We start from the raw sequence: 72,089 nt of genomic DNA, 5'->3' as shown, positions 1-72,089 counted from the left end.
GGAAATAGACAATAGCAAGTGAAGGTTCTCAGGGAAACAATAAGGCAAAGCAGCCAGAACTTTCCAAATTCGGAGTCAAGTGCTTGCCTCCACATTATCTGTGAATAAAGTTTTACTATTAAGAGCAAATTAAAAGTAAAAGTGGGCTTCCTAGATTGGTATAATAATAAAGACAGACAATAACAGGTGTTGGCAAAGATGTGGAGAAATTGGAACCCTCACACATTACTGGCGGGAATGTAAAATGCTGCAACCGCTTTGGAAAACAGTTTGACATTTCCTCAGAAAGCTAAAGAAAGGTTATAACCCAGTATATCCACTCCTAGGTATATATCCAAGGGATTGAAAATAAATGTTTATTTAAAAACTTGTACATGAATGTTCACAGGAACATTATTCATAAAAGCCTTAAAGTGAAAACAACTTAAATATCCATCAACTGATGAATAAATAAAATGTAGTATATCCATATAATGAAATATTATTCAGCCATAAAAATCACTGAAGTACTGACACATGCTGCAACATGGATGACCCTTGAAAACATAAATGAAAGAAAGCAGATGCAAAAGACCACATGTTGTATGATTCCATTTATATGAAAGGTCCAGAACAGGCAAATCCATAGACACAGAAAGTAGATTAGGCATTGCCAGGGCTTGGGGAGGGGTTATGGAGAGTGACTGCTAAGGGGTACAGGTTTCTTTTGGGGATGATGAACATGGTCTGCAATTAAATAGTGCTGATAATTGCACAACTCTGAGAGAATAATAAAGATCACTGAATTATACACTTTAAAAGAGTGAATTTTATAATATGTGAATTGTATCTCAATAAAGAGAAAAAAAGGCAGAATATATATGGTAGGGGTGGTTAACCTACCCCTCGGATTTATTTTCTCATCATCTCAAATATAAACAATGCACTAATCGCAAATAAGATATCTGTTTAATAAAGCAAGCCCAATTTAGCAACACTTTGAAGTAGATAGGTTAAAGTTAACAAAATGGACTTGAAAGTGATAAAGATGTATTACTTTTGGAACATTTCGTAGCACCAACCTTTTATAAGTTCTATCTGGCTTCCAATAACTGTCCACATTAGGAAGGCTGTGGGATGAATTGTCTTCCCCCGAATTTCTTATATTGAAGTCTTAACCCCCGGTACCTCGGAATGTGACTGTACTGGGAGATAGGGTCTTTGATAGAGAGGTAATTAAGATAAAATGAGGTCATATGTGTGGGCCCTAATCCAATGCAACTGGTATCCTTGCAAGAAGAGGAGATTAAGACACAGATAAGCAGAGAGGAAAGATCATGTGAAAACACAGAGAGAAGACGGCCATCTGCAAGCCAAAGAGAGAGACCTCAGAAGAAATTAAGTCTGCCAACACTTTGATCTTGGACTTCTAGCCAGCAGAAATGTGAGAAACTATATTGTCTTAGCCACCCTTTCTGTGGTACTTTACTATGGCAGCCCTAGCAAACTAATACAGAAGTTGTTAATGTATTAAATTCAGTATCTGACTCTCTCTAAATTATAATTATCAACAACCTGATTAAAAAGTTAGCAGAAAATCTGAATAGACATTTCCCCAAAGAAGACATACAGATGGCCAAAAGACACATGAAAATATGTTCAACATCACTAATCATCAGGGAAATGCAAATGGAACCCACAACGACATATCACCTCACACCTGTCAGAATGGCTATCATCAAAAAGACAACAAATACCAAGTGTTGGTGAGGATGCAGAGAAAAGGGAGCCCTTGTGTACTGTTAGTGGGAATGTAAATTGGTAGAGCCACTATGGAGAACAGTATGGCAATTCCTCAAAAAATTAAAAATAGAACCACCATATGATCCAGCAATTTCACTTCTAGATGTTTTTCTGAAGAAAACAAAAACACTAATCAGAAAAGATGTATGCACCCCTATATTTATTGCAGCATTATTGACAATAACCAAGATATGGACTCTACCTAAATGTCCATCAATAGATGAATGGATAGAGAAGATGTGAGATATATATACGTATACATACATATACACACACACACACATACATATACACACACACACACAATGGAATATTACTCAGCCATAAAAAATAAAATCAAGCCTTGCCATCTGCAACAACATGGATGGATCTAGAGGGTATTATGCTAAGTGAAACAAGTCAAACAGAGAAAGAAAAATCTGTATGATCTCACTGATATGTGGGATCTAAAAAACAAAACAAACAAAACAAAACAAAACCAGGCTCATAGATACAGAGAACAAACTGGTGGTTGCCAGAGGAGAGGAGTGTGGGGGGTTGGGCAAAATGAAGGGGATTAAGAGGAACAAACTTCCAGTTATAAAATAAATAAGCCATGGGGATATAATATACAGCATATGGCATATGGTCAATAATATTTTAATAACTTTGTATGGGGACATATGGTTACTAGATTTATCATGCTTATCATTTCATAATGTGTGTAAATGTCAAATCACTATATAGTATACCTGAAACTAACATAATATTGTACATCAACTATATTTCAATTTAAAAAATTGTAATTATCACATGCTGAAGCATATGACAGTGAACTAGCAAAGAAAGAGTGAACTCACCTCTACAAGGTCTTTATCCTATTTTCCTAAATCCTTAACACAGCATTTAACTCTAATAGGGATTTTTCCTCTGCAGAGGTAAAACTGAAATTCTTTTTTTAAAAAATAAAATATTTTTTTAAAAACGTCTTGCAAATTCCACGGATGCATAAAAGGTAAATATTGGAAAGATGGCTGCCCAGAATTCTGCAAATGTGATGGCCACAGGCTATTCTGTGTGGCGACTTTGAGGAAATGAACTTTGTGTAACTTCAAACACTGTGATAATTCATGGGTGGATCATCTGCCTCATGAGAGATGTTTAAAAGCCAAGAGGTACATAATCAATAGCTAATAACAAATCAAACTCAGAATACTTGCCCCCATGCAATCCTGGAGAATAAACCCCTTTGGGGCAGGGGCTGCGGGGGGCAGGGGGGGTGTAAATTAGTAAACAATTCTATGCTTCTTTTGAAAATCCCACCAGCCACCGCACTTAGCACAGGACCAAACAGAAAGTACCCAGCACATATTTCCAGGTTCACTGATTGATGACAAACACCGAGATGGCTGCTGTTGTCCACATCAAGGAATCTGATTCTCCTTGAACATATTCGTTGGCCACTGGTACAAATAACATTATAACATCAAAGAAATGTAAAATGTCTCAATGTTGTTTTTTATCTTTGTCAATCTGATAGGTGGAAATTTTAAAAACTTATACTCCTTATAGTAGCATGATTCATAATAGCCAAAAGATGAAAGCAAACCAAATGTTCATCAACAGATAAATGGATAAACAAATTGTGATATATAAACACAATGTAATACTATTCAGCCATAAAAAGAAATAAAGTACTGAAACACCCTACAACTTTGAAGAACCTCAAAAACATTATGCTAAATGAAAAAACTTGGACACAAAAGGTCACATATTACATGATTTCATTGATATGCTTTATCCAGAATAGGCAAGTCCAGAGACAGAAAGCAGATGGGGACATGGGGGTGGGGCGGGGAATAGGGAGTGATTACTTAATGGGTATAGAGTGTTTTTCTGGGGCTAATGAAAAAGTTTGAAACTAGAGAAAACTGGGGTTTGCACGCTGTTGTGAATACACTAAATGTCACTGAATTTAAAATGATAATTGTATGTTGTGTGGATCTCACCTCAACTTAAAAAAAATTATACTTCCACCAGTGAAAAAGGATACCTACACTAAGAGGTATAATTTCCCACAGCCCTTAATTTGGGACGCATAAGCAAAACCTTAGAGCTGTTCATCCCCCTTGATCCAGAATTTCTAGTTATTGGAATTTATTCTAAGGCAGTGGTTGGTTCTCAACCAAAGGCAGTTTTCCCCAGGAACATTTGGCAATGTCTGGAGATATTTTGGGTTGTCACACTGGGGAGATGCTACCGGCATCTAGTGGGAAGAGGCCAGGGATGCTGCTAAGCATTCTACCATGCACAGGACAGCCCCCCCAAGAAGGAATTGTCCAGGCCAGAGTGTCAGTAGTACCAATGTTGAGAAACCCTGTCTTAAGGAAATAATCAGGCAAGTACACAGTGATAGTGAAAATTTGTAAACAGCCCAAAATGTCCATCAAAAAGTAGCTAAATAAACTAGGATTCATCCATCTATTGGAATACTAAGCAACCATAAAAACAATGATGTAGATCCATGCAGTAGGTCCTTTAACACATTAGGCTCCTACCTGTTGTTAATAAATATAATTGGTGACCAGTCAAAATGACAGTACTCACCTGTCAGTAGGGGCAAAGTTGACCTGCTTTCTGTCCCAGCTTTGTCCACACATCTGAGTTCCCAGAGTCATGTTTGGCACACAGTAGGTGCTCAATAAGTCTTGGATGGATGAATATCTATGAACATCCATTAAATTTCACATTTTTAAAAATTTATTTATTTTGGCTGCACCAGGCCTTCGTTGTGGCACACGGGATCTTCGCTGTGGCACATAGGATCTTTTTTTTTAGTTGCAGCATGCAGCCTCATAGTTGCAGCATGCGGACTTCTTAGTTGCAGCATGTGCACTTCTTAGTTGTGGCATGCAGACTTCCTAGTTGTGGCATGCGGACTTTTTGTTGCAGCATGCGAACACTTAGTTGCAGCATGTGGGATCTATTTCCCTGACCAGGGATCAAACCTGGGCCCGCTGCATTGGGAGCACGGAGTCTTACCCACTGGACCACCAGGGAGGTCCCAAATTTCAAGTTTTTAAGAGAAAGTTCTGTACAATGAGACTACTTCCATTTTGAAATTTTTTTCATTATGTTCCTTATAACTCAGTTCTGAAGAAGGCTAATTGGACATGTTAGATGCTTTCACTGAACCACTTTAGTTGTTCTAAAGGTCTAAATTCACTTAGCTCTTTGACATAAAGGACTTATTCAAAGATAGCCAAACCTAATTAGGAAACTCAAACATTAAGGATGTTCAACCACAACCGCAGTATCGGTGAGCCACCACTGACCCAGTGATTGAGGGTCTGTCTGCATATGGGCACAATAAACAAGGCTTTCCAGTATCTAACCAGTAATTCTCCTGCTACTGACATTAACTGGCTAAAGGCCCCAAGTGTGTGTCATTAGGGGAAGAAACAACCCAGTCTGTCACTGATGACACGGTTAATGGAAGAACAATCCGCTAGCTTGCTATTCCCAAACTGCTGCTAAGCTGCTATTCTCTTAAAGGGCTCTTAAAAACAATAATAACAACAAAAATCATTTTCTTTGAGTCTCGCCTTGGGAACAAAAGAGTAAACCCACGAACAATTTTCCATTTGACACGAAAAGAATATCTTGTATGTTGTTTTAGTTTCTCTGTGGCACTTCCGTTCTCCATGTCTCCTACCTTGGGAATAATTAAACGAGGAATTTCCACCAGAGTTTAGTCCTGATGGGTCACACTTAAAATCTACCCAGCAGGACTCAGATGAGCAGGGAGGCTGTGAAGTGCAGTCTCAGCTCCAGTTCCTACAGGCAGCACGTCTCACACCTGACCACCTGCCTCTCAGCAGGGACCCCTGCCTCTCGGCTCCCAACGTGCCAGACTGGGGCCCAGATGCCATGTCCTCCAGGTTTTTAGAAGAAAATGGAAATTCTGATTTTTATGTAAACTCCTACGACCTTTTTTCTCTTGGTCCTCAGTTAGATTTTTTTAAAAACACTGCAGATCAAACAAAGCACATCTGTGGGCTACCAGTTTGCAGTCTCTGAGCATCTTACCTTGAGTTTGATGCTGACTTCAATTCTTTCCACTCCTGGGAAGTCACCTGAACAGGAGAACAAATTGCTCTCCTAGGACCCTCTGGGCTAGAATTTGTTTTTATCTTTATCTCATGAGTTTCTTAATACAATTCTGGGGGAGAGGCCCCTCTTAAGACTAAATAGTTGTCTTCTCTCCAGATCACTTGTTTTTGGAAGTCACATTAATTAAACCCCTGAAATCAATTTTCCCCTCTAGTCAACTGGATAATAGAATTACAGGCCCTATTCCTAGAAAGGGCACTAAGAAAAATATTAGTAGATTATTATGATCTGGATTCCCTTGCCCCACGTTACCGTAGATTCCAACAGAGGCAGGGCAGCCAGTGCAGATTTGAAACCAGGCTGGCCAGATTGGGAAATGAATGGCTTCCCCTCAGCAGCCCAAGAGCCTAGCAAAGAGGAATGATGTGCTGGTCTAACATCTACCAGCCAGCTGGTAGATGCTGGCTGTTACCCCACAGAAACTCTAGCATCCCTACCCTAAACGCCCACCCACCCCTCAGCCTACGGCCCCTTCCTTCCCCTGCATTCCTCTCTACCCTCAAGTTTCCTGTGAAAAACACATAGAGAACATCTCCAGACTCCTTCTCCACCCAGGAGAGGCTTCCAGGGCACTAAGGAGCAAACACAAACCTCCCTTTAAGCAGAATGGATCTAATATGATGGATACACAAAGCACAGAAGACAGTGGAGCAAGGTGAAAAAAAGACCCTCAACATCTGTCACAAAGAGACTGTTTCTACTTTCTAACTTGAGACATCCAACGATGAAGCTGAATGCTTTGTGAGATGGTGAGCTCCCCACCATATAAAGTATTCAAGCGTTAACTGTCAGAAGTCCTGACTGAATGCCTGGGTGGGAGGTTGGACCTCATGGCCACCCAACCATTACTTTCAACAACAAAACCTTACACCTGTACAGTGTTTGATGGGAATAAAGTCCTTGTGCACATGCCACCCTTCTTGTAATGCTCACAAAAACTCTGAGAGAGAAGCTTTATGCCCTTTTTACAGAGGAGGAAATGGAGGCTTAGAGAGGTTAATTTAATAGGAAAGAGAGAAGCCTTCTTAGAGAAGGTCAAGTTCCTGCCAAATCCAAAGTCCGGCATCAGGGCAGGAATGTGAGGGGCACTTTGGGAGAACAGTAAACTGACCCAAACCTACATTTTCCAAAGCACTCCCATTATTTGATCCCACCAAGTCCCCAGCACTCCAGCTGCACGGGTATACTGTAAGAGGCTTTGGGAAGCTTCATCCCAGAGAATACATTCCTTATATGGCACCTCAAGACTAGAGCAGGACACAAGGCATGATGAGCGGACCTGGACAGCCCTATGGCTAAAGACTGGAGACAGCAGCCTGAAAACTGGAAACAGCCCACAAAACCCTGTCTAAAGATAGCCAGTCAGCACCCCCGTTCCCACCAAGCCCTTTTACTTCACACACATGCATGACCTGCCTGGCCCCTGAAGGCTTTTGAGCTTGTATGACTTTGCCTAGCAGTGCAGGGACCAGTTAGTGGAGGGATGCAACAGGCAAGAGATAAAGGAAGCCTGAACCAAGGCAACAGCAGTGGGCCTGGATGGGAGGCCTGCACGAGACAGTTCAGGACAGAATGGATAGGATTAGGACAGAGGGAGCCAGGAGATGGGAGGCTAGGACAGGAAGGTAGGCTCTCAGGGCAGTGGGAATTTTGTTCTTTTGCTAATAACGTCACATCCCTGCAGAGCTATTCTTCCCGCTGTGCTAGGAGAAAGGTCAGAGCTGGAGACACGGCTCCAAGCTTTCTGCATAAAGATTATATCTGAAGTTGTGTGCATAGATGTAACCAGCAAGAAAGAGGGTATCAAGAGAAAGTGCGCCAGTGACTACACGCAGCAGAAACAGGTTCCGAGTCTTTGGACCTCCTACCACATATCCTTCCAGGAAACTCCTTTCTGTTGGCTGGCTAAGGCAGAGCTGTCTGAGGGACAGAACCAGAGCAGCCCCAGACATCCAGGAGCAGGGACCTGGATTAAGCACCACCCTTGGAATGATCAAATTCCCACCATTTTCATTCTTCAGCCACTCTGCTCAGGAACCAAGTTCTCGGGAGTTTGGCTGGGTGTGTGTAGCAATCTCTAGGAAGGGCTTCCCGAACTCACAGGAAAGAGGCCAACGATATTCCCATTTTATAGAAAAAAGTGAAGTGGTTGGGCCCAGACAACTTGGCAGGACCAGGAATAACTCAAGGTCCCCTACCTCAGAAGCAGGTCGAGAAGCAATGCCGCCTTCCTGGCCTGACTCTGGGGACATTTCCACAGGCCAACAATGGACTCTGTTTAATAGGGCTGAGCCCTCCACAGAGGAAGCACTATGACTTTTTTCTGCATATGTGCCTTTTCACACAGTAAAACACTCATTACTTTGCATCTTCATTTCTTTTGTTGCAATTTAATTTTTTGTTTCCGATGTCCTTGTATACATCAATCTCAGACCACGTTTGGTCCTAGAAGTCCAGACACTTTGAATTATGCCCACAACCCATGATCTCATCCAAATTAACAAAGTAAAATCCTTGACATGATTTGGAATGTAGCTACACATTTTGGAATATAGCTTATCTTTAACATGATAATAACAATGTTTGAAAAACTGTCAGAAAAAAAGTCCAAGTTGTGTTTTATTACCTGAGCTCGCATCACCAGTCTACCTCTTGGCCAGAAAAGAACAGGAAACCAACAATGACCATCCAAGGCAGCATCCAATGTGAGAGAGAGGGATACTTCCCCTTAGCAAAATCAGGGCATTTTACCATGTGATCTTAACACACATGTGGAGACAACCATGCTGATTCTGGGGAAGGGTACTGCCCAGGAGCTCATGCGTGACCACTCATTCAAGAAAGCAGTCTCAGCAGGTGATGACACAGAGTGAAGACTGTCTTCTCCTTCCCATCTCCTTCTCAAATCCACGCAGAGACAATGGGGAGATCAAATGTAGAGAAAACACTTAGAGGATGGGTTTGGAGCCATGCTCAAGGTTCAGTGCAATGTTCAAGCAACTCATTAGTGATGGCCAAGTAAACAAGCAAACAGCCAACCTTGAACTCAAAAACACTCTTGGAGAATTTAAAAATATATGTCTTGGGAATGAGGGATTTCAAAAAATCTCTGGAGTCAGAACCCTGCCAGACCCGTGGCACCATAGCCACGGCCCACAGTAATAAAGAATGACCACCACCTCGAGATGGGCTGCCTAATGGGGCCTGGGAGAGTGGCTTTCCAGTCAAGGAGACCAAGACAGGGAGACTTAGTGAGTTAATGTTTTCAAAAGCTTTCTGAGCACTTTGATGGAAGCAGATGTACCACTACAAAGCAGCCTTTCATCTTCCCAAATAGTCTCTCTCTTCCTACCCACTCCACCCTGCTAGTCCTAACCAACCCCACCAAGACCACTGCCTCCAAGAGGAGACGACCTATGAGCCTCCCAAGGTCTCGGGTCCTTTCTTCCTTTGCGTAATGTACCTTGGCTAATTTTGCCCAAACAGCATCCTCAGCAGCACATGCAGCCCTCCTCTCATGCTCTGTGCCATCTGAGGAAGCAGAGAAGCATTTTCCTTCTGCTGGAAAATGAATGCAAATAGATTCTAATCAACAGGAAGAGCTCAATTAGAGCCAAGTTCAGCACTGTTCAAAGGTGTTGTTATTTTCCCCCTGGCTTACCCCAAACAGCCCTTGTGAAGTGGGTCTCTGACCTTGGGAGGGACTTGGTAACAAGAACTCTTCTAGGGAATTCCATAGCTAGACCAGCAAATTTCCCACCCGTCTTGGATGTCTTCTGCAAGCCAGAAAAGGACTCCTTGTTACTAAAGATGGTTGAATTTAGAGCCGCATTGATACCGACCAGGGTTCTTGGTCTTCCCAATCAACAGAAATTGATTAGAGGCCAGATAAGAAATTCAGGCAAGGCTTTATTGAGGCCCCTGCTGCAGCAGCGGGGAGCCAAAACAAATAACAGGTTTCTTTGCTTGCTCCTCGATGGGATGCGAGCTGGTTCCTTATATGGGGTGAGGGTAGGAGCATGTCCAGGGGTCAGGCCCAAGGGGTGGCTTAGGTGTTTTGCCCACCCCTTTGCTGGTGCGGTGTGCAGGGGGCATGCACAGTACCCTGCTTTTGCTCCTGACACCCAGTTTTTGCTCCCGGCTCTTCAGAAGTGGCAGTTGGATTGGATTTTTTTGTTTTTGGGGGGTTTTTTTTGGTATTTTTGTATCTTGTCCAAAATTTGCCCCAACCGTGAATGCATGCAGTTACTTTTAGTCCTTTATACTTTCTTTGTATTTTTTTGCTCGAGGAGACATTTGTCCAGGTGCAAGCACTGCAGCACTGCAGCAAAGGGTCCCAGATCCCAGCCTCTCTCAACATTTCCTCTCTTGCCAACCCACAGCAACACCATCAGGGCTAGAGTAGAACAGGGCTCGGGCTCAGTGAAGACCTGTGTGTGGCTACTGGTCCCAAGGGCCCTCGGCCATAACATCCCCCCAGGGAATAATGACCACATGCAGAAAGTTAGCTGCTCTGTCAGGCTGTAAGGAAGGGACTCTTGCCCAAGTGACCTCAGGAAATGAGGGTTTAGAGTCTGATAGCTGGGGACGTGAGGCACGGCCAAATGCCAGGCACTATTTTCTGAGTTAAGATCTTGGGACCTCATCAGCTGTGTAATCTTGGGGAAATTTTCTTAACAATCCTGCAGGTAGGTACCATTGTTACCTCTGGTTTGTAAGGAAACAATCCTCACATTATCTCAAAGGCTTAGTGAGAAAAAAGAGGAAAATGCTTAGCACAGTACCAGGCACATAGTAAGTGTTCAGTAAATGCTGGCCAGTGATTTCATGCTTTCTGCTGCTGTTAGTGACACTGATGTGCTGGAACGTGTTGACAGGAATTCTGAAAAAGAGCTAGTGGAAACGCTGCATACATCCTTCTCTGGGAGTTTTACAAGCACTTTTCTGTGGGACCTCTCAGAGTCATTAACATCTGAAAGGCATGTTTAAATTTACTTACCTATTTTTTGCTACAAAGAATACCTGTAAACAGCAGAATAGTGGAATATTATGAAGATCAAACTGAGAAATGCTGAACTAGCACATTCTCAGCTCCTCCTCCTCTCCCCCCATATAAAATACTACCTCCCACATTCCCCCAGGCACAAGAGACCTCACACAGCAGGTGGCAGGAGGGGTGAGCCCAGCTCACAATTTGGACACTGACCTCCTCTGTGGCTCACTTCTCCCTCCATCTAGGTGGGATCATTCCAGGCTGGAGGCCATTGTTCATTTATCTTCTATTTTGATTTTGGACTTAGTCAATTTAGGGCTTCAGTTTTGTTTTTGTTTTTGTGTTTTAATATCTAACCACATTTCTCCTCTTTCGTTTTTTAATAAAAAACAAATACTTGGAAATTGGACTGAGACAATCGGGCTGTTCATTCCATCAATTTCATCTTTGCAACCTTTTTAAGAAATAAATTGGGTCAGTCTGTTCACTCTCCTAATATCTGCAGCCCCAATTGAGAGCTTTCCTTATTATTACAAAATCTAAATTAGGATGCAAGAGGGAGGGGATATGGGGGTATATATATATATATACATATAGATGATTCACGTTGTTATACAGCAGAAACTAACAAAACAATGTGAAGCAATTATACTCCAATAAAGATGTTAAAAAAAAAATCTGAATTAGGAAAGTGCTTCTCCCCAAGAAGGAATTTTTTAATATATGGGAGCAAGACAGAGTCACCCCAATACAAGGCCCTAACTGGCAGAGGTAAGCTCCAGGCCCCCTCTGGACTATCTCTTGTACTGTTTCTTGGGCAAAAAGAAGCCTTAGAGCTGCCAGCTGGACTCAGCAACTTCCAAGTCCCATTTCTGTCCTTCTAAACCTCCATGCCAGGTGCAGAGCCCTGCTCCACCTCACCAGGGATTGCAGGGTTTTCCAATGGTTTCAAAAACAGACCCCTAGAAACTTTTCCTAAAGGTGAAAAGCAGCAAAGCAGCATTTTCAGCCCCCTATGCCTTGGTCTTCTAAGCTTTCACCCTTAGCAGAAAACTCAGACTTAGGCCCGCCCACATGTGACTTTCCTAAGAAAAAGCTGGTGACATGACTTGGAACAGAGAATGGTGTGGTAAAGAGGAGTCCCAATTGCATAAATCGTAGCAATATTTTTGGGGGATCTGTCTCCTAAGGCAAAGGAAACAAAAGCAAAAATGAACAAATGGGACCTAATTAAACTTAAAAGCTTTTACACAGCAAAGGAAACGATTAACAAGACAAAAAGACAACCTACTGAGTGGTAGAAAATATCTGCAAATGATGTGACTGATAAGGGATTAATATGTAAAATACATAAACAGCTCAAAAACAAACAACCCGATTAAAAAACAGGCAGAAGACCTGAATAGACATTTTACCAAAGAAGACATACAGATGGCCAACGGGCACATGAAAAGATGCTCAACATCGCTAATCATCAGAGAAATGCAAATCAAAATCACAATAAGATGTCACCTCACACCTATCAGACTGGCCATCATCAAAAAGACCACAAATAACACATGTTGGTGAGGACGTGGAAAAAAGGGAACCCTCTTACACTGTTGGTGGGAATGTAAGTTTGTACAGCCACTGTGGAAAATAGTATGGAGCTTCCTCAAAAAACTAAAAATAGAACTACCATATGATCCAGCAATCTCACTCCAGGGTATATATCTGAGGAAAATGAAAACATTAATTCAAAAAGATATATGTACCCCAATGTCCATAGCAGCACTATTTACAATACCCAAGGTATTGGGACAATGTAAGTGTCCATCAACAAATGAATGGATAAAGAAGATGTGGTATATATATATATATATGCAATGGAATACTACTCAGCCATAAAAAAGAATGAAACCTTGCCATTTGCAACAACATGGATGGACTTGGAGGATATTATGCTAAGTGAGATAAGTCAGACAGAGAAAGACAAATACTGTATGATATCACTTATATGTGGAATCTAAAAAAGAAAACAAATTAATGAATATGACAAAAAGAAACAGACTCTCAGATATGAAGAACAAATTAGTGGTTACCACTGGGGAGAGGGAAGGGGGAGGGGCAATTTAGGGGTAAGTAATTAGAAGGGTCAAACAATTATGTTTAAATAAAGCTATAAGAATATATTGTACAACACAGAGAATATAGCCAATACTTTATAATAATTATAAATGGAGCATAACCTTTAAAAATTGTGAATCACTGTGTTGTACACCTGAAACTTATATAATGTTGTAAATCAACTATACCATAATTTTTTTTTTAAGTTTTTTTGGTTTTTTTTTTAAATTATTGATATGAACTTGTGGATTCTTTTTATTTATTTATTTATTTATGGCTGTGCTGGGTCTTCGTTTCTGCGCGAGGGCTTTCTCCAGTTGCGGCAAGTGGGGGCCACTCTTCATCGCGGTGCGCGGGCCTCTCACTATCACGGCCTCTCCTGTTGCGGAGCACAGGCTCCAGACGCGCAGGCTCAGCAGCCGTGGCTCATGGACCTAGTTGCTCCGCGGCATGTGGGATCCTCCCAGACCAGGGCTCGAACCCGTGTCCCCTGCATTGGCAGGGAGACTCTCAAGCACTGCGCCACCAGGGAAGCCCCCCATAATTTTTTTAAAAAGGAAAAAAATAGAAAAAATAAAAAAGAGGAGTCCCAATTGGCTTGTCCACCTGGCCCCTAGGTGGGGTATGGAGTCATTGCTCTAGCTCCTTCTCATACCCCAAGTTGCCTTCATACAGTCAGGTCTGGCACAATAAAGCCAATAAAAGGGTTAAAATTCAGTCTCTGGAGTCAGCCTGCTCTGGGCTTGACTTTCACTTGTGTGACCCATGGCAGGCAGCCTAACATCCCCGAGATTCACTGGCCCAGACTCACAGATGAAGAAACTAACAATTGTCCCACAAGCCAACATGGTAGTTCTTCCCTCAGCTCCTAGAACATAATTAATGCCAGCCAACATTTATTGAGGACTGAATACCATCATCATTAGTAACTAACTTACGGGCACTTAACTGCCCAAAAGAAAAGAGGGAGAAAGAAAAGGTTTAGAATCAATCAAGAGGTTAACTGTAACATAGAAAAGGAGAGAGCCCTGGCACAGATGTTGCCTCATCTTATTCTAGTGAATGTGTAAAAGAGGCAGGACAGGAACCATTATTCCCATTTCACAGGTGGGAGAAACTGGGAAATGTGAAAAGATTTGCCCAAGGCCACATGGCCAGGAAGCAGAAAATCCAGGTCTGAGGTCCAGATCTTCTGCCCCCAAATCCTCCATTCCTCCCACCAGGCTAAATTGTTTCCCACTACAAACCATGAGTTCTATTCTTCATAACCTTCCCAGAGGGCCAACTTTGTAACCCAGCAGCTCGGAAGGTGAGTTTGCTAATTAAGAGTCACCTCGGGAAAAGCCAAAGGAACCCTGCACAGGTGCCCCTCATCCTGGCCCCCAAACGCCCTTGCTTTTCAGTGTGAGCAATGAGGCAAGATTTGCCCCAAATCCTCCTGACACCTTTTCTATCTGCCCTACTACATTTAAAACCATCATCCCTGCCCAGGGGATGGGAGTTCTGCAGCAAGCTCATGGGCCCATTTCGTAAGAAAACTGGTGACTTTGAGAATAGGTTAAACGGTAATGAAAACAGTCAAGCCTCAAAATAAAAAATCACCAACGTAGTAACTTAAGATATAACAGGACCTGCGTGACTTTTGAAATTAAAAGTGAAGCATTTCTTAGAAAGTGATTATTGACTTGATATCTTAGACTCTCCAGCTCAAATGCTATAGATTATGCCCTCACGACGATATAGTCTCCAGCTTGGGGCCTTTTTGACTCACCCCGAGACCACAGTGAAGCTTCCTAATTAAAGCCCTACCTCTCCCCTCCAAGTCATTGTGTCCATGATAAGTCTCAGAGTACTTTCAACGTCAGTGTCCTGTGTTCATCATCTTTGGCCTGGTGTTCAAAGCCCTCAATAGCCCAACCCCAAATTAACTGTTGGCTTTCTGTCTTACTGCTTCCCTGCACAGCCTAGCACTGCAGCCAGAAAACTCTCCCAGGAAGGGCCCTTGCTTAAACGGCAGAAGGAAGGGTTTCCAAAGCTCCTGTAACATTCTTCTCCTCCCCCCAAAATATCTGTGATCAAGTAAGTTTGGGAAATTTTGCCTACTCTATCCCCTTCCCTTACTTCCACCGTTTGGGAATTCACAGTGCACACTGGCATACTAATCCTGCAGTAAAGGGATACACGGAACCCGTTTAAACACCCTCCAAACTTACTTCACCACAAGCTCTTTTTGCAGACGACACCTGCAGAACTGCTATTTCTTGAAACACCCTTTGAGAAATATTTCCTCAGTGGTTAAGAGAAATCCCCTTACCATTTCTGGGTCGAATGTTTAAAGTGCCCGATACTCACACCAGGCAGGATTCCTGTGAGGATCATAATGCTTACCACACTGCAGGCACATAGGCAGTGCTCAATAAATTGTACTATTAAAAAAATTTTTTTCAGAGTTGGTTCAAGATGGCCTAGTAGAAGGACGTTCATTCACTCCCTCTTGCGAGAGCACCGGAATCACAACTAACTGCTGAACAATCATCGACAGGAAGACACTGGAACTCACCGGAAAAGATACCCCACATCCAGAGACAAAGGAGAAGCCTCAATGAGACAGTAGGAGGGGCACAATCACAGTAAAATCAAATCCCATAACCGCTGGGTGGGTGACTCACAAACTGGAGAACAATTATACCACAGAAGTCCACCCACTGGAGTAAAGGTTCTGAGCCCCACCTCAGGCTTCCCAACCTGGGAGTCCAGCAATGGGAGAAGGAATCCCCAGAGAATCAGATTTTGAAGGCTCAAGGGATTTGATTGCAGGACTTCAACAGGACTGGGAGAAACAGAGACTCCACTCTTGGAGGGCACACACAAAGTCGTATGCACATCAGAACCCAGGGGGAAGGAGCAGTGACCCCAAAGGAGACTGAACCAGACCTACCTGCTAGTGTTGGAGGGTCTCCTGCAGAGGCAGGGTGCAGCTGTGGTTCACTGCAGGGACAAGGACACTGGCAGCAGAAGTTCTAGGAAGTATTCCTTGGCTTGAGCCCTCCCAGAGTCTGCCATTAGCCCCACCAAGGAGACTGTGGGCTCTGTGCTGGGTCACCTCAGGACAAAAAACCAACAGGGAGGGAACTCAGCCCCACCCATCAGCAGACAAGCAGATTAAAGTTTTACTGAGCTCTGCCCACCACCAGTCCCTCCCATCAGGAAGCTTGCACAAGCCTCTTAGATAGCCTCATCCACCAGAGGGTAGACAGCAGATGCAAGAACTACAGTCCTGCAGCCTGGGGAACAAGAACCACATTCACAGATAGACAAAATCAAAAGGCAGAGGACTATGTACCAGGTGAAGGAACAAGATAAAACCCCAGAAAAACAACTAAATGAAGTGGAGATAGGCAACCTTACAGAGAAAGAATTCAGAATAATGAGAGTAAAGATGACCCAGGACCTCGGAAAAAGAATGGAGGCAAATATCGAGAAGATGCAAGAAATGTTTAACAAAGACCTAGAAGAATTAAAGAAAAAACACCTAGAAAAATTAAAGAACAAACAAACAGAGATGAACAATACAATAACGCAAATGAAAAATACACTAGAAGGAATCAAGAGCAGAATAACAGGCAGAACAACGGATAAGTGACCTGGAAGACAGAATGGTAGAATTCATGCTGCAGAAGAGAATAAAGAAAAAAGAATGAAAAGAAATGAAGACAGCCTAAGAGACCTCTGGGACAACATTAAACACACCAACATTCGCATTATAGGGGTCGTAGAAGGAGAAGAGAGAGAGAAAGGACCAGAGAAAATATTTGAAGAGATTATAGTCGAAAACTTCCCTAACATGGGAAAGGAAACAGCCACCCAAGTCCCGGAAGCGCAGAGAGTCCCAGGCAGGATAAACCCAAGGAGAAACACGCCAAGACACATAGTAATCAAATTGACAAAAAGTAAAGACAAAGAAAAATTATTAAAAGTAACAAGGGAAAAATGACAAATAATATACAAGGGAACTCCCATAAGGTTAACAGCTGATTTCTCAGCAGAAACTCTACAAGCCAGAAGGGAGTGGCACGATATATTTAAAGTGATGAAAGGGAAGAACCTACAACCAAGATTACTCTACCCAGCAAGGATCTCATTCAGATTTGATGGAGAAATCAAAAGCTTTAAAGACAAACAAAAGCTAACAGAATTCAGCACCACCAAACCAGCTCTACAAGAAATGCTAAAGGAATTCCTCTAAGTGGGAAACACAAGAGAAGAAAAAGACCTACAAAAACAAACCCAAAACGATTTAGAAAATGGTAATAGGAACATACATATCGATAATTACCTTAAATGTGAATGGATTAAATGCTGCAACCAAAAAGACACAGGCTTGCTGAATGGATACAAAAACAAGACCCATATATATGCTGTCTACAAGAGACCCACTTCAGACCTAGGGACACATACAGACTGAAAGTGAGGGGATCAAAAAAAGATATTCCATGCAAATGGAAATCAAAAGAAAACTGGAGAAGCAATACTCATATCAGATAAAATAGACTTTAAAATAAAGACTATTACAAGAGACGAAGAAGGACACTACATAATGATCAAGGGATCAATCCAAGAAGAAGATATAACAATTATAAATATATATGTACCCAACATAGGAGCACCACAATACATAAAGCAAATGCTAACATCTATAAAAGAGGAAATCGACAGTAGCACAGTAATAGTGGGGGACTTTAACACCTCACTTACACCAATGGACAGATCAACCAGGCAGAAAATTAATAAGGAAACACAAGCTTTAAATGACACAATAGACCAGATAGATTTAATTGCTATATGTAGGACATTCCATCTGAAAACAGCAGATTACACTTTCTTCTCAAGTGCACATGGAACATTCTCCAGGAAAGGGCACATCTTGGGTCATAAATCAAGCCTCAGTAAATTTAAGAAAATTGAAATCATATCAGGCATCTTTTCCAACCACAACACTATGAGATTAGAAATCAATTACAGGGAAAAAAGCCGTAAAAAACAGAAGCACATGGAGGTTAAACCATACGTTACTAAATAACCAAGAGATCACTGAAGAAATCAAAGAGGAAATCAGAAAATACCTAGAGACAAATGACAATGAAAACACGATGATCCAAAACCTATGGGATGCAGCAAAAGCAGTTCTAAGACGGAAGTTTATAGCTATACAATCCTACCTCAAGAAACAAGAAAAATCTCAAATAAACAATTTAACCTTACACCTAAAGGAGCTAGAGAAATAAGAACAAACAAATCCCAAAGTTAGTAGAAGGAAAGAAATCATAAAGATCAGAGCAGAAATAAATGAAATAGAAACAAAGAAAACAATAGCAAAGATCAATAAAACTAAAAGCTGGTTCTTTGAGAAGATGAGTCTTCTCACCTTAGCCAGACTCATCAAGAAAAAGAGGGAGAGGACTCAAATCAATAAAATTAGAAATGAAAAAGAAGTTACAACAGACACCGCAGAAATACAAAGCATCATAAGAGACTACTACAAGCAACTCTATGCCAATAAAATGGACAACATGGAAGAAATGGACAAATTCTTAGAAACTTCTAAGACTGAACCAGGAAGAAATAGAAAATATGAACAGACCAATCACAAGTAATGAAATTGAAACTGTGGTTAAAAAACTCCCAACAAACAAAAGTCCAGAACCAGATGGCTTCACAGGTGAATTCTATCAAACATTTAGAGAAGAATTAACACCCATCCTTCATAAACTCTTCCAAAAAATTGCAGAGGAAGGAACACTCCCAAACTCATTCTACGAGGCCACCATCACCCTGATACCAAAACCAGACAAAGATACTACAAAAATAGAAAATTACAGACCAATATCACTGATGAATATAGATGCAAAAATACTCAACAAAATGCTAGCAAACAGAATCTAGTAACACATTAAAAGGATCATACACCACAATCAAGTGGGATTTATCCCAGGGATGCAAGGATTCTTCAATATACGTAAATCAATCAATGTGAAACACCATATTAACAAATTGAAGAATGAAAAACCATACGATCATCTCAATAGATACAGAAAAAGCTTTCAACAAAATTCAACACACATTTATGATAAAAATCCTCAGAAAGTGGGCATAGAGGGAACATACCTCAACATAATAGAGGCCATATATGACAAACCCACAGCAAACATCATTCTCAATGGTGAAAAACTGAAAGCATTTCGTCTAAAATCAAGGATGTCCACTCTCACCACTATTATACAACATAGTTTTGGAAGTCCTAGCCAAGGCAATCAGAGAAGAAAAAGAAATAAAAGGAATACAAATTGGAAAAGAAGAAGTAAAAGTGTCACTGTTTGCAGATGATGTGATACTATACATAGATAATCCTAAAGATGTCACCAGAAAAGTACTAAAGCTAATCAATGAATGTGGTAAAGTTGCAGGATACAAAATTAATGCACAGAAATCACTTGCATCCCTATACACTAACAATGAAAGATCAGAAAGGGAAATTAAGGAAACAATCCCATTCACCATTGCAATAAAAAGAATAAAATACCTAGGAATAAACCTACCTAAGGTGATAAAAGACCTGTACTCAGAAAACTATAAGACACTGAGGAAAGAAAGCAAAGATGACACAAACGGATGGAGAGATATATCATATTCTTGGATTGGAAGAATCAATATTGTGAAAATAACTATACTACCCAAAGCAATCTACAGATTCAATGCAATCCCTATCAAATTACCAATGGCATTTTTTACAGAGCTAGAATAAAAAATCTTAAAATTTTGTATGGAGACACAAAAGACCCTGAATAGCCAAAGCAATCTTGACGGAAAAAAACGGAGCTGCAGGAATCAGACTACCTGATTTCAGATTATACTACAGAGCTACAGTAATCAAGACAATATGGTACAGGTACAAAAACAGAAATATAGATCAATGGAACAGGATAGAAAGCCCAGAGATAAACCCACGCACCTATGGTCAACTAATCTATGACAAAGGAGGCAAGGATATACAATGGAGAAAAGACAGTCTCTTCAATAAGTGGTGCTGGGAAAACTAGACAACTACATGTAAAAGAATGAAATTAGAACACTCCCTAACACCATACACAAAAGTAAACTCAAAATGGATTAAAGACCTAAATGTAAGACTGGACACTATGAAACTCTTAGAGGAAAACATAAGAAGAACACTCTTTTTTTTTTTTTAATAAATTTATTTATTTTATTTATTTTTAGTTTGGGTTGTGTTCGGTCTTCATTGCTGTGTGCGGGCTTTCTCTAGTTGCGGAGAGTGGGGGCTACTCTTCATTGTGGTGTGCAGGCTTCTCATTGCGGTGGCTTCTCTTGTTGCAGAGCATGGGCACTAGGTGCGCAGGCTTCAGTAGTTGTTGCACGTGGGTTCAGTAGTTGTGGCTCGCCGGCTCTAGAGCGCAGGCTCAGTAGTTGTGGTGCATGGGCTTCATTGCTCCATGGCATGTGGGATCTTCCCAGACCCGAACCCCTGTCCCCTGCATTGGCAGGCAGATTCTTAACCACTGTACCACCAGGGAATCCCCTAGGAAGAACACTCTTTGACATAAATCACAGCAAGATCTTTTTTGACCCACCTCCTAGAGTAATGGAAATAAAAACAAAAATAAACAAATGGGACCTAATGAAACTTAAAAGCTTTTGCACAGCAAAGAAAACTATAAACAAGATGAAAAGGCAACCCTCAGAATGGGAGAAAATATTTGCAAATGAATCAAAGGACAAAGGATTAATCTCCAAAATATATAAACAGCTCATGCAGCTCAATATTAAAAAAACAAACAACCCAATTAAAAAATGGGCAGGAGGGCTTCCCTGGTGGCGCAGTGGTTGAGAATCTGCCTGCCAATGCAGGGGACACGGGTTCGAGCCCTGGTCTGGGAAGATCCCACATGCCACGGAGCAGCTGGGCCCGTGAGCCACAATTACTGAGCCTGCGCGTCTGGAGCCTGTGCTCCGCAACAAGAGAGGCCGCGATAGTGAGAGGCCCGCGCAACGCGATGAAGAGTGGTCCCCGCTTGCCACAACTAGAGAAAGCCCTCGCACAGAAACGAAGACCCAACACAGCAATCAATCAATCAATAAATCAATCAATAAATAAGAACGTGAATTTCTTAAAAAAAAAAAATGGGCAGGAGACCTAAACAGACCTTTCTCCAAAGAAGACATACAGATGGCCAAGAGGCACATGAAAAGCTGCTCAACATCAATAATTATTAGAGAAATGCAAATCAAAACTACAATGAGGTATCACCTCACACCAGTTAGAATGGGCATCATCAGAAAATCTACAGACAACAAATGCTAGAGAGGGTGTGAGAAAAGGGAACCCTCTTGCACTGTTGATGGGAATGTCAATTGATACAGCCACTATGGAGAACAGTGTGGAGGTTCCTTAAAAAACTAAAAATAGGGACTTCCCTGGTGGCACAGTGGTTGAGAGTCTGCCTGCCAATGCAGGGGACACAGGTTCGAGCCCTGGTCTGGGAAGATCCCACATGCCGCGGAGCAACTAGGCCCGTGAGCCACAACTACTGAGTCTGCGCGTCTGGAGCCTGTGCTCCGCAACAAGAGAGGCTGCGATAGTGAGAGGCTTGCGCACCGCGATGAAGAGTGGCCCCCACTTGCCGCAACTAGAGAAAGCCCTCGCACAGAAACGAAGACCCAACACAGCCAAAATTAAAAACAAAAAAGACCTAAAGAAGAAATACATGGCGAATATCTTTCTTCTCTTTAAAAAAAAAAAAAAACTAAACTAAAAATAGAATTACCATATGACCCAGCAATCCCACTATTGGGCATATACCCAAAGAAAACCATAATTCAAAAAGACACATACACCCCAATGTTCATTGCAGCACTATTTACAATAGCCAGGTCAAGGCAGCAACCTAAATGCCCATCAACAGATGAATGGATAAAGAAGATGTGGTGCATATATACAATGGAATATTACTCAGCCATAAAAAGGAACGAAATTGGGTTATTTGTAGAGATGTGGATGGACCTAAAGACTGTCATACAGAGTGAAGTCAGAAAGAGAAAAACAAATATCGTATATTAACGCATATATGTGGAATCTAGAAAAATGGTACAGATGAACCGGTTTGCAAGGCAGAATTAGAGACACAGATGTAGAGAACAAATGTATGGACACCAAAGGAGGAAAGGGGTCGGGGGGGCGGTGATGGTGGTGGAATAATTGGGAGATTGGGATTGACATATATACACTAATATGTATAAAATAGATGACTAATAAGAACCTGCTGTATAAAAAAATGAATAAACTTAAAAAAAAGAAAATTTTTTTTCGAGAAACAATACGTTCAGTAAAGTGCACAAATCCTAGATGAACAGTTTGAATGAATACACACACATACACACACACACACACACACACACATACACACACACACACACATATATCCAATGTAACCACTATCCAGATCAAGAGAAGGAATCTGTCCAGCATACCAGTTCTCCCTCAAATTCCCTTCTAAATAGCCCCCTACCAAAGCTAATCAGTTGCTCTTTCTTCTATCATATAAAATAGGTTTGCTTATTTTTAAGCTTCCTATAAATAGAATCATATAGATTCTGCTATTTTATATGTCTGGCTTCTTTCACCCAACATTATATATCTGAGAAATTCACCCATGTTGTATGTACTAGTCTGGGTTGTGAAAATACCACAATTACATATCCATCCTCCTGTTGGTAGACATTTGGGTAGTCTGCAATTTAGGGCTTAGTATGAGCCATGCTGCTGAGACAGGCTGGGACCTGGGACCCTTTGCTGCAGTGCTTGCACGTGGACAAACATCTCCTTGAGCAACAGAATACAAAGAAACCATAAGTGACTAAAAGTAACTGCCTGAATGCCCAGTAGGGGCAAATTATGGACAATAAGATACAAAAAGACCAAAAATCCCAGCCGCCACTTCTGAAGAGCCAGGAGCAAAAGCAGGGTGTTGGGAGCAAAAGCAGGTTTTAGCATGCCCCCTGCACACACCACCACCAAAGGGGTGGGCAAACCACCTAAGCCATCCTTCTGGCCCGCCCCTGGACCTGCCCCTACCCTCGACCCCATATAAGGAATGAGCTTGCCCCCCCTCAGGAGTGAGCAAGGAAACATGTTACTTGTTTTCACTACCCCCTGCTGCAGCAGGGACCCCAGTAAACCCTTGTCTGGCCTCTTATCAATTTCTATTGATTAAGGAAGCCCAAGAACCCTGGTTGGTAACACTGCTATGAACCCACTTCTTGTGGTTCTATACAGCTGGGAAAAAATTGCTGGGTTATAACAGGGGTGTATGTTGAGAATTAGTAGAGAGGCAATTATTATTTTTACCACCACCTAAAATGCCCCTCCAAGACACATTCCAATCACTGCTAAGCCTTAAACACTGTAGGATGACAGCAAGCTTTCCCAGGACATGGAACTTTCAGTTCTAGAACCAGGAAAGTCGCTGTTAAACTGGATGAGTTGGTCACCCTACCACCCAGTCTACAGCACTCTCTCCTCTATATAACTTGATTGATCATTTGCCACAGTGTGAGATTGTATGGGACTTCTTTCTAGGTGTTTCCCCACCTACCCAAGTTCCTTGAGTGCAGGAGCTGGATCTTACACATCTTTCACTCTCCCACAAGGCCCAGCAGGATGCCTTACATAGAGCACTCTCCAGATAAGTCACTGGATGGATACTCAGACATTATCATATTAATACTTAGCTAAGAAATTTGGACATTAAGGAACGCTTCTGAAATTAACTTAAAGCACGTCAGCAAAGCTGTATTATTCCCATTTCTCAAGTCAGAAAACGTTCAGGTGGGTTATTCACATGTTCAAGGTCACATGGGTAGTTGGTGGCAGAAGTCAAGAAAAAGGAATTTTCACACGACTCTAGACATTTAGAGTTCTGGGCTTTCTTGCATATGTGACCACCAGGCCGTAATGTAACAGATGTTTTATTTTAAATTATCTATGCCAGAACTGATTTAGACCAGTTATTTCAGAATCTTGAGAGGGTGGGGGTGCCTATGCATAAGGTGTTTTTTTTTTTTTTAATTAATTATTTATTTTTATTATTTTTGGCTGTGTTGGGTCTTCGTTGCTGTACATGGGCTTTCTCTAGTTGCGGCGAGCGGGGGCTACTCTCCGATGCAGTGAGAGGTCTTCTCATTGCGGTGGCTTCTCTTATTGTGGAGCACAGGCTCTAGGCGCGTGGGCTTCAGTGGTTGTGGCACGGGGGCTCAGTAGTTGTGGCTCATGGGCTCTAGAGCGCAGGCTCATTAGTTGTAGCACACGGGCTTAGATGCATTGTGGCATGTGGGATCTTCCTGGACCAGGGATCGAACCCGTGTCCCCTGCATTGGCAGGCAGATTCTTAACCACTGCGCCACCAGGGAAGTCCCCCATAAGGTTTTGTTTTTTTTTTTAAGTGCACCAAGTGACTCTAATGTGCAGCTAAGTGCTGAGAATCATCCTCTCGTACTCTAGCCTTGTTATCTTACAGAACCGGCATGGAAAAAAAAACATAAAGGGGCTGAAATAATGACCCTACATGCTTGGTCTCTAGAAATGGCTGGGCAATACCGGAAGACTCAGACTCACATGCATTCACAACCAACACCATGAGTGCTGAACTTGAAATAATTCCACCTCCATGTCCTGTGGAAATTACCCTTAGACTCTCTAGAAGCAAAAGTGCTGGATAAACATGAGATATTCACACATTTCCATGATCTCTAAAATAGTATCTTCTGAGAGCCTCCTATACTCCTGCCATTTTCTACATCCTTAACATCTTCAAAAATTGGATGCGGAAAAGACCCAATCTCTTTCCTCAAGCACCTAGATGCCCTAACACATGTTACAGAAAAATACCTGTAGACCAACTTTTCTGTCTTGGGAAAAATGACTTGGCTTTACTATTGTCAATATTTGCTTTAATATTCTCAGATCTTTCCATGTGACATTATGCAGTTGATTTCATAGTGTAAGCACTTATCTAACATTACTAGTACATATCAGCCTCCCCTCCGGAAAAGCGTTTAGGTGGTAGTGTTCTGCAGAGCACATTTGCTCTCTCCCCTCATCCCAGCATAATGCCATCAGCAAATTAGGTATTACATTCCACAGAGCCAGAACCCTCCCTTAACAACTGCTGAATAGTCAATTACAGCCTAGACAAATGCGTTTTTCACTGATTAAAAAGAGAATTACAGCCATTGATTCTGCTTTTCAAATTAAGGGACAACATCTACGTAATACGGAATTACAGAGACTTGGCTTAACAAAATGGTTATTTAAAAGAACAGAAAATTGGGTTTAGAGGAAAACTCTGTGACCAAGACCATGTGACTTTCCAAAACCAAGGAGTATGAAATCTGTTAGCCTTTCTAAACCCATAAAATTGAAAGCCTCCAGGGAACTGTAAACTCTAACCTAATCGATAACTATGTTGAAAAGCCAAAATGTTAATTTCCTCCAGCACTGGAGAGGATTTGTCTCACTAGCAAATTTTAGATATAAACATCAAGTCAAAAATAATTCTCCAATGTCTCTGAGCATTTTACCAATGACAACAGATTTGAAATGCATTTTAGAAGCAATGAAAGGGAATTAAATAGATTTCTAGTGCTCTAAAGCTTAATATTACTTTAGAAAGTGTTAAACTGTCTGCTCATCTTCCTTACAGCTCATTTGGTACCTTGTAAGCACTGAAGAAAAGCTAAGTGCAGGAGCATTTTATTAATGTACCAAAAGCCACATTAATGTTAATATGCCTAACACCTTCAGAAAGTTTTTGAGCAATCTAAAATAAAACAGTATGTGAATTCCTAAAAGTCTTGATGGAAAATATCACCAGCTATCACCTAGGAGAGTTGCCTCTAGCTCAAGGACCAACTATAAATTAGGGATACTTGATTTTTCAAGAACATTCACAAGTAACTACAATGCATTATGCTTCACATGAAAATAATGTAAAGATTCTAATTAGTTTTTAATTGCTTGCTAAATTGGTCCAATTTTATTCAAAATGGCCTTTAAAGAGCTATACACCAAGATTATTTCAGTGAGAAAGTTGTCAGCCCACCCGGCCTGAAGGCAGTAAAAGCTGAACTCCAAAAGCATGCATGCATGGTAAGCTCACACATGCTTCTTAATAAGACAGGATTTTATTTACCAACCAGCCTTGACCTCACCCACACAAATAAGTCTGAATGCAGAAAACTCCTAATTTTGGATGTGAGCTAACCAAATTAGGGTTGGCTAAGATTCTAGAATGTGAATGTGTTCAACCGAAAAAGTTAATGGCCTGTGACACCACCCCACCCACACTCCCCTTTATTTAAATGTGCCAAAAATGTTTTTATGGTCAAATACCAACCAGTCTAGTAAAGATTTCAACAGAAATAAGCTAGAGAAACTCAGAAATTTGACCTGGTTACCAACTGGTTCTAACATAGAGTCCCCCATTTCCTTTGGAAATGGTTCCAACCTGGAGGATTCAAGAAGAATTTCACTTCTAGTCAAGATTGAGTAACAAGTTTCAGATTTACCCTCCTGCCTTAAATAACTAGAAAACTGGACAAAACATATGAGACAATGGTTTTCCAGACATCAGACAACAGATAACACAGGACTGTGATACCTGATAAGGGAAACAAAATTATAGCAGCTTACTTCCTGGAGGCAGTTTCCAGGCCTCCGTACAGGGAGGGGGAACAGAGCACAGTTGATTCACTAAGGTAAGGAAACAGAAATTAGAGTTTAGAGGCCAAGGCACCCAGAATTTGCAAGGCAGAGTACTAGAGAAGGGAGATGCACAGAAAGAGAGCTTCAGAAACCTGCAGTGGGTCTCCTTGAGTACTGGTTGAGTACCAACCTGCATATGTGTGAGAAGAAACTACGCAAGGCTGGGGAAAGGGTCACCAGAAAAGAATGAGCAGGAAAAACTTCACTCCTACCAGCCAGAGTGAAAAGACCTCATAATACATGGGGCACCAGATAGATTTCTAGAAAGGGGAAGGGAGGTGTAAATTAGCCCTAGACTATATAGGCTGCTCAAACAGAGCTTAAGAGCAAACATTGAAAGGATTCAACTGATTCCAAGTAACTGCATTCCAGGGGGAAAAAAAAAAAAAAGCCAACACTTTAAAGGACTAAAACAAATTACAGCAATAACATAAAATTCATGATGACTAGCATCCAATCAGAAATAAGCAGCCAGCAAAGAAACAGGAAAATATGACCCACAACCAAGAGAAAAATCAATCAATAGAAACAGACACAGAAGCAACAGAGATGATAAAGCTATCAAATAAGGATACTACAATAGGTATTATAAATATGTCCTATATGATCAAGGAAGTAGAAGTAAATACAATCATGTTGATGAGAGAAAGGAAAGATGTTATAAAGAGTCCCCCCAAAAAACCATCTTGGGATTTAAAAAATGTAATATCTGAAATGGACAATTCATTGGGTGAGATTAACAGCAGTTTAAACTGTGTGGAAGAAAATTTTAGTAAACTTGAAGACATAGCAATAGAAACTATCCAAAGTGAAACACATAAAAAAAACCTGAAAAATGAATAATGCATCAGTGACCTTAGGGACAAAAAAAACCCAGAGTAACATGCATGTAATTAGAGTTAAGGAAAGAGAGATGAGAGAGAGTAGAACAGAAAAATCATCTGAAAAAATAAACTCACACAATGAAGAAGTACAATGAACTCCATGCAGAATAAACAAAGAAATCCACACAAATATACAGGATAATGAAATTGCTGATAACCAGAGATAAAATCTTAAAAACAGTCTGCTTGCCAGAAACTATGTAAGCAAAATGACAGTGGAACAACATCTTTAAATACTGAGATACACCGTCAATTTAGAATTCTCTAAGCAGCAAAAAGTCATCTTTCAAAACTGAAGACAAAATAAAGGCATTTTCAGACTAACAAAATCTAGAAGAATTCATTGTCAGCAGACCTATACCAAAAGAAATGATAAAGAAAGTTATTCAGGTGGAATATGATACCAAATAGAAATTTGGATCTATACAATGAAGAATGAAGAGTACCAGAAATGGTCCATACGTTAATAAATATAAAAGATCCATTTTAAAATCCTTCTGAAGGCTAACAGTTTAAGGCAAAAATGAGCAAAATATTGAGGGGCTTATAACATACGTAAGAGTAACATGTTTGACAACAATAGCACAAAGGATAGAAGGGAAAATGGACCTTACATATAAGGTGATAAAATATTTGAAGGTAGTTTGTGTCTATTGTAAACTCTAGAGCAGGGGTCAGCAAATTCAGGCCATAGGCCAAATCCATCTTGCTATTTATTTTTGTACAGTTCAGAAGCTAGGAATGTTTTTTACATTTTGGAACGGGGTGGGTAGAAGGAAATATGAGACCATGTATGTCATAGAAAGCATAAAATATTTACTATCTGATTCTTTACAGAAAAAGTTGCCAAGCCCTGACCTGGAGCAGGAGCCAATCTTGGCACAATTGACATTTTTGCACAAAATATCATTCCATGATGTGAGGGTAGTCCTGTGCATTGTAAGATGTTTAGTGGCAACTCTGGCCTCTACCTAATAAATACCATTAGCACCTCACTCACAGTTGTGACAACCAAAAATGTCTCCAGACTTTGGCAAATGTCCTTTTGGGATGGGGGTAGGGGGCCAAACTTGCTTCTGGTTGAGAACTACTGCCCTGAAGCAAAACTATAAAATACATAATATATATAATATATATTCTATATATATATGTATATATAATAAGCCAAGGGTATAGGTAAAATGGATCCATTTAAAAAAAATTAAAACCCTCAATCCAAAAGAAGGTAGGAAAAGAGAAAACAAGATTTTCAGATAAGACATAAAAAGCACAAGCCATAAAAAAAAAAATTGATAAATTGGACTTGATCAAAATTTAAACTTCTGGGGCTTCCCTGGTGGCGCAGTGGTTGAGAATCTGCCTGCCAATGCAGGGGACACGGGTTCGAGCCCTGGTCTGGGAAGATCCCACATGCCGCGGAGCAACTGGGCCCGTGAGCCACAACTACTGAGCCTGCGCGTCTGGAGCCTGTGCTCTGCAACAAGAGAGGCTGCGATAGTGAGAGGCCCGCGCACCGCGATGAAGAGTGGCCCCCGCTTGCCACAACTAGAGAAAGCCCTCGCACAGAAACGAAGACCCAACACAGCCATAAATAAATAAATTTTTAAAAAATTATTAAAAAAAAAAAAATTAAACTTCTGCTGCTTAAATGGTACTGTTAAGAAATTAAAACCCAAGCCACAGGCAGAAAGGAAATATTTGCAAAACATATATTTGATTAAAAACTCACACCCAGAATTTAAAAAAAAATACACACAAACCTTACAACTCAATACAACAACCTGATTTGGGGGGACTAAAATAGGCTAAAGATTTGAATAGACACTTCACCAAAGATACAGAAATGGCAAATAAGCACATGAAAAGATGCTAAACATCATTAATCATATGGGAAATGCAAATTAAAAACACAGTGAGCTATCACTGCACATCCATTAGAATACTTAAAATTTAAAAGAATGACAATATCAAGTGTCAGCAAGGATATAGAGCAACTAGAATTCTCATACACTGCTGGTAGGAAAGCAAAATGGGATAGCCACTTTGGAAAACAATTTGGAACTTTCTAATAAAGTAAAATGTGCACTTACTATACAGCTCAGCAATCCCACTCACAGGTATTTACCACCAGAGAAATAAAAACAATATGTTCAGACAAAAACCTTTACCCAAATATTCTTAGCAACTTTATTCATAATAATCAAATACTACAAACAACCCATGTGGCCCATCAACGGGTGAATGAATACACAACACTCAATATCCACACAATGGAAAACTACTCAGCAATAAAAACAAACAAACTACTGACACAGGAAACAACATAGATGTATTTTAAGAGCATTATACTAAGCTTAAGAAGATGGACACAAAAGACTATATAATGAGTCAATCATTCTTTTTATATGTAATTCTAGAAGAGGCAAAACTATGGTGACTGAAAGCAGATCAGAGGTTGCCAGGGTCCAAGGTTGGGGAGGGGGGGATTGACTGCAAAGAAAAATGAGAACTTTTAAAGATGACAGAAATTTTCAATATTGTGTTTGTGGTAGTAGTTACACAACTATATATATTTGTCAAGACTCAGAATTGTAGACTTAAAATTGATGATTTTTTATTATATCAAAAAAGCTGATAAATGCTAACAACAACAACAAAAAAAGCAGCTCAATAGCCAAGAAGGTTTTGAAAAATAAGAATGGAATGGAAGTGAGGCTACATTTTCCTCAAGTCACTAGGAGGAAAAACAACTTGCTACAATGCAGGATGGCTAGAAAACATTTTTTCTAGTCAAATGTGATTGAGTGCTAGCGAGCTGGATCCTAGTAACAGAATATACATTTAGCTGGAGATTATCAGACAGGAGTTTTTAAGCCAGAGGGTCAACTGTAGGCAAACACGGGAATTCAGCATGATTCCAATTAAGTGGCGAAAAAATGAACTAATCAATAGACAATATCAAGAGAACTTGATAACCATTTAGAGAAAAAGAGTTCTACACCATATCACACATAAAACCAAATTACAGATGGATTAGAAATGTGAATTTAAACAAGCCTACTTGTACTAGAAGATAATATAAAATATTTTTATAATCTTGTAATAGACAAGCTCTATGTAAACAAGTCACAAGACCCAGAAGAGCAGATTTGACTATACGTTAATACTTAAAACTCAAGTAAATACTTTTTCCATGTCAGTGTTTTCACCTCAACTGTCAAATCCACATCCCTCCAGGGCTCTCCCTATACTCCCTCGACTAAGTCATCTGACATGCTCAACTCTCCCCAATAAGCAAAAGTACTCTACGTGACTTAAATAAGAATACACTAGGCCTATTCACTAATAGTTTATCATTTGAATAAAAATTAATATAAGATTAGATTTAAACTAAGATAGAAATGAAATCTGAAAAACCATCATCCTATAATAAGGAACAACAAGTAACTTACCTAGTTACTTGTCATTCTCTTGACACTCTAGCAAGTTACAAGAGAATATACAAAGTCTAAACTCTAAGATAGAAAGGAAATTTAATTGAAAAACCAATTTGATTTTTTAAGTTGAATAAATGGTTTTTAAATAAGTATTTGGCTCAAGTTGATGCAGAATTAATTAGCATTACTTTTGCAACAGGATTTCAAGAGTAAAAGAAAAATGTCTTTCAATGGTCAAACAAAAAAATCTAACATAAATCCTTCCACATTTAGTAGCATCTGAAAAATAAAATTATAATTTATTCAAATTTAAGAAACGACTTCACTGAGGAAAAATTTTAATACTCTCTCTGAAACACTAAAAAGATACCAAAATATTGTATGTATTTCAAAGGATCACACATGCTACACAGGCACTATGGCCCCTAATGCAATTAGAAAAATATACCAAGATTCAATTTATTATTTCATCATTATAATTTTAATCAGTAGGAATTTTAATGTCACATACACTTTTTAAAAATATAAATACTTTTAAAAGCTGTATTTTACAATACGATATCAAGAACACAGAGCTGATACAGGTTGTATAGGTAATCATTTTGACTATGTAAGAAATTTGATCAGAATACTGTTGGTGAAAGAAAAGCACCTTCTTTTTAATCATTCATATTCAGCAACAGTGAAAATGCTCTATACATGCATTGGCTCTGAATAACACGTTTCATTTGTTTCAAACCTGCTATGCTATTACTGTTTTGATGATTACATAGTTCAACATAAAAAGGCATTCCCACTCAGATTCTCAATAATAAGCCTGATAAGGGAGATAACTTCCCAATCATAAAAGCTTTTAAGACAAGTATTATGCAAATAAAGCATGGATATCAGACTCACTATAATTGGGATTAAAAAGACAACTATAAGAATACTGCATATTGATGCCTATTGCGTTTTTTTGCGCGCTCATCTTGCATTCCCTGCCTTCGTTCCTCCTCTTTGAAGTGCTAAAGTGTATTTATACTAGAAAGTTATTAATAAACTTAATATGAGAACTATGTGTTTGAAAAAGCAAGACTTTCTAGATAAGAAATCTCGAAATATTTTCTATTTTATGTTTTTATGACCTTCTTTATAAAGAGAGTGTTTTATGTGCAACACCTGCAGACAGAAATAAATCTACGTTTCACTCAAACCCAATCGAATATATCAGACACAAAATATAGACATGAAGCAAAGTATGATAGCAGCAGTGATTCTTGGGGGCAGCATGTGCAAAATCCAATATTTTGCTATTTACATCACAGTGGTCAGAAGAGAAATGTGCCGAAACTCCCTTTCCCATTCCACTTGAACTGGTTCCCCACAATTGAAACAAACATCTCCTGTGACATTAAGTTGTCATCAGCAAGTGTGATCCCCAGTTCACTCAACCTTTTCTTCTTCAACTGGCCTTTTTGTGTGGAGGCAGCAACTAGTTCATTTACAATTTCACAATTGCCTTCGACTTGCTCAGAAAGGTCAGCTCTCGCATAAAGCTCCATTTTACCAGTTGCACATTCAATCAGCTCTTCTAGATCCACTCTTTCAGCTACATCTGCCTCTCCACTTGTCTGAACTTTAAGTGCTTTATTTTCTGAAGAAACAAACAAATTATAACAAATAGAGTTAAATATACAAACTAACCCAACTAAAACATGTATTTCTACAGTCTATCAGAGCTTTCAAGTTTTTTCTGTTAAGGATTCCAGCTGTCATCTGACTGGACTTCACAAACTCTCTGCCATAAGTATCTCAACAAGCAGGTGTCTTAGTCTTCAAGGTCTCCTGACCCTAATACAAGATTACCAATTTTGAATTTTCTCTTTTTATCCTAGATCTCATTTACTCAACAGACCTCTCCTGGATATTTACTAAGCACTGTATTAGAAGCTAGATGCAAAGATAAATAAAACTGCTATTTTCCCTAAAGGAACTCCCAATCTAGCAGCTTTATAAGTGACTGCCTGTGATGGCAGAATTCTAGATGGCCCCATGATGCAGGGTCATCTGCCACTTGGTGTTACTTTCATAACTGTTAAGTGGCAAAAGGACTTTGCAGATGTAATTAAGGTTACTAATCAGTTGATAACTCAGGTATACGTAACCTAATCATATGAACCCTTTAATAGCAATGTTTTCCCTGGTTGGATGAAGAAGAGAAAAGCATAAGGAGATTCAAAGCATGAAAAAGATTTGAAGCATGAGAGGTTTGCTTTGAGGGAGGTCTTCTGTTGCTGTAATGGAGGGGGTTATGGGGCAAGGACCCAAGAGTGGTCCCTACGAGCTGAGAGCAATCCTCAGCCAACAGCCAGCAAAAAAAGTAGAGACCTCTGTCTTATGACCTCAAGGAAATTGATTCTGCCAACAACATAAAGGAACTTGGAAGCAGATTCTCGCCCCAGAGCTTTCAGATAAGGGCCCCACCCAGCTGATACCTCTTTCACCCTGTGAGACCCTAAGCAGATAACCCAGCCAAGCTCACCTTAACTTCTGACCTACAGAACTGTGAGGAGAAAAAGAACTACCAGATAGCTGGAGTGGATCCTGAAGGATGACAAGGACTACTCATCATCCTTTAAACTTTCCTCACCTATGCCAATGCACAATCCTTCTCCATGACTGAGATTTCATAGTAATCTGGGTCATGGCTTGAAATTCATGAACTTCCCACTGTGTTAGATCAGCTTTGCTGCCAAGAAAGACAGCTGACAGGGAGGTATTTAATTTTACAAATAAAAACTAGAGGTGAACTCCATGATCCCCTCCAGTCAAATGCAGCCTTCAACCTGGCACATTCATTTTTCTGCCTCCATCCTTAACAAATGCCAGCAGGAGCCACCATTGCTATCATATGCCCATCCTTATTCTATAAATTTATAGAAAGCCAAGCATGGTAAGAAGGGAACTGCAGGACCACAGAAACCACACATCAAGGCTTTGACCAGTTGACTAGTTGACCTTGAAAGTTTCTTTCACTCCAAGATTCCATAATGTTATAGCTTTATTAAGCTTCTCTATCTCCATGCCTAAGCATATGCTAGTTATCTTTTTTAAAGAGGAGAAGAAGATTAAGATCTTTAATCAGAGTTTAATGCTGAAATACAACAAATTAGGTCTGGTTTTTATTTTGAAAATTACTAAATATACCATACCTTCAGTTTCATCTTGGGCATTTTCTTGCAGGTCAGAGAAAATTGTAGGTTTCACCAAGACAACACCATAACCTTCATTATTGTGTATGACATTATTCACCATGGATATTTTGGGAATGTCATAATGTTCATCTAAGAAGTCCTGTGACATTGAAAACAAATATTTTAAGGAACTGTCACATTCAACACTGCCTGCTTTAAAAATCTCACTTTTTTCAGGCTATTCTAAAAATAAAACAGAAAGCTATGCTTATAAATACGTGGTAGCACAATCTGAGCTCTGAGTGACACAGCATTCCTTTGTCATTTCTGCAGATCTATAGATAACAAAGTATTCTCACAGGAGACTTTCAACCACCAACTATTGATATTATTAAAATTTACATACCGTTTATGCTTTTCAAAACCAGAAAACAACAGGAACAACATGGGAATTTAATAAAACATAATTATTTCTTAGGTAAAACCATTCTAACCTTTGGAAAGAGGGTGTCTCAGCAGGTGCTCACCTTAATGAGGATCCCTTCCTTGCAGTGATGGATCCCATTGTCACTCAGGGTGCACTTACTGCCAGGATATATTTCTATACCTGCACCCTACAAGTTACATTTTAAGGTAATGACAATCAGTTTAAAATAGGCAAGACTATAAAAGAAGGTTTGTCACTTCTTAGACTTTAATGCAGTGCAAATATAAAGTATTTTATAGAAAGTTTTATTAGGTATTTCTAATCAACATTTCCATTTGCTTCATTTCCAGCATGTTGTCTATCATTTATTACTTTCAAATACCACACACACACACACACACACACACACACAAAACAATGGCTAAGAGTTTCAACACTTCATTACTATTTCACTCTCTTTCATCTGGGACAAATCAGTTTTCTGATTCTGCCAAAAAAAAGTCAGTTAACAATTATGTTGAAAGATACACTTATTAAAAATGACCATTCTCTCAGAAATACTCAGTTAGTTGGAGAACAGTGTTCAAATCTAGTAAAATATTGTTAAGTTGTAGATAGAAATAAGGCCCTATATTTTTAAAAGCAGACCAGTTTAAAAATATCCCAACCTAACTTGAAAATCACTTCCAGGAATTAAAATAATTAATGGTCCCCACTACTACACACATGTTAAGTTAGTAACCAATTCAAGTGTCCTGTTTATACCTACAGAGTAACCAGAACAATCCATGCATGGCCCAATGCTCTCACATTGTCCCTTGGTACCACATGGTACCAACAAAAAAAGTAACAATAATAGGAATGATTTCCTGATGCTATGCTAGGCACTTTAGTAAGTAAAAATGGTTCGGCTCAAACCTCTATGATTATTTAAAAATTCATTTTTGGAATAATTTCATACACAATATCCTAGATGAAGAAGAGTTGCTATTAACCATTTATGACACATCTATTGCATGTATGTTGAGTTGTTTTCCTAGGAATGGGAGTGTGCCATGAGAAAACATTTATTATTACTTTCCCCTTTAGGGATTACTAAAACATATATGTAGTGGGATGGTCACTACACACAAACCTAACTCTCTGTAGAGAGGTCAAAAGATCTGGGAAATGGGCCTTCAGCTAAGATTTTCAGTTTATAGCTATATACAAAATAAGATTTAGGGGCAATAACGTTAAAAATACATACACAACGAAATAGTTAAAATTAAGTATCAAATTATCAGGAATCATGTAAAACTTAAAGAGAAGAATAACTTAAGCCACAGCCACTTAGTAAATGGGACAATCATGTTCAAAATATGCTATGAAGCTGAACAGATATTCAGTAACTAAAAAGAAACTGAAAAGGCTGCCACTTCTAAGATGATGGTAAAAGTAAAAACCATGGACATCATATATAAAACAAACATAAGATGACTGAAAAGGCAGACCAGCTAGACACCTCAACACCTGAGGAATGACACCAACACATTGGTGCATTTCCTGGGTATTCTTTTTGCCTTATATTCCCAGACATGAAGCTAAAGAAGCTGGCAATCCATAAGTGCCAAACAGACCAGAAATGCCTCCCTAAAAGCCTGCTCTCTTTAGCCAAAGGACCAGGCAAGCCTAGAAGGACAGAAAACTTTGAAACAATAACAGCTCTATTCTATCCAAACACCACAGGAAAAAAACTGGCCAAGCCCCACCCATGCTGGCAAGTGCCAAGGGGAGCCTAGACTTCCACCCTCTTGAGGCTATGACTAGGCACCCCAACACCCACACTGGGATTTTCAGTTAAGGCCAAGGATTTTCATCCCCACCAGCTAGTAACAAGGCCCTCCCACTTGTGGAGACTACATATGGGACCTGCACTTGTATCCCCAACTGATAATAACAAGGTGCCACACCCCTTTCCTACTGGAGTGGTGTCAGAGCAGGCCCAGTGGAGGGTCTAAGACTTTCACCACTGCCAGTGGTAACAAGACCACTGCCATGTGCCAGAGCATCAGTGGAGACATGTAAGAAGCTGGAATTCTCACCCCCACCCAGCAGTAAGAAGGAGCTTCCCCACTCAACTTGGATGTCAATGGAAGCCAAATGGGGAACTTGGACTTCGACCTCCACTTGGCAGTAACAAGGGTAAGAGAAACCCAGCTAAAACAGAAGATGCAGATTCTCATAGTATAATATAAAACGTCCAGGTTTCAGTGGAAAATCACTTCTCATACCAAGTGCCAAGAAGATGTCAAACTTAATAAGATAATCAGTAAAAACCAAAACCAAGATGTCAGAGATGATGGAATTAGCTAACAAGGATTTTAAAGCAGCCAATTGCTTTAATGAGCAATTATGAATATACTTAAATGAAAAATATCAGTAGCAGGCTGAACAACAAAATAGAAAGTCTCATCAAAGAAACAGAAGATAAAAGAACCAAATGGAAATTTCAGAACTGAGAAATACCATAGCTGAAATAAAAAGCTCAGTGGATGGGCACAACAGCAGAAAGGTCAGAACAGAGGAAAGAATCAGTGAAACGGAAGACAGAACAATAGAAATTATCCAGTCTGAACAACAGAGAGAAAACACTCTGAAAAAAAAAGTGAACAGAACCTCAGGGACCTATGGGACAATAACAAAAGATCCAAAATTTGTGTCATCAGAGTCCTAGAAGAAGAGAGGAAGGGTGAAGCTAAAAAAAATTCAAAGAAGAAATAGCTAAAAATTCCCAAATTTGGCAAGAGACGTTAAGCCTACAGACTCAAGAAGCTGAGAAAACCCCAAACGGGATAAGCTCAAAGAAATCCATTTCAAGATACATCATAATTAAACATAACACTGTCTAATGTGGTCTAATGTGTCTAGAAGTTTGAAAAGGAAATATTGAAGATAATTATATTACAGACAGGGGATGGTAAAGACGTTAAGGGAGGTAAAGTTTCTAAACTTCACTCAAACTGGTGAAATAACATCAGTAAGCTGTGGTAAGTTATGTACATATAATGCAATACCTAGAGCAACCACTTAAAAAACTATACAAAGAGATATACTCAAAAACAAATGGAATTCTAAAAAATGTTCAGGTAACCCACAGGATGGCAAAAAAATTGAAATGAAAAACAGAATAGAAAACAAAAAATAAAATGGCAGAATAAAGACTTAACATCAATAATTACACTAAATGTAAGTGTTCTAAACACACCAATTAAATGACAAAGACTGGCAAAGTGGATTAAAAAATAAGATCCAACTATATGCTGTCTACAATTCACTTCAAACAGAACAATAAAGACAGGATGAAAATAAAAGTATGGGAAAAGATATACCATGCAGGGACTTTCCTGCTGGTCCAGTGGGTAAGACTTCACCTTCCAATGCAGGGGGTGCGGGTTCGATCCCTGGTCGGGGAGCTAAGATCCCACATGCCTCGCGGCCAAAAAACCAGAATATAAAATAGAAGCAATATTGTAAAAATTTCAATAAAGACTTAAAAAACGATCCACATCAAAAATATCTTGAAAAAAAAAAAGATATACCATGCAAATTTTAATCAAAGGAAAGCAGGTGTGGCTCTATTAATATCAGATAAAGTAGAATTCAAAGCAAAAAAAATTACCAAAGATAGACAGTAACATTATATAATGATAAATAGGTTGGTTCACCAAAAAAAAAACAACAGCAATCCTAAATGGGTATGCACCAAATAACAGAACTACAAAATATGTGTAGCAAAAACTAATAGGACTGAAAGGAGAAAGACAAATCCTCAATTATAGTAAGAGACTTTAACAATCCATCTCTCAAAAATTGAAACAACTAGACAGAAAATCAGAAAGAATATAGAAGAACTCAAAAACATTATCAACCAACCTGATCTAGTTGACATTTATACTCAATAACAGCAAAATACACATTTCCTTTCAAGGGCCTATGGAACATATACCAAGACAGACCATATCCTGGGCCATCAAAACAAACCTCAACAAAATTTTAAAAATTGAAGTCATGCAGTGTGTTTTCTGACCACAATGGAATCAAACTAGAAATCAACAACAAAAGATAATAGTAAAACTCCAAATACTTGGAAACAAAATAGCACACTTCTAAATACTGCATGGGTCAAAAATGAAAATACAACCTATCAAAATTTGCTAAATCAGTGCCAAGAGGGAAATTTATAGCATTAAAAGCATACATCCGAAAAGAGAAAAGTCTCAAATCAACAATCTAAGCTCTCACCCAAAGAACCTAGAAAAAGAGCAAAATAAACCCAGTGTAAACAGAAGGAAGGAAATAATAAAGACAAGAGCAAAAATAAATAAAATTGAAAACAGAATAGTGAAAATCTATGAAACAGAGTTGGCACTTTGAAAAAAAGTCAATGAAATTGACAAACGTCCAGCAAGATTCACAAAGAAAAAAGGAAAAAAAGAGAGAGAGAGAGACTACACAAACTATTAATATCAAGAATGAAACAGGGGATATCACCACAGGCCCTGCAAACATCTAAAGAATCAGGGAACACCACAAACAACTCTATATATTTGACAACTTAGAAGAAGAAATGGTCCACCTGAATCCCCAGGCTGGTGTGAGGCCTAACAGGATGGGGGGCGGGGTGTGCAAGCAACAACCCTGCATGCAACATGGTGCACGTAGCAGGTGTGCCAGCAGCCTGCTGCCATCGCTGTCAAATAGGAAAGCCCTTCACCACCGACTGGGTCCTGGTCACAGGGGCTCTATACCCTATGAGTGCATCCATTAATTCACCCAGCATGAAATAAGTCATTGAATAGCCCTATAATTATTAAGGAAATTTAATCCATAATTTTTAAACTCCCAAAAAAGAAATCTCCAGGCCCAGATGATTTCACTGGAGAAATCTACCAAACGCTTAAAGAAGAATTAACACCAATTCTGTACAATCACTTCCAGAAAACAGAAGAGGGAATACTTCCAAATTCATTTCATGAAGCTAGCATTACTCTGATAACAAAACCAGACAAAGACAATACAAATAAGGAAAACTTCAGACCAATATCTCTCATGGATATAGACATATAAATTCCTAAGAAAATATTAGCAAATACAATTCAGCAATATATAAAGAATTATATACTATGACCAAGTGAGGCTTACTCCAGGGATGCAAGGATGGTTCAAAATTTGAAAATCAATCACATGTAATCCACCAAAAATTGATGCAGGAAAAAAGCATTTGCCAAAAGCCAAAACAAATTTATTATAAAAATTCTCAGAAAACAGAAATAAAGGAGAACTTCCTTAATTTGATAAAGAACATTTACAAAAAACCTACAGTTAACCTTATACTGGTGGCAAATATGGTGAAGTAGGAAGACCCTGAGAACCTCCCCCAACAGGCACACCAAAATTAAACTATTTACCAGAGTGACTATCAATGAGAACAACTTGATGACTAGCAGAAAATATTTCCCACAATTATAGTTATAAAGAAGGAACTGCAGCAGAGACCCAGTACAGTCAAGACCTACACCCCCAGGGTAGGCAACCCACAAACAGGAATTAGGCAAAATGAGGTGACAGAGGAACATGTTCCAATAGAAGGAACAAGATAAAAACCCCACAAGAACTAAGTGAAGTGGAGATAGACAATCCACCTGATAAAGAGTTCAAGGTAATGCTCAAAAGATGATCAAAGAACTCTGGAGAAACCTGGATGAACATAAAGAGAAGTGTAACAAAGACTTAGAAAATATAAAGAAGAACCAAACAGAGATGAAATACAATAACTGAAATGAAAAATACACTAGAAGAAATCAATAGTAGATTAAATGATACAGAGGAACAAATCAGCTAGCTGGAAGACAGAGAGGTAGAAATCACTGAAGCTGAACACAGAAAAAGAATAAAAAGAAATGAGGACAGTTTAAGTGGCCTGTGGGACAACATTCACATTATAAGAATCCCAGAAGGAGAACACAGAGAGAAAGGGGTAGAGAACATACAAGAAGACATAAAAGCTGAAAACTTCCCTAACCTGGGAAACAGAAATCCAGGTCCAGGAAGCAGAGAGAGTCCCAAATAGGATCAAACCAAAGAGGGACCATATCAAGACACATTATAATTAAAATGGCAAAAATTAAAGATAAAGAGAATATTAAAAACAGCAAGGGAAAAGCATCAAGTTATGTACAAGGGAACTCCCATAAGGCTATCAGCTGACTTTTCAGCAGAAACTCTGAAAGCCAAAGGGTACAATATATTAAAGGGATAAAAGGGAAAAACCTAAAATCAAGAATACTCCACCCGTGCAAAATAATCTGAAAAAATATACAGATATAAAACTGAATCATTTTGCTGTACAGCTGAAACTAACAAGATATCATATATCAACTATACTTCAATAATCAAAAAAGAAGAAATCCTGATATCAGACACCAGCTAATGAAAGGCCAGCATACTTCATGGTCCACCCAAAAGAAGAGAAAGCCAACAGGGATGGCCAGGGACAGATCAAGACACTCCTGGACTGGAACGTGGTGGGAAGGAAGACACCCTGTAGGGACAGTGAGGATAGAGAGGGTCAAGGAGAAAGCTGGAGCCCAAAGGATGCTTCCCACCATCCTGGCTACATCATTCCCTTCTTACTGAGATACAACTCACATACCATGCAATTCACCCACTTAAGTTTAATGTACCATTCAATGGTTTTTAGTATATTCACAGAGTTGTGTAACCATTACCACAGTCAATGTTAAAACATTTTCATCACCTTAGAAGGAGACCCTGTATCCTTCAGTTATTACCCCAATCCCCTCTTCCCCACCTTACTCCCAGCCCTAGGCAATCACTACTCTACTTTTTATCCATATAGATGTGGCTGTCCTGGACATTTCACATAAAATGAATTATACAATATGTTGGGGAAAAAAAAAAGAATACTTTATCCGGCAAGGCTTTCATTCAGATTTGATGGAGAGATCAAAAGTTTGATAGATAGCAAAAGCTAAAAGCATTCAGCACCGCCAAGCCAGCTTTGCAAGAAATGTCAAAGGGAATTCTCTAAGCAAAAAAGAAAAGGCCACAACTAGAAACATGAAAATTATGAAAGGAAAAAGCTCATTGACAAAGGCAATTAATTATACAGTAAAGGTAGTAAATCAACCATGTACAAAGCTAGTAGGAAGATTAAAAGAAAAAAGTAGTAAAATCATCTATATCTGCAATAAGTAGTTAAGGGATATACAAAACAAAAAGATGTAAAATATGATGTCAAAAAAATAGTAACTGTAAGGGGAGGGGAGTAAAACTGCAGAGTTGTTAAAATGTGTTTGAAATTCGGAGATCAGCAACTTAAAATAATCACATATACATAAAGATTGCTATATGTAAATCTCATGGTAACCACAAATCAAAAATCTATAATAGATACACACAAAAAAAAGAGAAAGGAATCCAAACATAACACTAAAGACAGTCATCAAATCACAAGGGAAGAGAACAAAAGAAAAGAAAGGAACAATAAAGAACTGCAAAAACAACCCCCAAACAACTAACAAAATGACAATAAGTACATATCTATCAATAACTACTTTAAATGTAAATGGACTAAACATTCCAATTAAAAGACATAGAGTGGTTGAATGGATACAAAAAGAAGACCCGTATATATAATGCCTATAAGAAACTCAGTTCAGATCTAAAGACACACAGACTGAAAGTGAGGGAATGAAAAAAGGTACTCCATGCAAATGTAAATGAAAAGAAAGCTGGGATAGCAATACTTATATCAGACAAAATAGACTTTAAAACAAAAACCGTAACAAGAGACAACAAAGGACATTATATAAAGATAAAGGGATAGATCCAACAAGGAGATATTTCAATTGTAAATATGTATGCACTGACACATTTGGAGAATATAAAGTAAGAAATTGACAGTAACACAATAATAGTAGGGTACTTAACACCCCATCAATGGATACATCATCCAGACAGAAAATCAATAAGGAAACACTGGTCAGATGGACTTAATAGATACATAGAGAACATTCCATCCAAAAGCAGCAGAAAACACATTCTTTTCAACTGCACATGGACAATTCTACAGGCCACAAAACAAATCTCAAAAATTTAGAAGACTGAAATCCTATCAAGCATCTTTTCTGATCACAATGGTATGAGACTAGAAATCAACTACAAGAAAAAAAATGCAAAAAACACAAACATGCAGAGGCTAAACAATATGCTACTAAACAAACAATGAATCACTGAAGAAATCAAAGAAATAAAAAAATACCTGGAGACAGATGAAAATAGAAACACAATGATCCAAAATCTACGGGATGCAGCAAAAACAATTCCAAGAGGGAAGTTTATAGTGATACAAACCTACCTCAGAAAACAAGAAAAAATCTCAAATAAACAATAACCTTAAACCTAAAGGAACTAGAAAAAGAACAAACAAAATTCGAAGTTAGGACAAGGAAATAAATAATAAAGATCAGAGCACAAATAAATGAAATAGAGACTAAAAAGCAATAGAAAATATCAATGAAATTAAGAGCTAGTTTGTTGAAAAGATAAACAAAATTGATGAACCTTTAGTCAGACTCACAAAGAAAAAAGAAAGCCCAAATAAAATCAGAAATGAAAGAGGACAAGTTACAACTGACACCACAGAAATACAAAGGACCACATAAGACTACAAGGAACAATTATATGGCAATAAGATAGACCTACCTATCTTATAGACCTACCTATCTTCTAACCTAGAAGAAATGGATAAATCCCTAGAAATGTACAATCTCCCAAGACCAGAACAGGAATAAATAGAAAATATGAATAGATCAAATACCAGTAATGAAATTGAATCAGTAATAAAAGAGCTTCCAACAAACAAAAAGTCCAGGACCAGACTGCTTCACAGGTGAATTCTACCAAACATTTAAAGAAGAGTTAACACCTATCCTTCCTAAACTATCCCCAAAAATTGAAGAGGCACACTCAGGAACTCATTCTATGAGGCCAGCATCACCTTGATATCAGCATCAGAAAAAGACACCACAAAAAAACAAACAAAAAAAATTACAGGCCAATATTCTTGACAGTCATAGATGCAAAAATCCTCAACAAAATATTAGCAAACAGAATCCAATGATACGTTAAAAGGATCATACACCATGATTAAGTGGGATTAATCTCAGGGATACAAGGATGGTTCAATATCCACAAATTAATCAACGTGATACAACACATTAACAAATGAAAGAATAAAAAATCATTTGATCATCTCAGTTGATGTAGAGAAAACTTTGGACAAAATTCAATATCCATTTATGATAAAAACTCTCAACAAAGTGTCCATTGGTGGAATATACCTTAATATAATGAATGACATATATGGCAAGCCCACAGCTAACACCATACTCAGTGGTGAAAAGCTGAAAGCATTTTCTCTAAGATCAGGAAAACATGACAAGGATGCCCACTCTTGCCATTTTTATTCATCGTAGTATTGAAAGTCTTAGCCCCAGCAATCAGACAAGAAATAAAAGAAATCCAAATTGGAAAAGAAGAAGTAAAACCATCACTGTTTTCAGATGACATGATACTATCCATAGAAAATCCTAAAGATGCCACCGAAAAACTACTAGAACTCATCAATGAATTTGGTAAAATTGCAGGATACAAAATTAACATACAGAAATCTGTTATATTTCCATACATTAACAACTATCAGAAAGAGAAATTAAGAAAACAATCCCATTTACAATCACATCAAAAAGAACACCTAGGAATAAATCTAACTAAGGAGGTAAAAGACCTATATTTACGGGACTTCCCTGGTGGTCCAGTGGTCAAGACTCCGTGCTTCCACTGCAGGGGGCATGGATTCAATCCCTGGTCAGGGAACTAAGATCCTGCATGACGCATGGTGCAGCCAAAAAACAAACAAAAAAAAAAGACCTATACTTAGAAAACTTAAAAAACTGATAAAAGAAATTGAAAATGACACAAACAGATGGAAAGATATACTGTGCTCATGGATTGGAAGAATACTGTTAAAATGATCATACTACTCAAGGCACTCTACAGATTCAAAGCAATTCCTATCAAAATACCAATGGCGTTTTCCACAGAACTAGAATAATTCTAAAATTTGTATGGAAAAACAAAGGACCCCAAATAGCCAAAACAATCTTGAGAAAGAACAACAGAACAAGAGGTATCATGTTCCCTGACCTCAAACTATACTACAAAGCTACAGTAATCAAAACAGTATGGTACTGGCACAACAGACACATAGATCAATGGTACAAATAGAGAGACCATAAATGAACCCCACTATCTGGACAATTAATCTACAATAAAAAGAGGCAAGAATATACAATGGAGAAAAGACAGCCTCTTTAACAGATGGTGTTGGGAAAACTGGACAGCTACACACAAAAGAATCAAACTAGACTACTTCTGGAAGAAAACAATGCCAGTGCCCTCTTTTACATTGGTCTGAGCAATATTTTTTAGATATGTCTCCTTAGGCAAGGGAAACAAAAGCAAAAATAAAGAAATGGGACTACATCAAACTAAAAAGCTTTTGCATAGCAAAGGAAATTATCAAGAAAACAAAAAGGCTGCCTACTGAATGAGAGAAGATATTTGCTACCAATATATCAGATAAGGGGTTAATATCCCAAATATACAAAGAACTCATACAGCTCAACATAAAAACAAAACAAAACAACCGGATTAAAAAAAGGATCCTAATAGACATTTTACCAAAGAAGACATAGAGATGGTCAACATGCACATGAAAAGGTGCCCTGATAACTAATCATCAGGGAAATGCAAATCAAAATCACAATGAGATATCACCTCACACCTGTTAGAATGGCTATTATCAAAAAGACAATAAGCAGTAAGTGTTGCAAGGATGTGGAGAAAAGGAAATCGTAGTACACTGTTGGTAGGAATGTAAATTGGTGCAGCCACTATGGAAAACAGTAAGGAGAGTCCTCTATAAATTAAAAACAGACCTACCATACAATCCAGCAATTCCACACCTGGGTATTTATATGAGAATACAAAAACACTAATTCAAAAAAATATACATACCTCAAAAAGATGTATGTTCATTGCAGCATTATTTACAATAGCCAAGATATGGAAGCAACCTAAGTGCCTAACAACAGATGAATGGATAAAGAAGATGTAGTGTCACACACACACACACACACACATGCACACACACAAATGGAATATTACTCAGCCATAAAAAAGAATGAAATCTTGCCATTTGCGATGACTAAGATGAACCTAGACAGTATTATGCGAAGTGAAATAAGTTAGACAGAGAAAGACAAATAGTGTATGATTTCACTTATATATGGAATCTAAAAAACAAAACAAACAAACAAAACAGAAACAAAGTCATATATGCAGAGAACAAACAGGTGGTTGCCAGAGGGAAGAGCGGATGGGGAATTAAAAAAAAGGTAATGATGTGAGGTAATGAATGCCTGACTGTGATGATCATTTCATAATGTATATTTATATGAAACCATCACATTGGACACCTTAAATATATAAAATTTCTTTCAATTACACCTCAATAAAGCTGAAAAAGGATTTTTTTTAATTCTTAAAAAAGCAAAAAACACCTTATACTTAACAGTACAATACTGAATACAGTCCCTCAATATCAAGACCAAGGTAAGGATATCTACTCTCACCACTCTTATTCAACATAATGCTGGAAGTTCTTGTCAGTGCCATAAGGCAAGAAAAGGAAACCAAAGGCAAACAGACTGGAAAGGAAGAAATAAACTGTCTCTATTTGTAGATGACATGACTGTCTACATAGAAAAATCCCATGAAATCTATGAAAACACTCCTAGAATAAGGTTCAGCAAGGTCACAGGATATAAACAAACATACAAAAATCAATTGTATCTCAATATACTAGCAATAAGCACAATAAATTAAAAATACAATATCACTTACAATGAAATGTTTAGGTACAAATCTATAAAAACATATACAAGACTTGTGTTGAAACTACACAATGCTGATGAAAGAAATCAAAGATCTAAATAAATGCAGAGACATACCATGTTCACAGACTGGAAGACTCAACGTAAAAAAAGATGTCCATTCTCCCCAAATTGATATATAGGTTTATTGAAAGTCCTATTAAAATCTTAGCAAGACTTTTTGTAGATACGAACAAGATATTTCTAGAATTTATATTGAAAGGCAAAGGAACTAGAATAGCTGAAACAATTAAAAAAAAAAGACAAGTGAGAGTGGGAGGAATTATTCTACCAGAGAACCCAGAAATTGGCCCACAAAAACATACCCAAATTATTTTTGATAAAAATACAAAACCAATTTATTTAAGGATAGACTTTTCAAGAAATGGTGCAGTCACCACTGGACATCCATAAGCAAATAAATGAACTTTGACCTAATACTCACCTTATACCAAAATTAACTCAGAAATGGTTCATGACCTTAAATGTAAAATGTAAACTGTAAAATTGAAAAAAAAAAAAAAAGGAGAAAATCTTTGCACCCTAGGGCTAGACAAAGAGTTCTTACACATAAAAGGAAAAATTGATAAATTGGGCTTCATCAAATTTTAAAACTTTGCTCTGTAAAAGCCCATGTGAAAATGATGAAAAAACAAGCTACAAACTAGCATAAGATATCTGTAAATGACATACCCAATTGGGGATTCATATCTAGAATTTATAAAGAACTCTTAAAACTCTACAGTAAAAAAGAACAAACAATCCAATTAGAAAATGGACAGGGCTTCCCTGGTGGCGCAGTGGTTGAGAATCTGCCTGCCAATGCAGGGGACACGGGTTCGAGCCCTGGTCTGGGAAGATCCCACATGCCGCGGAGCAACTAGGCCCGTGAGCCACAATTACTGAGCCTGCGCGTCTGGAGCCTGTGCTCCGCAACAAGAGAGGCCGCGATAGTGAGAGGCCCACGCACCGCGATGAAGAGTGGCCCCCACTTGCCACAACTAGAGAAAGCCCTCGCACAGAAACGAAGACCTAATACAGCCAATAAATAAAATAAATTTTTAAAAAAGTGTCCATCTCCATAAAAAAAAAAAAGGACAAAAGTCATAATACACATTTCACTGAAGATGAGGATGGCAAATAAGCATATGAAAAATGTTCAACATCATTAACCACTAGGGAAATGCAAATTAAAACCACACACCTATCAGAATGGCTAAAATTAAAAAGTAGTGAAAATACCAAGTGCTGCTTAGGATATGGAGAAACTGGATCACTCAAACATTGCTAGTGGGAATGCAAACTGGTGCAACTACTCTGGAAAAGTTTGGCAGTTTCTTAAAGAAACTAAGCATGCAACTAACCACATGCTCTGCAACTGCAGTCCTAGGCATTTACCCCAGAGAAATGAAAACGATGTTTGCACAAAAACCTGTACACCAATGTTTATAGCAGCTTTATTTACAAAAGCCAAAAACTGGAAACAACCCAGATGTCCTTCAACAAGTGAACAGTTAAACTGTGGAACAACCATACACAGAATACTACTTAGCAATAAAAAAGAACAACCTATTGGTACATGCAACAACCTGGGTGAAGCTCCAGAGAACTGTGCTGAGTGAAAAAAGCCAATTCCAAAAGGTTGTATATTGTATGATTCTATTTATATAACATTCTTGAAATGATGAAATAACAGAAATGGAGAACAGATTAGCGTTTGCCTGTGATTAATGAGAAGGTCAGAAGGAGAGGCACCTAGATATGGCTTTAAAGGGCAACATGGAGGATCCTTGTAGTGATGGAAATATTCAACTTGACTGAATCAATCTTACCCTGGTTGTGATATTGTACTATAGTTTTGGAAGATGTTACAATTAGAGGAAACTGGTAAAGGATACACATACAGACTACCTCTGTATTACTTCTTACAACAGAATGTGAATCTACAATCTCAAAATAAAAATTTAATTTAAAAAAATCAACCCAGCCTCAGTTGCTACATCATTTACAAAGTTACAACTTAAAGGGTCTAACCTCTTTTAAAGGTATGACAGAGAAACTGTGAGAGTTATTCTTTTCTTCCTAATCTCTGTTTTGAAAATGCTAAATAAGAAGAACCTTATACAATTGAGTCTGGTTGACTTAGTACATGTAAGTATCTGAACTTCTCTGAAGAAAGAGAACAGGAGTATGCATTTACATCTTGTCCCAGGACATTTTATTTACTTATTTAGAACTTAAACCTAAACTACTTCCCATAAGAGATTATCATACCTTGGCACCATATAAATCTGAGTTCTTCATTAAAAATTCTGCTGATGTTCGTACTGTGACTCCTGTAGTTTCACACTGCAATACACAGTTTTCCAATGTAGTCTTGCCACGGTGAATAACTATGATGAAAACGTGCAATCAAATACTTTAAGAAGTAATGTGTCTTTTCCAATATTAGAAATGGCCTAGAGCTGATATTAGATACAGTCTAAATATTTCTCATTTAAACTCTGTTACTGGAATTATGAATTCATAATTTATAAAACAATGACTGTTTTGAGTTATTTTCTATTGATAAAATCTAAAAGCAGCATTCTTAAAAAAGAATGACTTGCCCTCAGAAATGCAAACTCAAGTTAAAAAGCACTTCTCATTACTAAAAAAAATATCACAAAGTAACTTTCATGACTATCTTAGAAGAGAGAAGAAAAGGAGGCCCAATTCAAAATAAGGGATAGAAATCCCAGGAAATAAATACTATCACAATGTGAAGATAGTTGGTTTGAGTCCAGGGCTATATCAAATACAAAGAACACAGACCACAGTACTGGAATGTTTTAAAAGAAAAAAAATGATCACACAGAAACAAATATTAAACTAACAAATTTTCAAGAATACATTGAACTATTTTTCACTTTAGAGTAAGCTTCCTCAGTTGTCAAGCTATGTACACAAATAATTAATCAGCCTTGCATATTACTCAAGAGTGGTATTTTATTAAATTCTATCTTCCAGGGAAAGTACCGTTTTCCTACAAAGTCTGAAACAAATAATAAATGAAATATTCAGATATTTACTTAAGATTCCTTCCACGGCACCATGCTGAACAAATTTTATGCTTGAAATTTTAATATCCGCACCCGTACAATCCACAAAAGTGTCTCCTTTGCCTCTCTTTTCTATCACAATATCATCTGTTAGACCATATCCTAAGGAAGAGAGCAAGAACATTTAAGATAGGTGAGGGGAAATGTCTAAACACAAAATTTCTATGATAGATTCCTCTATTTCAAATGACTCCAAATGATATCTGAGACCAGTTAACCCAGTTACATTTAAATAAAATCTAATTATCTCTCCACATATCTTGCTTAATTTTTACCAAGGTATACAATTTTTAATAATAACAACTCCTCAATTTGCCTGCATATCAGGAAGACTACCCCCTATCAACCATCTCATACCAGTTTCAGCACTAAAGTCACTTACAAAACTGCTATTAAAAAAAATAGTAACAGAATGGCCATCATCAAAAAATCTAGAAACAATAAATGCTGGAGAGGGTGTGGAGAAAAGAGAACCCTCTTGCACTGCTGGTGGGAATGTAAATTGATACAGCCACTATGGAGAACAGTATGGAAGTTCCTGAAAAAACTAAAAATAGAACTACCATATGACCCAGCAATCCCACTACTGGGCATATACCCTGAGAAAACCATAGTTCAAAAAGAGTCATGTACCACAATGTTCATTGCAGCACTATTTACAATAGCCAGGACATGGAAGCAACCTAAGTGTCCATCAACAGATGAATGGATATAGAAGATGTGGCACATATATACAGTGGAATATTACTCAGCCATAAAAAGAAACGAAATTGAGTTATTTGTAGTGAGGTGGATGGACCTAGAGTCTGTCATACAGAGTGAAGTAAGTCAGAAAGAGAAAAACAAATACCGTATGCTAACACATATATATGGAATCTAAAAAAAAAAAAAAAAAGCTTCTGAAGAACCCAGGGGCAGGACAGGAATAGAGACGCAGACGTAGAGAATGGACTTGAGGACATGGGGAGGAGGAAGGGTAAGCTGGGACCAAGTGAGAGAGTGGCATGGACATATATACACTATCAAATGTAAAATCGATAGCTAGTGGGAAGCAGCTGCATAGCACAGGGAGATCAGCTCGGTGCTTTGTGACCATCTAGAGGGGTGGGATAGGGAGGATGGGAGGGAGACGCAAGAGGGAGGAGATATGGGGATATATGTATACATATAGCTGATTCACTTTGTTACAAAGCAGAAACTAACACACCATTGTAGAGCAATTATACTCCAATAAAGATGTTAAAAAATAATAATAAATAAATAAGTTTAAAAAAATAGTAATAATCTTAAGTACTCACAGCTGGGTCAGAGGGCTTTAAAGCGTTTAGCCCTACAAGTTTTTTATTTCCCAACTCTAAGATTCTATTATTCTATCGTAATTAGGTTTGAAAAAGCCTAGGCATTTCTCAAGATCTTCTAAATTTTATATTCTCTTAAACAGATTGACTTAAAATCTGACAAACTGACTTAGAACAATTTTAGCTATTGGAAAAATAGGTCTACCTTGTTAACCAATAAAAAACATTGTTCTCTACAAATCTTAATCAAACTAATAATACAGGCCAGACCTCTGAATGGGCTTATGAAAAACTGCAGTATCAGAAAACTAGAAAACTTTGCCTGACTTTTATCATAAAACAGAATCACATAGACAAAGCTTTAAGAAGTAACTCTCACTGTCTAAAGTTGAGTCTTTGCTTGAGTAAATGAAAGCAGTGACAACATTAAACAGGCAAAGTCACTAAAGTTTTCTACACTTGAAGAGTACAGACAAGCCTTTGGGGACTCTAGAGAATGCAAGAGGACTCCACACACAGGAATGTTACCAGTGGTGGATTCTGGATGATTAGATTGTGAGTAAATTTCTTTCCCGATTCTTTTTTTTTTTTTAATTTATTTATTTATATATTTATTTTTGGCTGCATTGGGTCTTCGTTGCTGCGCATGGGCTTTCTCTAGTTGCGGCGAGCGGGGTCTACTCTTCCTTGTGGTGCACGGGCTTCTCACTGCAGTGGCCTCTCTTGTTGCAGAGCACGGGCTCTAGGTGCATGAGCTTCAGTAGTTGCGGCACACAGGCTCAGTAGTTGTGGCTCGCAGGCCCTAGAGCGCAGGTTCAGTAGTTGTGGTGCATGGGCTTAGTTGCTCCATGACATGTGGGATCTTCCCGGACCAGGGATCGAACCCATGTCCCCTGCATTGGCAAGTGGATTCTTAACCACTGCACCACCAGGGAAGTCCTTCCCTGATTCTTTTTATGTGTCTACCTGTACTTTGCACATTTTTATAATAGCTATGGCTTTCTATCATGTGAAAAATTAAAAATATAAAAAGAATGGCCGTATTACATTATATAAACAAGTTATTACATAAACAAGTTACGTAATCTTAGCAGTTTAAAACACAAAGCCCTCGCCTAACTGAATGGATTTTCTAAACAAGAAAGAAAAATCTGGGCTTCCCTGGTGGCGCAGTGGTTGAGAATCTGCCTGCTAATGCAGGGGACACAGGTTCAAGCCCTGGTCTGGGAAGATCCCACATGCCACGGAGCAACTAGGCCCGTAAGCCACAACTACTGAGCCTGCGCGTCTGGAGCCTGTGCTCCGCAACAAGAGAGGCCACGATAGTGAGAGGCCAGCGCACCGCGATGAAGAGTGGCCCCCGCTTGCCGCAACTAGAGAAAGCCCCCACAGAAACGAAGACCCAACACAGCCAAAAATAAATAAATAAATAAATTTAAATTAAAAAAAGAAAGAAAAATCCTATTATAAGTACTGTTAATACCCTGCAAATAGCAGGTACTCAATATATATCTCTTGTTGTAAGTGTCAGCTATAGATCAGATAAGCTATCAGATAAGCTTTAATCTTACTCGTGAACAACTACTCCATATATTCACACTAGAGATATCACCTGATTCCCCAAATTCTCAGAAATGCCCTCTGTTCATAAATTTACAGTCATTCTTACACTTAACTATCAGAATTCTATATGGTTATTTATGACATGTTGGCAATTACATTATAATTTCCTCACCAATCTAGGAAGAATGCTTATCCACCATACAAACTGTAATAGCAATGCTGTTTGCACTATGCCAAAAAAATAGTGTTTTTATTGCAGTGCTTTATCCTGCAGATGTGTTATTTATAAACACACATCTATTATATATCAAATATTGGAGAGGAAAAAGAACAAAAATTACACACATAAAACAAAAAAGGGGATGAGGTGGTGTACTAGTGAACAGCAGGAAATTAAATTCCCAGCCTTGCTTCCATTAAGAACTCTTGACAAGATAAAATTAAAGAACATAGCTTAAGCAGTTTGTGAACAGCTGCACCAGTCCCAAAATGATATATGATTTTTTGCATGACAAGCTTTATTGCTAACTTGAAGCTCTTTTGGTAAATAGTTGAACAGGTGCATCTAAATTTGACACGCTATGGAAATACAAAGGACCAAGGTGAACTACTGTAAAGTAACCTAAATTTAGGAATCACTCTAAATGTACAATAAGATTTTAACTCCTAAAAAGTTATTTTTAGCACTTCCCTGGTGGTGCAGTGGTTAAGAATCCGCCCGCCAATGCAGGGGACATGGGTTTGATCCCTGGTCCGGGAAGATCCCACATGCCACGGAGCAATTAAGCCCGGGCCCCACAACTACTGAGGCTGCACTCTGGAGCTCACGAGCCACAACTACTGAGCCCACCTACCACAACTGTTGAAGCCCATGTGCCTAGAGTCCGTGCTGCACAACAAGAGAAGCCACTGCCATGAGAAGCCCTCGCACGGCAACGAAGAGTAGCCCCCACTCACCGCAACTAGAGAAAGCCCGCGCACAGCAACGAAGACCCAACGCAAGCAAAAATTAAATAAATAAATAAAGTTATTTTTAAAAGACTCTTTCAACATTAATGTTCCCAAAAGTAAACTTTAGAATTTGCGAGATTCAACAAGCTTTTGAAGAATTAAGATAAAGATTTTGCATCTAATTTCAAGTTGGACCTATACCTTTCACAAAAGTAAGCTAACTTTAAAAAAAAAAAAAAAAAGCACCAATATGTCCACAACATATATTAAATAAGAGGAAGCAACAAATTAAAAAATATTGCTTGGAATGTTTTTTTAATTCTAATAATGAATTTCCTTTTCACCAACCACCTATAATCTGGAACTATACTTCTTCTTAATGGTCTTTTTTCTCTCTGTTTTTGTCTTCCCAACATTTATAATGCCACAAAGAATCACACCTCACGTTGCTCATACACTGAGTCAATAACCTGTACACTCCAAAAACCCTTAATGTTTCAAGGAAACTCATTTGAAATCAAATGGGTTTAAATCAAATTCTCGGAGCTTCAACAAGATCAGTGATTTACTGTTATCTTAAGCGTATCATGCACGAGAGTTTGGTTGTATGATCTTCCATACTCACCTTCTAACTCAATGGAGTCAGCAATGGAGAATGTACCATGTACCACGTAATGGCCAGGACAAACAATAACAGTGTCGCCCTCATAGCAGGTATTTATAGCAGACAACGGATCACTATGGAACTAGAAAACAAAACAACATATTGCAAATATATACCGCTCAAATGCAACCTGAGTATTACTTCAGGTGCCTTCATGTTTCATTTTGAAAAGGGAGCCAAAACTGCGTATGTAGGTATCTCCTTTGCTACTGCACTGAGCTCAGTGCATGGTTGATAAGTGACTAATACTGCAGAAAGGCAGTGCTCTCACTGCTTTCCATTTCACAGAAAACCAGCTCTGGGAAACTCCTAAAAACTTTTTGTAGAATTCAGGAAAGCCTGGGGTGAATCTGAAGAAAAAAAAGCCACCTGGAGCAAGAAACTCTCCTTTTACCTGAATTTCTATTTCTTCCTTACAAGGCTCTGGACAAAGCTTATCCCTGAGCAGGGACTGCAGCAGACCAGTCGTCATAGTGGAGGAGACCACATGGGTGACCTTCTGGCCATTTGGACGGATGCCTTTTGCTTGTATATTAGAATTCTTCTGATAACCAAACACGTATCTTAAAGAAACCAAACAGACCTGTCAGTTCTCAGTAAGATAGCTGGTTAGAAAAGATGCCAACTAGTTGAGAAGAACAAAGATACACATACCTCAACAAAGGGTTCTCAATGAGTTTTAGCTTTTGTTTCAACTGTTCAATCTCTGAATACAATTTTAACCCTTCCACCATGGAGATGTTTTCCTGCTCAGAATCAGAGTTACAATTTGACAAACTGCTTCTCAGATTTAAAAATTTCCTGTAACTCTCCTCACATTGAGTCAACAGGTTTTGATAGTCAACAGTAAGTCCTGAAGGAACTCGGTCTTCAAGAACGTCATAATGCCTGAAAGTTTAAAAGCAAATTGAAACCCACTGCCTTTCAGACACATTTTCCCATCATCAAGACACCCATTTAGTCCTCAAAGACCCCATAAGAAAAGTGTTTCATAGTATGTAACTCAGGAACATGTTAAGTCTCATTGAGTAGGTGAAAGCTATTGAAAGCTTTAAGGACCACTTCATTAAGGTCACTAACTTTTCTCTTTTGAGGAGTTGCTATTTTTTTTTTTCCCTTAGATCCAAACATTTGTGTTTTTGAAACACTGAGAGTTCATGTTGTACAATTTGTAATCATTACTTAACAAGAAATTATTTTCTCATATATTAGATTCAAAATCTTAATAAGTGGGTGGCAGAGGGCAACCTGGAGGTAGGGGTGGTGAGGATAGTATCCCAAGTAGTTTCATAACAATGTTTAAGATTACCACATTTATAGGATCAAAAATTTTAAATGATTCAAATCATCTAGTCCTTCCCTATACTTATTTATTTTTAATTTAGTTTAGGGGTTTTTTTTTTTTATAATTTATTTGGCTGCATCAGGTCTTAGTTGAGGCACATGGGATCTTCGTTGCGGTATGTGGGACCTTTCATTGCGGTGCATGGGCCCTTCGTTGTGGTGCGCAGGCTTCTCTCTAGTTGTGGCGCAGGGGCTCTAGAGTGCACGGGCTCAGTAGTTGCAGCACGTGGGCTCTCTAGTTGTGGCGCATGGGCTCCAGAGCACACGGGCTCAGTAGCTGTGGCACGCGGGCTCTCTAGCTGTGGCGCATGGGTGTGGTAGTTGCGGCACTGGCCTAGTTGCCCCACGGCATGTGGGATCTTAGTTCCCCGACCAGGGATTGAACCCACGTCCCCTGCATTGAAAGGCAGATTCTTAACCACTGGACTACCAGGGAAGTCCCCCTTCCTTGCATTTAAAGCACTATGGAGGGGACTTCCCTGGTGGTCCAGTGGTTAAGACTCTGCACTCCCAATGCAGGGGGCCCGGGTTTGATCCCTGGTCAGGGAACTAGACCCCACATGCTGCAACTAAGAGTTCGCATGCTGCAACTAAAGATCCCACATGCCGCAACTAAGACCCAGTGCAGCCAAATAAATAAATAAAATATTAAATAAATAAATAAAGCACTATGGAGCAGAATTTGCTGAATATTCCCTCAGGAAGATTATTAGAATATTTCAAAAACATAAGCCTTTGCGATTCTGAGAAAAAAATAAAGGTGTTATTACTAAACTAGAGAGTGATTAAAACCAAATAACCTTGTATTGGACAACTTTGTTGGCACTTAAAGTTTATTATTAATTTATAAACCCTCTCAAATATATAGACAGAACAAAAAGTACTTCTAGATACAATAATTTATGAATGTACAATCAAGTTAATGGATATGAAATTAATGGATTTGAAAGTAAACTGCAATATTATTGTCATTACCTGTCGTTTTAAAATAATTGCTTTATTTCTCAGTTAAAAGCACACTGACTTAGGCCAGAGCTTCTTAACCTTGGCTGCTTATTAGAATCACTGGGGAACTTTTAAAAATACAGATGATCAGGTCCCCATCCAGACCAATTAAATTAGTCTCTAAAAGTAGAGGGGTATTTTTTAAAGTTCCCTGGGGATTCTAATGTGCAGCCAAGGTTGAGTACGATTGCCTTAGATAATGTCTTCTTAACTTCGTCACGCTCTAAGTAAGATACAGGGACAAAAAAACAGAACCATATCCTAAACAAATTTACATCAAGTTACAGTGAACATTTAAATAGTATTTAAGATGAATAGAAAATACTTTTTCCACTTTTCAAGTAAATGAATTAGGTGAAGCTTGAAAAGCAAGGATTTTGTCTGCTTTGGTTAATCCATACTCATTTAAAGATATTCTAGAAATCCACTTTGCAAACAAGAAATTGGGGACCCAACCACTGACTGCTTGATCAGATCTATTAAGTTACAAAGATTAAGACTCAAATTTTAAAATTAGTTTCTTAGCATTTCCAATGTCCATGCCAATCAGCTTATTTCTTCTCATTATAGTGATACTTCATAGTCTGAGAGTAATGAACCAACATCTGTGTCTCAGACCCATAAGCTCTGAAGCAGTGTTTTGAATTAGAAAGGAAAAATATTTACTTCACAGTACAAAATCAAGACAATATGGTTTGATTCCCTTTAACTCTTGCCTGTGAATAGCTCTACTCCTGTCGTAGCCTAGGGACCTTTTAAAGAGTCTGCCTATATTTGATAACATTCCAGTTTCCCAATCAAGTACCATAGTTTCTTCTCCATAACTGAAAACAATTCCTCCCTTATGCTTTCCCATCTGCCAGTGATGTATAAGATATGTATGTAAATCATTTCTTGTTGTTTGAACATGTAAGACTGTCAAATCGGAATACCGTTATTTTCCAAGTAAAGATCAAATTTGCCAGATACATGATATTCATCCACCATTACATTTCCCTTCAATCAAAACCAACCATTGCTCTTTAAAAGCAAGTATATCAAAACTAGAAAATATGCACGCTTATTGAAATTCTGGCATTTTATTGAATACACTATGAGAAAACAGGAAATGCATAATGGAAAAATTGGAAAGGCTAAATAGAAATCACAGCCAATTTATGAAAAGCTGAAATCAGACATACATAATTCTAAACCAGGTAGAACCAACCTTAACCAGACTTCTCACGTATTTTTTACTTATGATTTACTGTTTAAATGAAGAGAAACTTACTAAATCAAATTGGTTATACAGAAATGTAAAGAGTTACTGCCTTATCTTATATAACCAAATCATCTTTCACACAGGGACAAAATTACCTTCTACAATTTTTTTTTTCTTTGTTTTGGCCTGCAAGGTCTAATTTTATTCTTATTGCAGCACTGCATATTAAATTACCATGCACAAGTACCAAAAAGTTACCTGGTCTTATAGCACCATCTAGTGGAAGCCACATTTAACAAAGTCAGTGCAGGACAACTATTTGGGTTGCATGGTTAATTTGGGGTATTTTTATAATGGAAGGGTTTTTCCCTACCAAAATGTGATAAATCAGTAGAATGTATTTAGGTATTTTGGAAATTCTTATTCACCATCAATATTAACTATTTAGTATTTTCATCTATTTATCAAATAAGATTTAAGGAAAAGAACTTGACAAAACATCCTGAGGTAAGTCTGTTTAGGCTACTATGTTTTACTGTAAGAACTTAAGAGTAAAGCCATGCCTTTAAAAGTACTCTAAAAAAAAAAAAAGTCTTCCATAATTCAATTAATTTCACTGTTCTTCAATTGTTTTTATTGAGTTTAGTAACGGGTTGTTTCTTTTTAACATATTAGCTCAATTAAGTTTTATTCAAATTTACAAGAGTGAGCTGTTAACTTGCATGTTCTTGAATTCTCTGCTTTTAGATTCTAAAAACACTAGAAGTAGGTTTATAAACACTAAAAGTAGGTTTCTCTGCACCTGTACAATTTTTATGTAATAACTTGTCAGTGGGTTATACTATTTGTATATCAGTCTGTTTCTATCTGTAGGCCCCTGGAGTATATATACAGTATATACAAAACACAGGTGAAATTTAATCACAAATAGCTATTTTTTCCAACATGTACAAGGCCACTAATAAATACTTACAATCTCAATCGAGGTTCAACACATCTAACAAAATAATCATACTCATCCTCTTCTTCTTCATCCCAACTCCTCCAAATGTTCTGATAGAAAAACCTGAAAAGGAAATTAGTATCACTCAAATTCAATCACTGGCTTAAAATGTTAGGGTTTTGGAGGAATAAGAGTAAATCAAAACAAGTCTATCAAGTATGGTAGAGAAGATTGAATATTTGCTAGATTTGATAGTCATGAGTCACACATGAACTTCTTTGGATTGGCTAAAGAAGTTTTCTACAACATTGATTCTATTAGGACCTTCTTTTTATCAGAAGAACTATTTATTGACCATCTGTAACTTGGTGGAAATTAGTGCCATTTGCTAAGATAGAAAAGACTGGGAGAGAAACAAGTTTAGGGTTGAAAATAAAGAGTTCTGTTTTCACCATGTTCAGGTTGAGATGCCTATTTGAACTCCAAATGGATGATGTCAAGAGTGCAGATAAATATACAAGACCAGAGCTCAAGGAAAAGGTCAGGGCTAGAGACATAAATCTGGAAGTTGTCAGCATATTGATGGCATTAGAGCAATAGATGAGCTCATCCAGGGACATAAAATAAAGCAGTAGTTCTCAACCCTGGCTGCCCATTAGAGTCCCCTGGGAAGCTTTTAAAAATTGATTTTCAATCCTATTCCAGACCAATAAACCAGAATCTCTTGGGTGGAGGATGGGGGAGGGAGGGTGCAGGATCCATATTTTTTTAAAGCTCCCCAAAGTGATTTGACAAATTTTTCATCATGGAAAATTTCAAACATATACAAGAGCAAACATGAAAACATGAATACCATGTATCCATCACCAGCTTCAACAATTATCAACTCACAGGTAATCTTATTTCACCTCTACTCCACCTTCTTACTTCTCTGCTCTCCTTCCCCCACCATCCTGACACTGGATCATTTTAAAGCAAATTTCTGACATATCATATCACTCATAAATTTTGAGTATGTGCCTCTAAAATAAATCTTTACACAAAAAAAGTTTTAATTCCTTAATAACCAAGTATCCAGTCAGTGTTCAGTTTTCCCTAATTATCTCTTTTGTTGTTGCTGTTGTTGTTTTACAGTTGGCTTGCTCATCAGGGTCCAAACAAGGGTCAGCCATTGAATTTAATTAAATCACTTTTACTCTATAGATTATCCATCCCTCTTTTTCACCTTGCAATTTATTTAATAGTTTCCCACACTCTGAATTTTACTGATTGCATCCCCATGGGGTCATTTAACATGTCCGTCTGTTTCCTTTATTTCTAGTAAACTGATAGTAAGGACGAGAGACTTGATCATCTTTAGGAAAGACTTTTTGGCAAGAATACTTCAAGGGAGGTATAAGGTAGCTTCATCACGAAGCACATGATACCTGGTCATCTCTTTTGATGATGAGCTTACGAATGATCAATGGATTCAGATATTGGCAGCCTGATTTATCTGCCACAAAGTTCCCCATCAGTTTTTCACCAATGGCTGTAGCAGCCATTGAGGATCATTGCCTGAAACCTCTATTTTATTATGGGTTGCAAAATACCGATATTCTCATCTTATCATTCTTTCTTCATATAGTAGTTGGAATACTCTAAAGAAAATTTCCAGGAGATTCTAATGTGCTTTCAAAGCTGATTAGAGAGAGAGAAGTGTAGATAGCCTAGGCCTGAGCCCTGGGTAACTTCAACATTCTAAAGTTTGAGCATGAGAGGAATGGCTGGCCAAGATTACTAAGAAAGCAAGCCTGTGACACACTATCATAAAGCGGTGTCCCAGAAACTGGGAAGACAGTAGAGTATGTTAAGAAGATGGGAATGATCAAATAATTAGAATGTGACCAAGAGGTCAAGGTAAGATGAGATCAGAGGAGTGACGACTGGATACGAGAATATGGGTGACCTTAAGCACAATTTCAATGGTACTGTAGGAGTAGAAGCATTAGTGGAATGCCAGGAAGTACAGACGATATAACTTGTCAAAAAGTTGAAAAGGAAGGAGCAGTGAAAATGAAGCCATCTCTTAATTCTTATAGATTAGACTGTCATTCTCTTCACCCTCTAGAGTCCATCTCTTAAAAAAAAAAAAAAAAAAAAAAATAAAACAAACCTGAGCATGCCTTTACTCAACCGAAAAACTCTGCTGGCTCCTTGCTGTCCTCAGAACAAAGTCCAAATTCCTGACCTTGGTGATATTACGTGGACTCACAGTCCACCTCTAGAGCACCTCTCTTGCCTCAGAGACCCTGTGTGCAAACTACCAACTTCACAAGCTCTTTCAAACCTGCTGTGACATGCTGGTCAGGCTGCCTTCCACCTTTTCCACCTGGTAAGCTTATATTTACACTTCATGACCCAGCTCAAATATCCTCACCAGTTCAGTACCGGGCATTCACATTTCATTCACATCTGCACCTCCTCCAGTGTTTATTCTCTCAAGACAGAAACTTGGGAGTCAGCCTTGACTTCTCCCATATCCACTCTACCACCAAGTCTTAGCCATCCTACTTTCTCAATAAGCCTAATCTGTACTCTCCATATCTCCACCCTAGTCCACTCTGTCTCTTAACTGATCTCTCTACCCCTTCCCCCTCCATTTACTTTCTACACAGCAGCCAGAACGAACCTTTTACAACACAAAGCTGATCATATTCATCCTTGATTGAAAACCCTTCAGCGGTTTCCCACTGCTCTTAAAGACAAAAAATGATTCATTGGCTGACAAATCCCTGCATCTTCTGACCCCTGACAACCTCTAAGCTGGTTTCCTAAGTCTCTTCCATTACTGTCTATGTTCTAACCACGTTGGCCCTCTGGCTCCTTAAACTCACTGAGTTCCTGAACCTGTTCCCTCCCCTAAACTGCCACAACCATTTTCACCTAGCCAACCCTTCAGACCCAAGTTCAAATACCATTTCCTCAGAAAATAACTATTACAGCAACCTGACCTAGTCTTAGAACACTCTGTAATCCCTCACAGCACTCACTGCAGTTTCCAATCGTACACATATCTTTATGTGATTATTTCATCAAGGTTCATCTCCCACCTTTAGACTGACGTCTCCCTGGTGATGGTGATTGTGTCTGTTTTGTGCACCAGTCAAATCTCACCCTCAACTCAGGACCTGGCACTGAAATACTTACTGAATAAAATGAACAAATGAAAACCCTCATAATTTGACCTTTTCTGGACACTGACCAGGATCTGAGCCCTCAAAATAAAGAATAATTTAGCCAGGCTCGCCTTCAAATAATACTATTACTAATTCCAGATACTTGTCTTTCTATCAACTTCTATACCCGTAAGAGATTAGCTCCCTGATTCCTAATTTCCTAAACTCGCCAATTATCCCTTTACCTTCATATGCCTCAACTGACAGATTTTTTTAAGTGAGAGAAACATAAGAGAGTTATTTTGGTTCTAAACATAAGCCAGTTCTTTAGATTTATATTGTTTGGCCTAATATTGAATACCTACAGTCCTTGCATTGTATGCAAGTCCAATGTCCTTGCATACAACTAGAAATTTTCTATGAAATGTCAGAAGCAGGGCCCAAGATGCTCTGCTTCTTTGTAGATTATCAAATTAAGCTCAGCAAAACCAGGTTAACTCACTAACAGTATAGAAACTGGAAAGTACTTTTTGAACTACAAAACACCAAGCAACATTATTAACATGATCTTTATACTATCCAGTCTTCCAGTTCATGGAGGAATATAAGTCCATTTTTAAATAGCCAAAAATAAGCCTTCCTTAGTAAATATACTTATAAAAAGAACATTCAAAAGAACTATCTGTATCAGGAACTATCCAACAAAAAAGTTATCTGAAAAACTAAAAAATGCATACCTATTAATGCAGGTATGGGCTTTCCTTCTCACTTAAGGGACAAGGCATGCACCTGTGCAAGTGGAAACCGACTAAGCCAAAAAAGGTTGAAAGGCATGCACATACCCCCTAAGGATCCTGGAAGTGGCCTGACAAAACACCTTCTTTGGCCAGACATATCCTTGAAAACACTGTACGTCAGTCTTATCAGTGCACAAGTGATGGTATACCACCTTCTTTACCTTCTTTCCTTTCCTCTTATACTCAAGTACATCAACTATAGCCTTAGCATCCAGAACTTTTAAGAGTTTCTAAATATATACAAACAAAATTTAAAAATCCCCTATCTTTTTGTTAACATTTGGGGACACTGAGAGAAGGCTATACAGGAATCCCTAGTACTACTTTTCTCAACTTTTCTGTAAGTCTGAAATTACCTCAAAATGAAAATTTTAAACATTGAAAACATTTTTTTAATTTTAAAAAGTTTCCCCTGTCTTTGAATATTTTAAAATATTGCAGTGACCAAGTTTACAGTTTGAGTTTTAAATCTAGGTATAATACAGACCAGAATTACTGCATTTCATCCGAAGTTTTTGGCCACAAGATTACTTTTATCAACCTCTTTTCCTACCTGATATGCTCAATTGCAAGTGCTGTCTGGTCAAACACTCCAGAATCATCAAATACCACCCACAGCTCCTGCAGGGGCAACTGGTGTTCCTTCAGATCAAGGAGCTCTTTCATACACTCCAAAGTAAAAGTGCTGACTTGAGATTCACAGAGGTATGGGTCAGCAAGCCTCACTACTGCCTTCAAGGCTGCATAGTCCACATCTGTGACCTGAAATTTAAAATAACGTGACTTAACATATGCAAATCAAAATTGAGATACATCTAAAACACTACTTACAGCCTGATTTTTTTAAAGCATGGAATGGGAGTGGGGAGCCTTCTTCCATAACATAAAGGATAAACAAGACGGGCCTGGCTTGTACTCACATGGAGCTGACATTGTAATTGAGAGGACAAATAAACAAACAAGATGGAAACAAGTATGTGACAGAGAATAAGTAGCAGGGGTGGTGGTCTGGTTTTACTGGGAGGGTAGGGGAAGTCACTTCTGAACTGCGATGAAAAGGATGAAAAGGAAGCAGCCGTGTGAAGAGCAGGAAAGACGCAAAAGGCCCTGGGGCAGAGACAAGCTTGGCAGCTGGAGAAGCAGAGAAGCAGTGTTTCTTGCTGGAACCACAGGAAGGAAATGAGGTACGGGCAGCAGGAGGTGAGGTGAGAGAGAGGCAAGAAGATCAGGACAGGAAGGGCATTGGAAGGAGCTTGGCTCTTACATGTTATCTAGCACAATGAGAAGCCATAAAGCCAACACAGGCCTTTGGTAAATGCAATGCATTAGAGGTTTTTAAGCAGAGGAATGGCACATTTCTCTTTTAAAACAATGACTTTGATTGCTTTTAGAGAATTGAGGTGTGTTGGGGGAAGGGAGCTACTATCATAATCAAATTAATAGGCCTGAACTGCTACCAAAGACATTAGCATAACCCAAAATTTAAAAATCCACGAGGAACAGCTGCTTGCAAACCACTGCCTCATATATAGTCACTGCAGCATGTGATGTCATTTTCTGAAGGGGCTGCAGCCGCAACTTGTATTCATTCACACTCCCTGGTTTACCATTTTAGTTTAACGGGGGTTTTGTGGTGCGGTTAACAAACACTGAGAAAAATTCACAGCTGTAATTAGAGTGAAAATTTAACGTAAAAGGCCCAGTCAGTTGAAAAATAAGATTGTTTTTACTTTCTGCAATGGAACATCAAGAGGTTAACCACATACCTACAAATTTGTTAGGCAAAAAATAGGCTAGTTTTAAAATGCCTGCTTGGTTTGAGCTACTTTAATGGGCTACAACTAAGAAGGTAAAAAATCAATTCAAACCCCACTAACCTTATAATTAGGCCTCTTTGTTTTTTAAACGGTCTCAAATACCTCCCTCACTTCATAGGTTTCTAATCCATTTCCCCTTTTTAAAGGACACTGAAACTTAAACCACCTCAATTCCCTGGTAGCTCCTCCTCAGTTGCCTTTAAAATTTGTGGAACACTTCATACACCGTGGCAGTTAGATGTGAAAAACATGCTATTTTCAATCAGCTCATAAACCTTAATTAAAAATAAGCACTGTGGCTACAACAGTCTGAGGGAAAGTGTTTTTAGCTAGAGATAAATGTCTTAACAACAGAATTAAATTTACCTCAACCAGCACCTTGAACACATTAGTGTGCCAGACTGCCCGCCATCCAGATGGTTCAAGGACCTTCTCTAAGAACTCAGCTGTGAATTCTTTTACCTCAGAGGCCTTACAGTCAGCTACAAACAAATTAAAGGCAATGAGAATTGGGGCTGCATAAAGGAGAGAGAAGTTAATAAATCCACTTAAATCTACTTTCTCAGAACCAAAAAACGGCAGTCTGAGGAACTGAGACCATCTACTGAATACATATAAATTAAAAGACAAAAGAAGCAAAAAAAAGGACCTACTCACCTAAAATGTAATCTTGATATGCTCTGAATCGCTCATAGAACAAAAGGTGACTTGTCTGGAACATTTCTGGGAAGTTAGTTTTTCCTTCTGGCACAAAACTTTGTAAACTAGTACCTGGTTTATCATGATTGCTACAATCACTGTATGAATCTTCATCTTCAAACAAACCTAAGAGAACAAAAATAGGCAGGCTCAACTACCCCAGACACTTCCAGTGCTTATAAACTGCTTCTATTATCATATACTTGCTTAGAAATTCCAAACAAATAAAAACAAGGATTTGGCTATAATGCTTTACTTACCTCTATCACTGTCAGAAAAAAACAGTTTTCTAAATTTAAAAATATCTCAAAATCCAAGTTCTACTTCAAAACAATAAGGACTTAAAATCCTTCATGGGATAGGTTTGTTTTTTTTTTTAAAGAGCTCCTGACTTATTTATTTATTTTATTTTTTTTTGGCTGTGTTGGGTCTTCGTTTCTATGCAAGGGCTTTCTCTAGTTGTGGCAAGCGGGGGCCACTCTTCATCGCGGTGCGCGGGCCTTTCACTGTCGCGGCCCCTCTTGTTGCGGAGCACAGGCTCCAGACGCGCAGGCTCAGTAGTTGTGGCTCACGGTCCTAGTTGCTCCGCGGCATGTGGGATCTTCCCAGACCAGGGCTCGAACCCATGTCCCCTGCATTGGCAGGCAGATTCTCAACCACTGCGCCACCAGGGAAGCCCATGGGTTAGGTTTTTGTTGCTCTTCTGTGAGGAAGAGGGTTGTTTTTAATTAAGTGGGAATCACCCAAGTTCTCCTTCAGAGGACACAGCTATGATTATTACTAGAGCTAGCAAGTTATAATGGTCACATAGCTTACAGTCATTTTTTTCCAAAACAATTCCATAAAGCTGCATTAAATACGGAGCTGATTTCCTATACTCCATCTCAAACAAATTGAAACCTCCCTCTAATTTCTACAGTATCGCTTGTCAATGCCCCTCAATAAACAGGGATGAGAGATTCTTAATAATGCATAAGGTTTACTTCACCAAAGCTTCTAGGTCCCTCCTGACTAATTTCAATGCCTGTGTCTAAGGAAAGGATTAGAAAATGCTAACCGCATTAGGTTTGGGCTGTATATAATTATGTTTCACAAGGCGTGATTGGGCCAGTGACATATCTAATTCTGTGCAATACAATGTTTTTAATAGACAAAACGACTACTAAATAAATGCTGAGGGTAGCATTTAGACTGGCAAAGTTCTTTCCTGTGGTTTCAGGAAGGGTATCTGAGACAATTACTAGCAGCAGTCTTTCTCTCCCCTCACCTCTTATATTTCTCCTTCCTTTTCTCCCTCCTTCCACTTCTCTGCCCCTGTTCAGGGCACCAGAATTATGTGACCCCACAGACTGTAATAGGGAAGAACAAATCTGACTCCATATTGGATCTGTTTCTTGTACTTTACCCTTTGTATCCTATTGCTTTTGATACAAGAATGTTGCCTATAGCCTGAAATACACAGGATAGCCCCTTCTCAAAGCTCTGACCTTTAAAGGTATAACACTTTTCCACTCATATAGAGATAAAAAGTTGCTAAACAGAGAATAACATTTGTCTTGTTGGAGGTTTACAGGAACATCCTGACCTGACCTACCTGCATAGATGCAAGAACAAAGGATTCTGACACCAAGAAGTTTGCAACAACCAGCCACAACCTCTCCCCTTTTAGTATAAAGGAAGCCTGAATTCTAACTTTGGCAAGATGGTTCTTTGGGACTCTATTCCACCATCTTCTCAGTCAGCTGGCTTTCCAAATAAAGTCTCTATTCCTTGCCCCAACAACTCGTCTCTCAATTTATTGGCCTGTCGTGCAGCGAGCAGTACAAGTTTGGACATGGCAACAAGATGACCAAGGTGTACTGAAGGGCTTCCTGCTTACAGATTATCAATGCACCTGAGCCTCAGAGAACACAATACCTCACCTGCTGTGTAACAATCTCTCTGTACCTAAAGGAAGATGAAAACAGTATGCCAACTTCAATTAAATTAAGAGAATAAACTATATGTTAATCACTTACAACAGTACCCACCACATAACATAGATATAAATGTTTGTTAAAGAAATAATACCGTCATCTCACACATATTAGGTGACTATTATCCAAAAAACAACAAGAAAAACTATCAAGAAAACAAGTGTTGGCGAGGATATGGGGAAACAGGAACCCTTGTGCACTGTTGGTAGGCATGTAAAACAGTACAGCCACTGCGGAACACAGTATGGTGATTCCTCAAAAATTTTTAAATAGAATTACCATATGACCCAGCAATTTCCAAAAGAATTGAAAGCAGGGTCTCCAAGAGATATTTGTACACTCATGTTCATAGCAGCATTATTCACAATAGCTAAAATTATTTAGCTTTAAAAAGGAAGGAAATTACGACAAGTGCTGGATGAACATTATGCTGAGTGAAATAAGCCAGTCACAGAAAGACAAATACTGTGCAATTCCACTGATACGAGGTACTTAGAATAGTCAAAATTATATCATAAAGACAAAGTATAATGGTGGTTGCCAGGAGCTGGGGGGAGGGGTGATTGGGGGTTTATTATTCAACAGGTATAGCGTTTCAGTTTACAAGATGAAAAGAATCATGGTAACAGAGGGTGGTGATGGCTACACAACAATGTGAATGTGTTTAATACCACTGAACTGTACACTTAAAAATGGTTAAGATGGTAAATTTTGTTATGTGTGTCTTACAATTAAAAAGAATACCTTACTTCAGCACAATTCTTTAGATCCAATTTGAAAGTATTTCTTTTCACACATTATTTCACTTCATCTTCACCACTCCGTAGCACCACTACCTGTTTTCCAGATGGGCAAACTGAAGCCAAGTGACTGTTGCCAGTTCACAAGAGTGGTTGGTAGAGGAGTTAACTCACACCTATGTTCTCTCACTTCTCCAGGACTCTTTCCACTACACAATACAACTGAAAATGTTAAAGTAAAACCACCTTAAAATATCAGGGGTAAAAAACGGAGTCTCCATGAAGAGGTAGAAAGGACTGAGAATTAGACCTGGGTTCTACTTTTAGACTCTGTCCCAAATTGGCTCCCCTACCTTTGGGCATGTCACCTGCCCTCAACGCTCAGTGCAGGCCTAGATGCAGCCAACTAGGCCAAGCGTTCAAGTTTCTTCTCTTTCGGGAAAGGGAAGTGTGGTACGTGATCTCCTTTGAGATGCAAATTTTAAAAATGCGCCCACTCTGGACTCACAAACGCGTGCACAAAGCCCGGGGGCCCCATCCAGACAGCAAAAGTAGGATTTCCCGGCCCGGCCCAGTTCCCTCCAGTCTCGAGGAAGCTGAGGCCAGATTGGGCGGGGGGAGTTGCCCTGGGTACCTCCTGACTTCGACGTCGGGGCATCGCCCAGCCACCGCCGCCACCCAGGCCAGCAAGGTCCGGAAGGCCTGCGCCTGAGGCAGCCTCGGAGAGTCCCGACGCCCCCCGCGCTGCTGACACGGTCTGTCGCAGGCGGCGGCTCCTCCGGCCCGTCACAACGGGTGCTCACCTTTCCCGAAGGGCGCCAGCTCCTCTTCCACAGCCCAGCCGGTGCGCTCGTGGTCCCGCGCCATCGCCTCCGACCCCAACCCACCACCGGCCAGCAACCCGTCAGCCATTTCAAATTTCCGCGGGCGGCCGCCCAGCCCGGTAATGCGATGAAGCAGCCGCTTCTGATTGGATAGTGGGCCGAGGCTCTTCGACCAATTAAAGGAAAGTTTGCGTGGCCCCCCCGTTTCCGCACGAGCCCCGCCCCTTCAGCCTCTACCCACCCCGGTGGCAGTGCCTGGGCGCCATCTACTGGCCGGAAGGACTGCTCTTCTCGTCCAAGCTCTTGCTCTTTTGTTTACTTGGACAAAGTTGAATTAGGACATAATTTGGGATGAGTTCCGAAAAACTAACAAGCCATACCTGGAAGTGAGGTAGAGCGGAAAAGACACTGGCTTGAGAGTCAAAAAACATAGTATTTAGACTTGTTTCTTCCATTACCACTGGTATTACCTTGGGCAAGTCACTTCACCTCTCAGAAGAGCATCTTCAGTTCTAATAGTATATTGGCCTAGATGGCTCCAAACTTGTCACCACCAAAAATCAGTTGCTCTCTCGCTTTTTCTCTCTCCCCCTCTTTCATTCACTACCTGCACACAGAGGATATTTTCAAAGAATGTCAAATAATATTTAGAATGTAAAAGTATGTTTTACCCACATTTATTAGTCAACTATAACCTCCACTGATATAGCTAACATTTGTTGAGTACTGTGTGCAAGACGCCCCTGCATATTTTATCTGCAGTATCTTATTCAATCTTCAAAAACCATCCTATGAGACAGGAAATATTATTATTATTCCCATTTTACAGATGACGACATGGAGTCACTAAGAAATTAAGAAATGCCCAATTTAACCCAGCAGTGCCAGTATTAAAAACCAGCCAAATTCCTGAATCCACGCTTTAATGGCTCTGCCAGGCCATGACTAGTCAGACCTGAGATGGCCGGCAACAGCAGAGGTTACCAGAACACCAGGAAGATGAGTCCCACAGAAGGACAAGAGCCTGGTCATGACAGTGTTATCACAGGGAAGACATTTCCACTTACTGCCTTAAAGGAAAACCTTGGGCTAAAGTCTCTCAGATCCCTCACAGCTGAAATGAAATTAAGGACAAATCACTTATTAAACTGGATACATTTCCAAACCTATGCTTGCATGGATTATATGGAAAGTTTTTAGAGTTTTCCCCTAAGTGGAGACCTTTTAGGAGCACACATTTCTTGGGAGTTTGCTTTTCCTGCCCCCTCCCCCCTATCCTAAGGAAAGGGTTTTTTAATTCTTCCTTTCCAATCCCTCCATCTGCAGCCCATCGCAGCCTTCCACCTGCCTTAGGTGGGGTGGCACCCATTATTCCCAGTCTTTTTTATATCTTCACTCTCTTTCTCACCACTAGGTCCTTATACTCTGTCTACACAGGGGCTCGAAACTTACTGCCCTCCCCTAAAAACTTCCCAAAGCCCAACTGCAATCTTGAGATACTGCCTCCACACTTTCTTTCTGGATAGCACCAAATTGCTCTGGGGTAGTGCCTTTCCTCTCCTGCTTTCTCAACGGCCAGTAGCTTCCTCCAGAGGCCTGCCCTCCCTCTCTCCCATCACCCTCTGCCCGCTGCAGCACTGACAGCCCAGCATCCCCTTCCGTAGTCCTTCCTCCCCTGGCCTCCAGGCCTTCACTCTTCTGGTTCTCCTTCCTGCCTTCATTCCTCTTCCTCCTTCTCAGATCCCCTAAACCTAAGGGACTCCTGAGGGCATTATCCTGAGTCCACCTTCCTCAGGAGGTAACAGAAGTGAGTGAAGAAGGCCAAGTGTGGACAGTGGCACTCACTGTGAGCACACAGGAAAGCAGATGTGCTAATTCACTTGACAAATAATAAATACAGAGAGTATAGACTGTGTGCCAGACATTGTTCTAGGCTCAAGGGAAGCAGGGGCAAACAAGCAGACAAGGTCCTGCCCGCACGGAATTCACAGCCCAGTAGAGATGCACAATGAACAAGTAAAAAATCAATTAACAAGCAAGATTTAGTTATGAAAAATAATAAAATAAAATTCAGTGATGTGATAGAGAATGATGAGTGGGGAAGACAGATTCAGACTTTTATGTGAAAATGCCTGATTTTAAGCTGTTAGCAACTATTTTTTTTTTAATGTAAACACTATGCAACCCAGAAAAACCTTATTTCCCAGGCCAAATTTGGCCCACAGCCCACTAGATTGGAACCTCTGTTCTAAGCCCCAGCCGCTCAAAGTACAGTCCAGGGACCAGGAGCTTGTTAGAAATGCAGAGTCCCTCCCCTACCCCCAGATCTGCTGGACTGGAATCTGCATTTCAACAAGATCCCCAGTCCTCAAGTAACATAATTCATGTTTGATACAAAGGTCTTCAGACCTGAGTTCTCTCCTGCAGCTATTTCAGTTTCATCCCCTGCTGGAAAACTTGACTTGGAACTCTCATTCATGATTCACGTTCATTAATGCTGCAAAGCCAAGTGCAGCCCATCCTCCAGCTCATAAGGCTCTCATCTCATCCCACCCTCCCTGCCACAGCCCCTGTGTCCACCACCATCTCCCATGCAGGCTGTCGAGATGGCACCTGGGAAGTCACCGCACCTGAGAGGACTCACCCACTCTCTCACCCGCTTCCAGAAATAATTGCTCCCCTCTCACTACTCCTAGCACAAGGGTCTCAACGCAGTGCCCAGAATGGCCAGGCGGGTGACAGAAGGAGAGAAGTGGGCAGTGGTGCCAGTCCTGTGAGAAGTGATGGGTATGGACCCCATGTTGCCATGTTGGTTTTCCAATTGAAGCCAGAAGTCTAGATTTTTATAAGAAATTTCCCATATTAAAAGATTGGCAAGGAGGGCTCCCCTGGTGGCGCAGTGGTTGAGAGTCTGCCTGCCAATGCAGGGGACTCGGGTTCGAGCCCTGGTCTGGGAAGATCCCACATGCCGCGGAGCAAATGGGCCCGTGAGCCACAGCTACTGAGCCTGCGCGTCTGGAGCCTGTGCTCTGCAACAAGAGAGGCCGCAATAGTGAGAGGCCCGCACACCGCGATGAAGAGTGGCCCCCGCTTGCCGCAACTAGAGAAAGCCCTCGCACAGAAACGAAGACCCAACACAGCCAGAAATAAATAAA

General features: G+C 39.2%; 1 protein-coding gene across 1 annotated transcript; it reads right to left on the bottom strand.

The window, feature by feature from the left end:
• Positions 1 to 32,436: 32,436 nt before the first annotated feature.
• SHCBP1 (SHC binding and spindle associated 1) lies at positions 32,437 to 69,022 on the bottom strand. Its single transcript, XM_061173289.1, has 13 exons — positions 68,914 to 69,022; positions 65,353 to 65,520; positions 65,062 to 65,177; positions 63,432 to 63,640; positions 58,954 to 59,046; positions 55,085 to 55,318; positions 54,825 to 54,993; positions 54,392 to 54,512; positions 49,925 to 50,056; positions 49,128 to 49,246; positions 34,892 to 34,978; positions 34,383 to 34,524; positions 32,437 to 32,824 (listed from the first exon to the last, which is right to left on the bottom strand). The coding sequence occupies exons 1-13, from the start codon at positions 69,020 to 69,022 to the stop codon at positions 32,499 to 32,501; spliced, it is 2,025 nt and encodes a 674-aa protein (XP_061029272.1). The 3' UTR covers positions 32,437 to 32,498.
• Positions 69,023 to 72,089: the final 3,067 nt, after the last annotated feature.

The sequence above is a fragment of the Eubalaena glacialis genome, chromosome 18 (assembly GCF_028564815.1).
Source record: "Eubalaena glacialis isolate mEubGla1 chromosome 18, mEubGla1.1.hap2.+ XY, whole genome shotgun sequence".
Taxonomy (NCBI): domain Eukaryota; kingdom Metazoa; phylum Chordata; class Mammalia; order Artiodactyla; family Balaenidae; genus Eubalaena; species Eubalaena glacialis.
Note: the sequence above shows the minus strand (reverse complement) of the source record. Positions and strands in the feature narration are given on the sequence as shown.

Excerpts from the sequence above, each read along its gene's own strand:
- SHCBP1 (XM_061173289.1), bottom strand. The coding sequence starts at position 69,022 with ATGGCTGACGGGTTGCTGGCCGGTGGTGGGTTGGGGTCGGAGGCGATG. Across the intron at positions 34,979-49,127 it reads CAGATTTATATGGTGCCAAG|GGTGCAGGTATAGAAATATA; the intron begins GTATGATAATCT and ends TGTAACTTGTAG. Across the intron at positions 34,525-34,891 it reads AGGAAGGGATCCTCATTAAG|GACTTCTTAGATGAACATTA; the intron begins GTGAGCACCTGC and ends TCAATGTCACAG.